This window comes from Pongo abelii, chromosome 7 (genome assembly GCF_028885655.2).
Source record: "Pongo abelii isolate AG06213 chromosome 7, NHGRI_mPonAbe1-v2.0_pri, whole genome shotgun sequence".
NCBI lineage: Eukaryota > Metazoa > Chordata > Mammalia > Primates > Hominidae > Pongo > Pongo abelii.
The window spans coordinates 149,753,981-149,826,069 of record NC_071992.2 but is presented as its reverse complement, the minus strand read 5'-3'; the positions used below and the strand labels follow the sequence as shown (position 1 = coordinate 149,826,069).

At 46.7% G+C, this 72,089-nt stretch overlaps 1 long non-coding RNA gene and 1 pseudogene across 1 annotated transcript; one reads left to right on the top strand and one right to left on the bottom strand.

The window, feature by feature from the left end:
* Positions 1-4,306: 4,306 nt before the first annotated feature.
* On the bottom strand, positions 4,307-5,503 carry LOC100439233 (hsc70-interacting protein-like; annotated as a pseudogene).
* A 28,317-nt stretch (positions 5,504-33,820) lies between these two features.
* On the top strand, positions 33,821-55,670 carry LOC129047556 (uncharacterized). Its single transcript, XR_008509323.2, has 3 exons — positions 33,821-33,918; positions 36,079-36,190; positions 55,564-55,670. It is a non-coding gene; the product is annotated as an uncharacterized LOC129047556 (long non-coding RNA).
* Positions 55,671-72,089: the final 16,419 nt, after the last annotated feature.

The window sequence follows — 72,089 nt, the reverse complement described above, 5'->3', positions numbered from 1 at the left end:
GCCAGCCTGGGCTGCATTCCTTTGGGCTTCATTTGCATAAGAGAGAAATAACTTTCCTCCTGTCTAGGAAACTACAACTTGGGGTTTTCTGTTACATGCAGCAACCCCTAATGCTAACTGATGCAATGGTGAGGTGGGTTAAAAACTCAGGCTTGGAATTGGCTGACCTGGACTTGAATCCTGGTCTGCTATTTTTCATTTGTGTAAATTTCAAAATTCCCTTTACTCCTTTGAACTTGAGTTTCCTTATGTGTAAAATAGAGATAATCATAGTCTGTATTTAATGTTTGTGGTAAGAATTGAAAGAAATAATGTAAGTAAAGAGCTGCACACTGCACCTAGCCCAAGTGTTCAATAAATATTAGCTACTATTATTCTCATCTATAGTGTTTGTTTAATAAAATGCATGGAGTGGCTGCTAAATGCCAGGCACTATAAAAAGTGGCTGGAGAAATGGCAAAATTCCCATTCTCAAAGAGCCACAGACTTAGATGAAATATTGAGATTAAACAAATACAATGGTCTAGTAGCTCAAGTGCCATGCTGGGAGATGTGCAGGCTCTGAGGGCACCAACAACTCTCAGTGAAAGGGATGGTTAAAGAAGGTTCCACATGGATTAAACTCCCTAACCAAAAGACATAGATGGACCAAACAGATATTTTTAGAATAGGATCTAATAATATGCTGCCTATAAGAGACTCACTTAAGATCTTAAGGACACACATAGGCTGAAAGTAAAAGGATAGAGAAATATATTTTATGCAAATTGTAACCCAAAGAGAGTAGGGGTAGTTTACTAATATCAGACAAAACAGACATTAAATCAGATGCTGACACAAGAGAAAAAAAGAATGATATTATATAGTAATAATGGGGTCAATTCAGCAGTAAGACATAACAATTATAAATATTTGTGTACCAAACATGAGCGATCCTAGATATATGAAGAAAACATTGGCAGAACAGAAGGTGAAATAGCAGAATTCAAAGAAGATTCCATGGAAGAATTAACATTTGAATGGAATTTTGAAATACCAGAAAGAATATTTTCTTAGCTAAAGAAATGAGATAGCAACTAGAATATCATATAACACACACCAGGCACTGTTCTAAGCCCTACCTATAAAAATTCATTAAAACTTACCCCTTCCCTTAAGAAGGAGGTATATTATTTTCCTCATCAGAGCAATGATGAAACAAAGACCCAGTGAGGTTAAGTCATGTGTCCAAGACCACACTGCTAGGAGATGGAAGAACTGGGATTATGACCATTAACACGTGCCCATGTAACCATTGCTCTCTATCATCTTCATGGGCTTGGCATGGTGGGCAGAGGAAAGGGTTGGAGGACAGGAAATCCAAAGTGGATCGGGAGCTAGAGACATCTCACATGGCTGGAATAAGAGGGGGTGTCAGGGGCCCATTGTGGGAAAGGGCAGGGATGGAGCTGGGAAGGCCTGGTCAGTCATGCTTAAAGGCTGAACCTTTAGCCTGAGATCAATAGAAAGCTTTCATGAATGTAAAGCAGGGGAGAGTTCATGTTCAGCAGCCTAGCTTCTTAGATCACTCCTGTTCCAGAGGAGAAGAGTCTGGAGGCCAACGGAGAAGGGTACAGGTAAAACGTAAAGATGGTGGCAGGGCATGGTGGCTCATGCCTGTATTCCTAGCACTTTGGGAGGCTGAAGTGAGAGGATTGCTTGAGCCCAGAAGTTTGATACCAGCCTAGGCAACATAGGAAGACCCCATCTCTACAAAAAATAAAATTAAAATTAGCCAGGCATGGTGACACATGCCTGTAGTCCTAGCTACTCAGGAGGCTGAGGTGGGAGGATCACTTGAGACTAGGAGGTGGAGGCTCTAGTGAGCTGTAATCGCACTACTGCACTCCATCCTGGGTGATAGAGCAAGACTGTCTCAACAACAACAGAACAACAACAACAAAATGAAAATGGCGATAGGGGAAGACAGGAAAACATGATTTCCAGAGATATCTGAGTTAAGCAAATAAGTGAAGGCTCAGACCATTAGCACTAGGAATGCTTTCATGGAAATGAAAGCAGTAACAAAATCAAAGCTAAAGCGAGCGGCCTTTGCATGAGCTCTCTGTGTCACACACGTTCTGCTCTCTTCAAACCCTGAAGTCATAAATGGGGTGGCCTCTATGATCTATGAGCTACCATGATGTATACAACTGTGGCCAATCCTCTCAGGAAGATTCCAGACTCTGTTCATCTTTCTCCTGTATTTTCTCTAACATTTTCTTAAAGGCAGTTTAAGGAACCCGAAAACTTGCATTTGTTACATCCAGCATAATATTCTTCTTCTGAGTGTTTGCAACAAGTGCAAACAAACATCATCAACACTTGCCTTATCAGCTATTATGAGTCAGAACTGCCAACCTAAATGTGAAATAAACAACCAAAGGAGCAACCATGTGGAGCAAACAGCACCACACAGGGTGGAGAACATGCTCAGCTGGGTAAAGCACAGTAGAGCGGCTCTTCAGTGGAGTGTGGGCAAAGTGCAATATCAGGAATCCTGCAGAATCAAAGAGAAGGCCAGACAGGCAGGCTAAGGAAAAGGCTGGAATCAGGAGCTCCAGGGCTTCAGTGCCAATGTCTCATCAGGGCCTACATTAGATTCCTTTTGCTGTTGTAAAAATTACTGCAAATTTGGTGGCTTGAAGTAACACAAATTTGTTCACTGATAGAATCTGTTTTCGCCTTTTCCAGCTTCTAGAGGTTGCCCACATTCTTTGGCTCATGGCCCCCATATCAAATGCCCTTTTCGCCCTTGCTTCCATCATCACATCACCTTCTTCTAGCTCTGACTGTGATGCTCCTGCCTCCCTCTCCTAAGGACCCTTATAATTATATTAGTCTACCAGGTCAATCCATATAATTTCCTCAACTGCTACAGTCTGAACGATTTTGTTCCCCCAAAACCCATGTGTTGAAACCTACTCCGTACAGTGGTGGTAGTAAGAGGTGCAGCCTCTGGGAAGTGATTAGATCATGAGGGCTCCATCTTCATGGATGGGATTCATAAAAGAGGCTTGAGCAACCTGTTTGCTCCTTACACCATGTGAGGAGACAGCTAGAAGCTGCCATCTATGAATCAGAAAGCAGACCCTCTCCAGACACTGAATCTGCTGGAGCCTTGATCTTGGACTTCCCAGCCTCCAGAACTGTGAGAAATACATTTATGCTGTTTATCAATTACCTGGTATCAGGTATTTTGTTATAGCAGCCCAAATGGACTAATACATCACCTCAAATCTTAACCTAATAACATCTGCAAAAATTTTTTGCCGTTTATTTATTTATTTTATTTTTTATTTTATTTTATTTTTTTTTGAGATGGAGTCTCGCTCTGTCACCCAGGCTGCAGCGCCGTGGCATGATCTCGGCTCACTACAACCTCTGCCTCCCGGGTTCAAACGATTCTCCTGCTTCAACCTTCTGAGTAGCTGGGATTACAGGTGTGGACCACCACGCCCGGCTAATTTTTGTATTTTTAGTAGAGACGGGGTTTCACCATGTTGGTCAGGCTGGTCTCAAACACCTGACCTCATGATCCACCCACCTCAGGCTCCCAAAGTGCTGGGATTACAGGCATGAGCCACCGTGCCCGGCTTTTTGCCATTTAAAATAACATATTTACAGGTTCCAGGGATTAGAAACATGGATATCTTTGGAGGCTGTATTCAGATGACCATGGGGCCAATCGCTGGAACAAACGACCTCTGTTTATTCTTCCATCTCATATATTTCTGCCAGAGATTCAAAGTCTGGTAAGATAGTGTAAAGGGCCTGGCTTTGGCCAAACACCGACAGCTCATTCAGGGGTGTGTAGCCCATCCTGACTTATGTCTCACCAAACTGGCCCACAAGTGAGGGAGAATAACTCTTTAAACAAAATTCTTTTTTTTTTTATCCTCAAATGAGTTATGTTTGCCTCGCACTAATAACTTTAATTTCACTCAAATTAGAGCAGTAATCTTCCATACATAAGTATATTCCCTGCCCAATAATTCAAAGAAAAAAAATCCAAAATGATTAGTAAAGAAAAATATAAGAATTAACAGAACCTTTAATTTGTTTTAAAAAGTGTTTAAAGTTTGTAAATTCCTAGTAGGAAAACATTATCTGAATGAATACCTTAATGGCAAACCACTGTAAAATGCTTCAGCTGCATTTGGGGGAGAGGGGTAGGGATTATCTTCAAAGCACCCCAGCTCTCTTGATGAGAAGGTCAGAGGTAACATTGGTTTGTATTATTGTGACATCCATAAGGTGATCTAGGTTGCTTTTCCTTCAGCAAGGGCTTTATTTATCAGAAGGGCATTACGCTTGACCTCCAAATTTGGCTGACAATTTACTGATGAGATTCATAACCTTTGGGTTGCTCTGGTATTTTGACATATTTGCTGGGTTCTGAGCCACATCCTGGAAGGCCCCCATAACTTCTGGATCCTGCATGGCTGCAAGAACCTCTGGATCACTAAGAATTTCATTGAATCCAGGCATTCCGGCCATTCCAGACATGCCCCCTCCCATTCCAGGCGTTCCTCTGGGAAAATTACTAGGCATTCCCCCAGGAAAGCCACCTGGAAAAGAGCCATACTGAGCTCCTGACTGTCATCTGGCTTCTCCCTCCCTCTGGGCTCTCTCATGCTCTTCTCAAGCTTTCTTAACTCGTTCTATTCTTTCTTTGATCTCTCGCTCTTCATGTTTTCGCTCATACTTTATCCGATGTTCTGTAATTTTCTGTGCCCTAGGTTGAACTTCTTTCAGCATTGCACTAGCACCTTCATCATAATCCAGTTTACAGGCAAGGGCAAGATCATGGGCTGCTTCTTCCCAGGGGCCTAGAAGTCTGTGTGCTTTCCCCTGCCACTTGTAAGGCTGAGCTTAATCAGGATTTATTTCAATGGCTCTGTCACAGTCTCAGATGGCAGCATTTGGCTTCTGTAATTTGACGAAGACACTGGCCCTCTTGGCATACAAAATGGACAAGCGAGGATTCAGCTTGATGGCATCTGTCAATAAGTCAATGGCTTTCTGGAGTTCACCATCATTTAGGGCTTCAATAGCAGCCACTTTTTTATCATTTGCCTGATCCATCATCTCCTCCGTTATCTCCGCATTTTCATCTCCCATTTCTTGAGAAGCATCAGTGTCTGGTTCAATCACAGCTTCTTTATCGATTTCTAGATCACTTTCCTCACCTGATGGTTCATCTGCCTTTAAGTCTTCCTCCACCTTCTTACTATCAGGTTTTTCTTCCTTGGTATTTTCTTCTGATTTAGCTTTCTGAGTAGCAGGTGGTACTTTGCCTCCCATGCTCTCCACCCACTCCCTCAGGAAGCACATTTCCTCGGTGTACAGAATGCTCAGATCCTGCTTACACATTTTCACAAAGGCCCGAAGCTCATTCACTTTGCGGGGGTCCATGGTAGGGAGGTGGTGGGCGAAGCTGGGGGGCTGCGGCCCGGTTCCAGGCCCAGGCACTGGCTTGGCGTGACCACGCAGAAGAGGGTGGCTGCCGCGCGGCAGAAGAGACTAGAACCTCCCTGGCCACCGGCTCCTCCCACCCAATGGTCTTGTGACCCCGGGTCCTCCGCCTGCTCATTCCTATTCCCTCTGCGCTGCTCCTGCGCACTCCCTAGAATCTTCTAGAAGCATGGCTGTTCGTGCTGTTTCCTGCCTCCCTTCGCATACATTCTCATACTCTTAACTAAGAACCAGCTCCCTGGATGGGGCAACCCCAGAAATGGGCGCCTTCAAGGAGGCGGGAGATAACATCCCCTCTAGGGAGCCACGTCCAAAAGCATATTGTGTGGCTGCGTGCACTGAGTAGAGCTCAACGCCCGGACCCTCTAAACAAAATTCTTGTCAGACTCTAGGGGGAATGGATACTGAAGAGCCAAAACATGCACTGCCTCCATTTGGGTGGGAGAAGAGGAGGTTAATGTATGAGAAGGACGTTATAGCTTTCTGAAAATATGCAAAGGCCACGTTGGCTCTGAGGATGTCACAGCTGAACAACCCCTCAGAGGTCACTAAGCCTCTGCTTGTTCAGGGGAGAAAGTTGTGGCCCAAAGAGACCGGCAAGTGAGCAGCTGAGCAATCGTGTGGAGAAGAAAGAGAATGTTCTGGATGAACACAGAAATAGGGCTAGAGCCAAGAACTGTTGCAGGAGACACTGTGGCAGAGTGTGAGAAAGGCTGTCTGCGGCAACAATAACCAGTTCTGTCATACCGTGACCACTGACGTCATACCAAGAGCTGTGCTGCACGCTCTCAGGCATGGCTCACTTGCCCTTCAACACAGAGCAAGAGCTCATCACTGTACCCATTTGGAAATGGGGAAACTGAGCTCAGAGGGACTGAAATATCTTACCCAGGAGACACAGTTAGGAGACAGTCAAGTGCAGAAACCCAGCTTTGAGAAACTTTAAAATCCATACACTAACTAAAGCAAATGTTAGGCTACTTTGTTTTTTTCTTCTCTATTTTGTTTTCCATGAAATTCAAGGCTGGGTGGGTAAAGAAAGGAATTTCATAAACTTGCTCAGGCCTGGAACTTTTCCCAGATCCCTGGGGGCAGAGAACCAAGTTGTGTAGACACACCCTCTTGGCCAGAAAGTTCTTTCAAACAGCCATTCCAGCCTGCTCAGTTCCTGTTTGTACCACTAGGAAAGGACCGCCTTGAGTTTGAAGTGGAATGGAGGAAACTGGCTTGCATGGAGGATCTGTGCTGCTCCTGACTCCAGGCAGGGTGGGGCTTCTCTTCAGTGCATCCCTGAGCTGGGAGTACCGGAGACTGCAGAGAGGTTAAGCAACCCACCTGAGGTCACACAGCAGGGAAGAGGGGATCCCAGGACACAAAGTTGATTCTTCCAGACCTCAGAGCCTGCATAGCCTGCCTCCTGAAATGACTCTCAGAACAGAAGTGGCCTTGGGATCGAGGAGCATGAACCAAGGACTGGATCTGGGGGGCTGGAGGAAGACACCCTCATTCTACTCCAGACCCAGAAAACATCTCTCTTCTCTGGCTTGCGATGGCCTGAAGTTTAATGACTCAGAGGGGCTCAGCAAGAACTCTGCCCCAAGAGATCTCAGCTTGTGAGCAAAACAAGAGTCTACACAACACACTGTTTTTATTGTTTTGTTCCCAAACCAACAAAGCAATGTTCAGCCGGCAGCCCCAGCTTGCTCGTTTGTAGAATGAGAGCTTTAGGACTGGGAGAACTGCGTGCAGGGGCTGTTGGCTAGAAACAGCGTAGGATACCTGTAGGAGTCTCGCGGCTTGGGTCTTGACTCTGCTACTAACTCACTGTGCGACTTTGGCAAGTCATATCCCTTCTCTGAATCCAGCATCCTTACGCATTGGAGAGAGGGGATGGGAGAGGGTTCAGGAGATTGTCCTGTAAGTGGAGTCTTCTCAGAGTCCTGGTCTGAAGAAGCCTGCACCTCTGAAGAGGTCAACTCTGATTGTCCCCATGACCCTTTGTGCCTTAGCATGAAGGAGTTCATTGTGTCTCCCTCAAAAGCATGTTTTGATCTGGGAAGATAGATAGGGTCTGCCCCTCTATGGAACAGGTCACCAGACAGAAGCGAATCCTGGATCAGGGGCTCCTGCTGTTCCAGTGGGTATAGCAAGGTCTCCCCCAGCCCACCCAGCCCACCTGTCAGCCTCACCCAGGGTCCACGTCACGTCTGCCACAATAACTTCTTTCAGTTTGTCAAACTACTTTCTCACCTCTGGGTCCTGCTCCAGGTGATACAAAAATCCAGAGTCTCAGTCCCTAGCCTCCTCATGTGGCCCAGGCCTCAGTTTCCTCACCTGTTCATGGGGTACTTGGGCCAGCTGCAACTACACCATGCTCATATTACAGGACCCCATTACCCAAGGGGAGGAGGCAAGGGAGAACGCAGGAAGCTCCTGCAGTCCCTGCCCTGCCAGTCCCTTCTGCATGGCGGCTCGCAGGGCCCAGTGCAGGAGGCACCATTCTGCTCTCATTACTGCTGTGACGTGTGGTGTGTTCGGGCAGAGTCGCCAAGTCAGAAAAGTTGTAGGGCTCAAGCTCCAAGACTGCCTTTAGGAGTCTGGTGAAACCCGCTGACCCTGTGGGTCAAAAATATAGCTGCCTGGAACCTCATATGGAAAGATATAGCTGCCTGGAACCTCATATGGAAAGATACAGCTGCCTGGAACCTCACTGGAAAAACTTTTATTTGGAAAAAGTATCTTTGTAGATGTAATGAAGGATCTCATGATGAGATGGTCCTGGATTTAAGGGTGGGCTCTAAATCCAAAGTCAGTTCTCCTTATAGATGAAAGGAGAGGGAGATTTGAGGCACAAAGAGGGGAGTGGCACATAGAGATGGAGGCAGAGATTAGAGTGGGTGGACTGTGTGTGCACAGTGTGGTATGTGTGTGTGGTGTGTGTGGGTATATGTGTATGGTGTGTGCAATGTGTGTGGGGGTATTTATGTGGGGGTGGTGGTGTGTGGTGTGTGTAGGAGGGTATATGTGTGTGGTGTGTGTGGTGTGTGTGGTGTGTGTGTATATGTGTGTAGTGTGTTCATGGTGTGTGTGGGTATATGTGTGAGGTGTGTGTGTGGGGTGTGTACTGTGTGAGTATATGTGTGGGGAGTGTGTGTGGTGTGTGTGGTATAAGTGTTGAGTGTGTGTGTGGTGTGTGTGGTATGGCATGTGGGTATTTATGTGTGGTGTGTGATATGTGTGTGTATGTGTGTGTGGTGTGGTATGTGTTGTGTGTAGTGTGTTGTGTGACTATTTGTGGCATGTGTGTGGTGTGTGATATGCGTGTGTGGTGTGGTGTGTGTGTGGTGTGTATGGTGTGATGTATGTGGTGTGGTGTGATGTGTGTGTGGTATGTGTGTGGTGTGATATGTGGTGTGGTGTGTGTGTGTGTGTGTGGTATGGGTGTGTAGACTGAGAAGAGTGGAACACAAAGGGAGGCCCAGCTGAAGCCCTGTCTGTGCTTCCCCCACCTCTCCCTGCCCCCATCCACCCACTGTCAAGCAAAACACTCAACCACAAGCCTGGACATTGTCACCCATCAGTAGCTGTCACAGGGGACAGAAACACAGTCTGAGAGAATGGAGGAAAAGAGTGTGTTTGCACAGCCCCGTCCCAGGCCCTGAGCCTCGCTGGCCTGTGGTCTTCATGGGCACCATACAACACACTATTTTTCCTGCAGGCTTGTGGGAGGGAGGACTGAAACCCTAGCTGGGACATCACTGAGGATCCCAGAGTCTGGCCTGGCCTGGCCTTGGTGTCTTATGAGGACATCTGAGTCACTCCAGCCAGCCCTGGGCCTATGTCTCCTGCCCTGCTGGAGCCTGGCAGGGGTGAGCAACCGCAGGCAGCTTTCTGGTCACCAGCTGCCCCTACTTGGGTCTCTGCAGGATCCAGAGTGGGGCTAGGGCCCAGAGAGGTGCCTATGGCCAGCTTCCACCTGACCAGGGCCTCAGCCAAGCAGGGAGAGAGGAGTGTTTATTATGCTGTGTCAGAACTACTGTGGGGAAGTCACATTTCCCTTTCTCTGAGGCAGCCGTGAGGCCTGGAATGAGCCTTGACATCTCTGGAGCTTATGCCCAAGGACAAGGGATGTGACCAGCTTGCTGCACTGCCCCCAGCCCAGCAGGAAATGGGAAGCTTCCCAAAGGACTCCATTTCACGTCCCTGACCACTGTGGGGGCCTAGGTGCCTCAAATAAGCCCAAGCTCCTCTCCACAGGCTCTGAGGCCCTGTGGCCTGGCCCCCCTCCTCACACCATCCTCATCCTGGGGAACCCTCCCCTTTCACTTCTCCCTGCTACGTGGCCTCCTTTCACTTCTGCAGTGAGCCAGCCCTTCCTTCTCTGGCCCTCTTATACTCTGTTCTGCCCTCTCACACACTGTTCTACCTTCTCACACTCTATTCCACCCTCTCACACACTGTTTCACTTTCTCATACACTGTTCCACCTTTTCACACTCTGTTCTGCCTTCTCACACACTGTTTCAGTCTTCTCACACACTGTTCCACCCTCTCACACACTGTTCCACCCCCTCACACTCTGTTCTGCCTTCTCACACACTGTTTTGCCTTCCCACACACTGTTCCTCCCTCTCACACACTGTTCTGCCTTCTCACACACTGTTCCACCTTCCCATACACTGTTCCATCCTCTCACAAACTGTTCTGCCTTCTCACACGCTGTTCCACCCTCTCACACTCCGTTCCACCTTCTCATATACTGTTTTGCCTTCTCACACACTGTTCCTCCCTCTCACACACTGTTTCAGCCTTCTCACACACTGTTTTGCCTTCTTACACACTGTTCCTCCCTCTCACACACTGTTCCACCTTCTCACACACTGTTCCACCTTCTCACACACTGTTCTGCCTTCTCACACACTGTTCCAGCCTTCTCACACACTGTTCCACCTTCTCACACACTGTTCCGCCTTCTCACACACTGTTCCAGCCTTCTCACACACTGTTCCAACTTCTCACAAATTGTTCTGCCTTCTCACACATGTTCCAGTCTTCTCACACTCTGGTTCACCTTCTCACACACTGTTCTGCCTTCTCACACTCTGTTTCGCCTTCTTAAACTCTGTTCTGCCATCTGACACTCTGTTTAGCCTTCTCACACACTGTTCCACCTTCTCACACACTGTTCCACCTTCCCACACACTGTTCTGCCTTCTCACACACTGTTCTGCCTTCTCACACACTGTTCCAGCCTTCTCACACACTGTTCCATCTTCTCACAAATTGTTCTGCCTTCTCACACATGTTCCAGTCTTCTCACACTCTGGTTCACCTTCTCACACACTGTTCTGCCTTCTCACACTCTGTTTCGCCTTCTTAAACTCTATTCTGCCTTCTGACACTCTGTTTAGCCTTCTCACACACTGTTCCACCTTCTCACACACTGTTCCACCTTCCCACACACTGTTCTGCCTTCTCACACACTGTTCCAGCCTTCTCACACACTGTTCCATCTTCTCACAAATTGTTCTGCCTTCTCACACATGTGCAGTCTTCTCACACTCTGGTTCACCTTCTCACACACTGTTCTGCCTTCTTAAACTCTGTTCTGCCTTCTGACACTCTGTTCCAGCCTTCTCACACACTGTTTTGCCTTCTCACACACTTCTCCGCCTTCTCACACACTGTTCCACCTTTTCACACTCTATTCTGCCTTCTCACACACTCTTCTGCTTTCTCACACTCTGTTCTGCCTTCTCACCCACTGTTCGGCCCCAGGATGCTTTGCTTTTGCTCCCAGGCTGCCTCGGCTGTCTTCCTTCCACCCTCCATGTCTTGGCTTCCAGGCTTCCTTTCCAGTGAGGCTTGCCTTTAACCATGTGATCTGCATTGATTCCCCTCTTTCGCAGTCCCTCTCATTCCTCATTCCTTTTTCAGTCCAATTCTTTTCTTTCACAGTACAGATCATAATTTACGTGCTTGTAAGTATACATTTATTTGTTCACTTGTTTTGTATTTTGTTCTCAAAAGACTGTGAGCTGACCAAGGGCAAGGATTGTGCCTTTCCTGTTCACTGATTTATGCCCAGTGGATAGTCTCTGGCACATAGTAGGGGCTTGTATCTGTCAGGATATAACAAGATATGATGCAGTAACAAATATTCCCATATCCCAGGGACTTCAAGCAACAAAGGTTGTAGCTCTCGCTCATGCTACATGTGCAACATGGGTGACAGAGGGCCTAGGGGATGGAATTTGATCATGCCAATCATTTATGGACTTGGGGTCGTGGAGGCCCCCGTTGTGATCCTCTGCCATCCACAGTAGAAGGAAGGAAGAGAATTACACATTGGATTTTTAAGTTTTCACCCAGAAGTGCCATATTTCATTCACTCTAATTTATTGACCAAAGCAGCTCACACAGCCCTAAAAAGCCAGACAGAAATAGAAGCAAAATTTTTTAACAGCCCCATGGTAAACTAAAAAAGTGACTACAATTGTCCAGCCCTCCTGCATCCATGCCTTTTGGCACTGGGATTTTGTTGTTGTGTCTATCAAGAGGTGGAAGCTATTTCCCCACTCCTAGAATAGTGGCCAGCCTTGGAACTTACTATGGCAAAAGAATGTGGTAGAAGTGATGTGGAGCTTGAAACCTAGGGCTCAGAAGTTTTGAATCATTTCATCTTCTCTTGAAAACTTTCCTCTACCATGTAAACAAGCTTGGACTAGCCTACTGGAGGGTGAGAGATATATGACCCAGTCACCTTTGTCACTGCAGCCCACAGCAAGCCAACTGCAGGACATATGAGTGAGGCCCTTTCATGCCAGCCACTGCCAGCTGATCTAGCACAAAACCCAGCCAAGATCTGCCAAGCCTGACTAGATGACCACAACCACCCACTGAAGGACCCATAGACTTGTGAGCAATAATAAATACTTAGGTTTCAAGCCACTGAGTTTTGGAGTGGTTTATTACACAGCAATGGCAAACATTACAAATTCTAATGACAATATGGTTTTTAGTAAATAATTTTTGAATTAATGGAGAGCAAAACAGCTTCTTTCCCTACCTTGGCCTTTCTACCAAGCCCAGGCTGAGCTCCCAGGAACTAAGAATCATGATTTAAAATATAAGGACTCCTGGGAGTTGGCGGGAAAAAACTGTAAAGTGGAAGGCCTAGGTTTCATTCTAATTCTGTTACAGGCTCACTCAAATAGATCCTTAGCTAAGTCCCTGTTCCTCTGTGCCTCAGTTTCCCTGGAGGAAAAATGGGCCAGATGTGATGCTTTTCGATGACCCTGTCAACGCTGTAGGCTGGAAACTTTGAAACTATTTCCTGCAGGCTGAGATCTCCTGGAAGAAGGACCACTGAAGGATGAAACTTTCCAATGGTGCCTTGGGCAAGCTGAATTAAATTGGAAGCCATAGCTTTATCCAGGGAGATGAGTATACGTTGCCCTTGCGTTAACCCAGGAGAAGGAGATTTCAACTTCTCTAGAGGCTTCATCTACCTGTTAGTGGCCTCACAGCCAAAATCAAACTCCACTAACACTTAAGCAAGCCTCTCCACTGAGCCACTCCTGGGGTTAGCCCCTCAGAGTACAGAGATGGTTATTCCCAGTTCCCAGGTTTTCAGGAGCCATTGGTATACTGCAGGAGACAAGGGAGATTAATCCTGAAGTTAGGATTATATTCCAATTCTGCTGTTGAGCCCATCGGTGGATGGGGTTTTTATGTCAGTTTTTATAGTTTTTCATTCTAAAATCTCCATCTGATTCTTCTTTATCTCTTTTACTTCTGTTAATCCAACAGCTAGGCCTTCTCTTCCATCAGGAAGCTCCTGCAGAGGGCTTAATATTCTGAGTATTGGCCCTGATACTTATCATGTTTATGTAGTTGGATAAGAAAAAGTCTTTAAGCTACAGTCGAGTGGAGTAAAATCAATAGGTACACAAATAGCCATTTAGCAGAAAAGTGGTGATGAGGTATATTGGAGAGATTCCGAGTGTGACAAAGACCTGGGGAGGAGAGAGAGGGACTGACGGGAAGGAAGGGGAATTTCAAGGGTGACTTTTGGGATTCCTGGGCTGGGGGATTAATTCATGCTGAGTGTTTTGGGAGGTAAACTACTTCCTCCTCCTGGTTTGCTGGGTTTTTTTCCAGCTGTGTGTCAGAAAAAGTCACAGAAGGTCTTGGAGCAGTGGGTGGGAGTGCTCCAAGCTGCATTAGCAGGGCCCTGCAGAGGATGGGTCGGCAGCGGGAGAGGCCATCGCCAGCCATGCCAGCCGAGGGAAGGAGAAGAAAAGTGACAGGAGATGAGGCACAGACAGATGGGCCAGAAACATGGGGAGAAGGCAGGACTGGGGAGATGGCTGGTCCAGAGGCAGGCCAAGGAAAAGAACATGGCAGGAAGCCAGTTGGCCCATTGGGGAGGAGACCCATTTGGACATGCTGGGTCTGCAGAGCCTGCAGACATGCCAAAGATGACAGGAAAGGGCCAGGTCCTGGAAATCTACAGCTTAAGAAAGCCTGGGCGGCTGCTTCCAGAAGAGGGGTTCAGGTCTGCTGGTAGTCCCTGGCTTCTTGGCTACATCAAGACCTGGACACCCAGCTCTGTGTCTGGCCACAGCAGCTGGAAGATGAGTGGTCCCCAGCCCACGGCAAGCCCAGCCACCATTTCTGGTTGTCTCGCATGGGCCCTGTCGGCTCCTGCTCTGGATGCTGACCTGGCTTAGACCCTTGACCTGTGGGAGCCTTGACTTCTCATGGATACCAGTTTTTGAGTCCTTATTAGAAGGTTCCTCTATTTTGTCTACTTCCCACTTTTTCCCCTTACCTTTGACTTCCCCCTACTTCAGGCCTCCTGGACTTTGTCTCCACTGAGCCCTTGAGGAAAGACTTCCTGTGATTACCACCAGTAAAGACACATGCTTGGGTAGGTTTATTGCAGCATTATTCATAATAGCAAAGACATTAAATCAACCTAAATGCCCATCAATTATAGACTGGGTAAAGAAAATGTGGTACATATCCACTGTGGAATACTAAGCAGCCATGAAAAAGAATGAGTTCATGTCCTTTGCAGGGACATCAATGGACCTGGAGGCCATTATCCTTAGTAAACTGTCATAGGAACAGAAAACCAAATGCCACATATTCTCACTTATGAGTGGGAGCTAAATGATGAGAACACATGGACACGTAGAGAACAACACACACTGGAGCATTTTGGAGGGTGGAGGGAGGGGATCAGGAAAACTAACTAATGGGTAATGGGCTTAATACCTGGGTGATGAAATAATCTCTACAACAATCCCTGTGACACAGCTTTACCTATGTAACAAACCACACTTGTACTCCTGAAATTAAAATAAAAGTTAAAAAGAAATAGTAGTTGCCATTTAATGAGTGCTCAGTTAGAACAGATTTCTGTCAAGCGCTTTATTGCATTAGATCATTTAATCATCACAGCAGCTGTGTGAGTGAGTGAGATCATCCCCATTGACAGATGAAGAAAACTGAGGATTCAAAGATGAACTGGCTTATTGAGGGTCCTGATCTCTGTCCTCAAACAATTCATGTAGCCACAGAAACAGATACACGAATACCTACAATGTCATCACATTCCGAGTGAATCCAAACCCTGTGATTTTGATGTCATGCAATGTAAAATGAGAAAACATTCTCAGTGTGCAAAATCTGAAGTATTTCAAATTTCCCACTCCAGCCCCACCATATATGAATCATATAATTTCAAAGTTGGCACATGGAGTGCACTATGAGCTGTGTTTATGCTGCTCCACATGGCTGTGCTGCCCTAGCTGGGAACAGACATGCTCATCCCCACTCTTTGTGGCACTGCTCTTGAATTCATTTCCTATGTTTACAGTTATGAGTGATCCTTACAAACACATCTCCGATGATATCTTGGCAATGAATGCTGCAGATGTGCTCTGTCTGCACAGGCCATTGTGGGTGGTGGGAGAGTGAGGCTATGCCTTTCTGGGAAAATTGGGGAACAATGTTAGCTAGCACTTACTGAGTAATTAGTATGTATCTGCTCCTTTGCATGCATTTTCTCTTATAAACCCTTCCCCAGCCCTATGACTTGGGTGTTACTGGTATTTTATAGATAGAGAAATTGCACTTCAGCTAGCAAAAATGACTAACTTGCTGTTCTGGCTTTCAAATATGTCCACAAATTCTTTGATCCTCCTTTCTTCAAAAGGTGGGGCTAATTCTCCTCCATTTGAGTGTGGGCTGCCCATGGTGACTGTAATGGATAGAATACAGCAGAAGTGATGGTGTTGAAGACTGACTCATAGGAGGCGCTGGGCTTCGCCTTTGCTCTCTGCTGGATCTCTCATTGTGGGGATGCCAGCTGCCATGTCATGAGGACAGCCATGCAGCCCTATGGAGACATCAACATGGTAAGGAACTGAGGCCTTTTGCTAATGGCCATGTGGATGAGCCTTCTTGGAATCCATGGTCAAGCTTCTTGGTGACTATAGTCCCAGCCAATGTCACGATTACAGTTCATTCCATGAGAGACCCTGAGCCAGAATCACCCAGCTACGCTGCCCCCAAAATTCCTGACTTGTAGAAACAGTGAGATAATAAGCACTTGTTTTTAGCTGGTAAGTTTCGGGATTATTTGTGACACAACAATAGATAACTGATATACTTTTGCTAGGTCACCCAGCTAGGAAGCTATGGCACTGGGGTTTCAGCTCATGTTTACAGGTCTCCAAGTTCATATCTTGACCTCTATGGCAGACATGAGTTGCCCTTCAATATTCAATGTTCAATATCCATTCTCCCCTTCTTTTAGAATTGCAGAATTTTTATCTAATCAGAACACTCAGCTAAAATATACATTTTCCAGAGTCCTTTGCAATTCAATCATAGGACTAAGTTCTCATTCATGGGATATGAAAGGAAATATTATGTGCAACTTTCTCTTTCCCCATGCGCACTAGATGGAATGAGGATATGATAGATGGAACTGAAGCAGCCATCTCGGATCGTGAGATATAAGTTACATATTGAGAATTCTAGAACAATGAGACAGAAGAAGCTTGAATGCTGATTACTATAGAGTCACTGTATGAGCCCTGGGTCACTTGCCCGAACCATTTTTTTTTGAGACACGTCTCACTCTGTTGCCCAGGCTGGAGTGCAGTGGCATGATCATGGATCACTGCAGCTTTCACTTCCCAGGCTCAGGTGATTCTCCCACCTCAGACCCCGAAGTAACTAGGACTACAGGCATGGGCCACCATGTCCGGCTAATTTTTTTTTTTTTTTTTTTGTAGAGATGGGGTTTTACCCAGACTAGTCTTGAACTCCTGACATCAAATGATCCTCCTGGCCTCCCAAAGTGCTAGGATTACAAGCGTGAACCACCACACCTGGCCCACCTACCCAACCATTATGGGAAAGATAATTAAATTTAAATTTCTGCATTATTTAAGCCATTATTATTTTAGGACTTTATGTTACAGCAGCCAAGCTGATATGCTAACCAACACAATCAGTATGTCCTACTGACCTGTGGCTAAGTTTGCCAAAGCATTAGAGAGTAATGGAAGGGGTTCCTAAAGCCATATTCCACCTGGCATGGCATGTACACTAAATGAACCTTTTCTCACACAAAAAATGTACTACCAGTTTTCAAATATACATGGGTATGACTAGTCAAGCACTAATTTATTTAGAAGTACCACTGAATTCAAAAGTCTGCAAGAGGAGCAGATGAGAAAAATAATGTAAGAAAAGCACCTGACATAGAATAAGCCTTCAATAAAGAGTATCACTATGAGGATATAAACAATAATGCTTCCCAATCAGCATTTGGTTCCATATGAGGGTTAACGAAGTGTATTGGTAACAAAGGTAACAGAGCCACCTTACTCCAAGGACTAGGGCTGCTGTACCTAGGCCTAGCTGTTGTAGACATCATCTGCAAGAGGCTCTGTTGTTGCAGACATCAACTGTTTATCTGAGATCTTCAGTAACCCACACTCACCCCAGCAAGCAGAGATCTTACAACCTGGAATCCTCCTGCTCTGCCAAAGCAGAGATCAGGCTGCTAATTGATCACCAGCATGTGATACGCCAAGCCCATGGGGGGCCTTAGGAGTCTCATAAAAAATAGAGCGAGACCTTAAAAGGCAAAGGTACAGCCTGATGGAGGCTGAGGTAGAACAAGGGCTATCTAGTATTCTCTCCACAAAGCAAAGGCAAAAAACTCAACTCCCTGGTGGTCCCTTAGATGGGGTATTCTCACCACCCATGCAATTTGTCCCTATGAAACCTTTACATTGTTACCACTAAATAACTTTCTGAACCGTTTCATTGTTGCATTCCATAGAATTTGTGAAGAATTCTTCAGGGAGGCAAGAAGAGGGTTAATACCCCCATTTTACACAGCAGGGACCTGATACTCCGGTTAACTGACTTGCTCCAGGTCACACAGGTCACCAGAGGCAGAACCAGGACAAGACCTCAGGTCCCTCCCTTTGTTTTCCCCCTTTTTTTTTTTTTTCTTAATTCCATTGCATTTCACCTATCATCTATTGACTTATATAAAGTGCAATCAGCCAAATATAGGATAGAAGAAGCCAACCTGTGGCCCAGACCCCCTGGCTTGGTAACCTTACAGGCCATCTATGCAACACGGGATTTGGGCAAAGGCCCAAGAGAAACTGTCCCAGTCAATTCAGGCTGCTATAACAATATACCTTAGATTAGGTAATTTATAAACAACTAAAAATTTATTGTTCATAGCTCTGGAGGCTGGGAAGTCCAAATTCAAGGCATGAGGCTGGGCGTGGTGATTCACGCCTGTAATCCCAGCACTTTGGTAGGCCAAGGTGGGCAGATCACCTGAGGTCAGGAGTTTGAGACCAGCCTGGCCAACATGGTGAACTAGTGAAACCCCATATCTACTAAAAATACAAAAATTAGCCTGGTGTGGTGGTATGCACCTGTAGTCTCAGCTACTCAGGAGGCTGAGGCAGGAGAATTGCTTGAACTCAGGAGGTGGAGGTTGAAGTGAGCTGAGATCACACTACTGCACTCCAGCCTGGGCGACAGAGCAAGACTGTCTCAAAAACAAACAAACAAACAAACAAAAATAAATTAAAAAATTCAAGGCACCAGCAAATTCAGTGTCTGGTGCGGACCCATTCCTCATCAATGGAAACTTCTTGCTGTGTCCTCACAGAGTGGAAGGGGCAAAAGGTCTCACTTGAGACTCATTTATAAGAGAACTAATCTCATTCATGAGGTTGGAAGCATCATGATTTGATCACTTCCCAAAGGCCTTAACTTTTTCTTTTGTTTTTGAGGTGGAGTCTCACACTGTCTCCAGGCTGGATTACAATGGCATGATCTTGGCTCACTGCAACTTCTGCCTCCCAGGTTCAAGAGATTCTCCTGCCTCAGCCTTCCAAGTAGCTGGAATTACAGGTGTCCGTCACCATGCCCAGCTAATTTTTTGTATTTTCAGTAGAGACGGGGTTTCACCATGTTGACCAGGCTGGTCTCCAACTCCAGACCTCGTGATTTGCCCGCCTTGGCTTCCCAAAGTGCTGGGATTACAGGCGTGAGCCACCGCACCCGGCCAGGCCTTAACTTTTAAAACTACCACATTGGGTATTAGATTCCATCATATACATTTTGTGGGGACACCAACATTTAGACCATAGCAGACACTTTGGACCCCTGATAACTGTGTAGAGTTTTGTGCCTTTTCTGATCCACATTCTTCATGCATTATTTTCTGAAAATTAAAGCAGGACCTCAGCCACCCAATAAAAACAGAGAGAATGTTCTGTGTATGTGCCCAAACTATGACAAGTGGAAATACAAGCAAGGGGAAAGTCCACAGGCACTTGCCACCTCCAGTGGGCTAAGCACTTTATAGAAGTTATTTATTTTATTTTATTTACTCTCTTGCAGACATCTTTTATGTAGGTACCATTCTCTCCTCTTTCTACAACAAGAAAATGAAGCTGCAAGGAGAAGTGACACAGTCAGATTCCCCAGCCACAGGTGACAGAGTTAGGGTTCCAACTCAATGCCCTCTGCTTTATACCTCATGCTTTTTCTACACCAAAGTACTGCCTGCCTGCCTTTTGCCATTTAAGATTTAATTTCTATAGATTTCAACCACTCATTTTTAACTTTTATTTTGCCATCAAATTACCTAATGTTTTAATAAGAGGAAAATTTAATTGCTGTAATCTCTCTTAGTAATGACCAAGTCGAGCAGACTTTCTTAGAATGTTGAGAGGAAAAGCAGATAGAGCCTGTGCTCTTTCAGGTTCTTTTCTAAATTCTCTCAGAGAGAGAGAGAGAGAGAGAGGGACTCATGAGAATGTGACTCTTTGTGCTTTTGAGTAACGAATATTTCTAGAAAAAGCAAATCAACACTGATAGCAGAATTGATTTCTTCCTTTGGGTGAGAACAGGCTGCCCTCTTCCTCATCCAACTTTATTTCCAGTTATTGCTCTCAAATGACCTTTTAGCCCCACCAGCATGCTTTCCTCTCCTCCCTCCAAACATCCCTCTCCTCCCTCTGAACATTCCTCAAGTAGTGCCCTGTGGCCATTATTCTGGGTTATCAGATCACCCCAAAGCTGAGTTTGTCAGAGGATGAGCTACACCTCTGTGATATGTCCCCCAAACCCTGGATAGTAACTACCTTGAGGTCAAAGACCATGTCTTATTCTTCTTTGCATCCTCAGACCCATGCTCCTTGCCTAACCAGTAGCATACACTCCAGATGTGAGAAGTGTGGAGAGCCCCAAAGAGACAATCCTCAATGCCTTTACCACCAAGTGCCTGCCTTCGTGAGTCCTACCTGTCCTTTGGGGAAGTAGATCAGTTCTCCAGGACCCCAGAAGTCAGAACAGAGACTAGCAAGTGGAAGTTTCAAGAAATTAGATTGCAACGCAATGTAGGAAGAACATTCTAGCAGTTGATACTCTCTTTTTCATCGGATATATTCAAACAGAGTTGGTGGAACAGCTTTTAATAAAGATTACTAGCATATTCTTTCAACAAATATTTACTGCTACAAAATACAGGAAAATAGGGGTGTGGACCTCAGATTCTAATCAGGAGGATTCTGGAGGCATTGTTGGCTTTGTATTTCTCTGTTGTCTTTGGCACACCATCTTTCAGGACCTCTCTTGCCTCATCTATAAAAGGAAGGGGTAGAGGAGATGTAAAAGTGAAAAGAGCTAGTCACCCCACTGTGGACGTCTGTGCTAAAAAATAAAAGCAGTATTGGCAAGGCTATTTGTACCAAGTGTCTATTGTAGCAAGGTTTATGTTAGCTGAAAAACAACTAGAAACCTTCTCAGTATAGCAATAGGACAATTATTGAATGAATTATGATGTATAATTGGCTTATCTGTATTTTAAGAGGAGATGGGACCTAAATTTCTGGTCAGCTCTTTCATTACCATTTGCTGGAGTTCAGGTTTTCAGACTCTTTCTGGGCTAGAGAGTTCTTTCCCGGCTATCTTGCGGCAATTTGAAAGTCTGATATCAGTTTCCGCTGGGTTTCAAAGATCCAGGAGGAGCTTAGTGCTGTGTCTAGATTGCCAATGGACCCATCACAGAAGTTTAATCCAACCTTGATCCCAAAGCCTTCAAAAATGCTCACTGAGGAAAATTCCCGGGACAATTCAGGGCCTCTCATAACTTCTGCTCCGAGACATTGATAAAGAACCTTAAACTTGATTCTCAGCTCTGGTATCAAATTCCCTTCTTCTCTACCAGAAGCTTCACTCTAACAATAGGAGAAAAGAGAAATGATCTTCCAGGACATCAGAGATGGCTTACCTTACAGGAGGAGGGAGTAAGAACATTGCTATCTGTATGGAAAGAAATGATGCTAAAATGTAGATACATGTCACTCAGCAGGCTCCCTAGGCTTGAAAGAAAACAAACACTGGGCTTAAGGGAGTTCAGAATGATAAAGAAGTAAACCATTCAAATGTGGCTGTGGTTTCTGTGTGTATCACAGATGGGATTCTTCTGAGAATGCTAGAATAGGGAATTATGGCACTGAACCAATTCAGCCAGAAAGCTTATTCTCATACTTTTCTTTCTTGCTGGCAATTTTATGTAGCAGATTGAGAAAGCTACTCTATGCTAGGATGGATTGTATACAAATAATTTTGATAATGAGTTCTATGATATATTTTTCTTCTTGTTTTTTTTTCCTTCCTACCATGAAATCAGTAATATATGTAGTGTATGTGGTATATGTAGTTTGAATGTATTTGGATAACCTCAGTATAGTTTACCTTTACTCACTGTTTTGACCCAAAGAAATACCAAAAGGACATAAGTATTCCCATGTTTAGAAGCCTAAAGTCAGTGAGATGAAACCCAATATCAAGAATTTGAGGCAAAGTCACTTGTGGGGAAAGAATGTAATGAAAACATTGGGTAGTTTGGCTAGAGCATAATAATTAGATTTTCCGGTTTTCAAAAATTTGGATACCAATAAAAGGAAACTTTGATGTGCTTTTTTTTTTTTTTTTGCAGTATTCGGTATCATATAAATGTGTGTATAGAGAAACAATAAAATTGACATATTTGAGTAACTTTAAAAAAAATAATTATGATGTATCCATACTATAATTTTATAGCCTAATGTTAAAAGGATTAGGTTAGAAATCTGCATACCCTGATCTGGGAATTTTACCTTGATATGTATATTACTAAGCAATGAAAAAGCATGGTATAGAGCATGATACCATTTTATACATATGTGTACATAAAAATATCTTTGCTATGAGCATAAGGAAATGTGTAGAAAAACGCAATTGTTAATGCCTGTTATGTCAAGAGGTGGGACTAGAAGGAAAAGACATGTCATCAGTTATAATTAGATTCAGGTTCCTACAACAGAAATCCCCAAAATAAGTGGCTGAAGTAAAGAGAAAGTTTAGTTTTCTCTTGTAAAGGAAGTTCAGAAATAGATGGTCCTGAACTAATATGGCTGCAGCTCTAGTCCTCACTCAGGCTCTGTCTGCCTTTCTGTTCCACTGCCCTTAACCACAGCCTTCCATCTTCAAGCCGCTTGTGGTCTAAGATGACAGCCAGTGCTTGCAACATCATGCCAAGGCAGGAGCATGGAAGAAACAGTTTATGCCTCTTTTAGGGAGCTATCCCAGAAGTCCCACCAACCACGCCTAGCTGCAAAGGAAGCTGGGAAATGTAGTTTTATTTTAGCTGGCCACAGTAACTGTGTTATATTGTATAGTATCATGTTGTATGGTATGGCGTTTGGGCAGCCCAGATAATATAAGAGTTTTATTACTAACACAGAAATGGATAATGGATGTTGGATGGCCAAATAGCATTCCCTGCCACAAAAAGTTTATCAACTTTTTTTTGAAATAGACTTTTGTACTGTTTAGCTAAATACAATGAAAATTATTTCACAATTTTAAAAATCCAATTAGGAAAGTTTCTTAAAAGAGAGGAAGGAAATAACTTTGTTTAAAAGCACTTATCATGAGCCAAGCTCATTTCCTGAGCATTTCACATGCAATCTCATTTCACCCTCACATGATCTCATGGAGAGGTGTGACTGCTCCTTCCCTTTCACAAGAGGAGGAGCCAAAATGCCGAGGGATGACACGGCTTTCCCAAAGTCTTGTTGTCACCAAGAAGCACAGCCAGTATTGAAATCCAGGTGCGCGTGTGATTCTAAATCCTGTGGGGGCAATCTTCACGGTCATTTTCAGGAGGGAGGAAAAAAACAGCAATTCATGTATAATTATAGAATCCCAGATTTGATGGAGGCTATATTCCCTAACCAGACCATTAAGCTGAGAACAGGAAAGTGAATACTGGTGCTTCTCCAGCTGCCTGATCTCTGATGGATATTATCCAGTGGGTAGGCTTACCACGCCAGCCTATTTTTCTCCTTAAGATGTATTCATTTCCCAGCAACATGAATCAATCTTTCTTTCCTTTTTTTCTTCCTTCCTTCCTTGATTCGTTTTGTTATTTTTCATGCAAACATACTTACTCATGCAGAGAAAAGGAGATGGAATTTTTTAAAATTATTTTTTCTTCATTTCTTAACTAATTTAATCTAACTTCATAAGAGGAAGAAGAATAAGATCAGGGTCTTACATAAACACTGAGCTCTTCTTGGATTTTCATGAGGGTGAATTTATGAGGAAATCATGGAAGGAACCTACAGAATAATATTATCCCAATCAAGATGCTGTCTGCTGCCTGCTGCGTGGGGAAACATGAGTGCCTTGGGTATTTTCCTTACAGCACTTTCAATTTTAGACAGGACAGAAACAGACGCAAGAAGATATTACATTCCTTCGTCCTGAGCTAACCTGGGGCTGGATTCTTAGTCTCTCTATACCACCAGAGATACACTGTAGTCCCTGAAACACAAGCATTCCTCAGAAATACATGAGCTCCCCTCCATGAAGTCTCTATATTAGATCTCTGTTTGTCCCCTCTAAATCCCAACCAAGGCTGTAGTTCTCCCCTCTGGAATCACAGAGAAGAAGGCAGAACTTCTTCCCCTCAAGGGGTCCGTCAAATACTGGCAGCTGTCATGTCTGCCAAAGTACATTCTCTAGTGGCTTGGGAGTATGGAAAGGAGGCAGCCTGACCTGGGTTAGAATCCCAACTTTACTCCCTGCCTCTGGGACCTTGGGTTGATTTCATGCCTCTCCTGATATTTCATCATCTGTCAAAAGGAGAAAGTGAAATTATGGCTTCATTTTTCCTTCTCCAGTAGAGCATAAGCCCTTCAAGGGCCAGGGAAGCTATCTTACTCATCTCTGGACCCATATAAAGTTGCTTTGAAAATTCAGAAAAATAATAACATTGAACAAGGAATGTTCGTCTATTAGTACCATGAAAAATGATTCCCTTAACCACAGAAGAATTGGCTATAGACTGGCTTGTGGGAGGCATCAGGGAAGGAGGGTTACTAGAGAACACTATGAAACCTGAAAGCCCAAGTTCAAACCTCACCCAGTTCCACCACCAGCTAGCTGTGTGACCTTCAGCAAATTATCTGACCTCTCTGTACCAGTTTCCTCATTTACAAATGGGAATAAGAAGAGTGATTATTGGGTGTGGTGGTTCATGCCTATAATCACAGCACTTTGGCAGGCCGAGGCAGGCAAATCACTTGAGGTCAGGAGTTCAAGACCAGTCTGGCCAACATGGTGAAACCCTGACTTTACCAAAATATACAAAAATTAGCTGGGTGACAGAGTGAGACCCTGTCTCAAAAAAAAAAAAAGAGTAATATTTATCTTACCCAGGAGCTGACTCATGCAAAGTGCTTAAAACAGTCTTAATAATAGATTTTATCATCATAGGCTGCTGTGTGTTATTATTCCTGAAGCTGCTGAGGGAAGGATGAGGTCTCGCCCTCACCACATTCTCTCCAGGCAATAGCTACTCCCAGAAAACACGGTGCTTCTGTGGCCAGAGCTCAGAGTTTCAAACCAGTGAGAAGTATTGCCAGGGTTCAGCCTTCCCCTCCCAACTGTGCTTATGGTGGTACTTCAGGCTCAGACAAAACATCAGTTGAGTAAGGCAAACAGCCTTTCCAACCATTTTTCTCAGTTGGAAAGATGTTCTTGGACTGGATTTTCAGCCCCTCCAGGGCTAAGTCAGGACACTTGAACTCGATGCATTTATTGAGCATTCTGTGATGTTGGATTATGCATGGCTTTATCTCAAGAAAATCTGCCAACAGCCCTAAAGGGCAGCTCCTTTGAGGAGCTACACACTGTGAAACTCCTACTGAATACGACACCCTGCGTTAGGTTCTGTATATACATCACTTTATTAAATTCTCTCAACAGCCTCAGTTGAACATTGAATTCCATCAGTTTGATAAGTAATTCTGGAACACATGTAGTACCAGTGTAGTGGGGTGGTTAAGCTGGCAGGTTCTGGAGGCATCAGCCTGCCTGTGATTTGATGGCCACCATGTCCTAACTCCATCTGGGGCATGCTGACTTCCCCTCTCCAAGCCTCTGCCTTGTCACGGATAAAGTTTAGATATTCACTGGGCCAGTGAGGGTAACATGAGAAGGTCCTTGTGGGGTACCTGGCATGCACTGTGCACTCAACAGTGCCAGTGAATGGGGTATCTGGAATGGCCCAGGCCCTGGAGATAGGGAGGTGATGGAATTGCAGTCTGCAGTACTTAGATGCTCAGAGTTTAGGGGGAAAGGTGGTGAAGTGAGCCTGAAATCCCAGTGCTCTCCTTTCACCAAAGAGGACCTCGAGGCTCAAAAGCCTCGGCAGCTTGCCCAAGACTATCCACACCACCAAGTGGAGTACTAAGACCTATTACCCTTGGAGAGCTGTGTGCTGACCCTCTCTTCCCTCATGAGCCAACCCTGAGTCCCCAGTCACACACATTCTCCACCTATTCCTGCCCTCCTCCCCCACCCCAGAGGGGGAGCATCACATGTGCAGAATCCCCTTGGGAGACCCTGCCTGCTTGAAGAATATATGCTTTTCTGGGCATGCTTCTTTCTGAGTCTGGGCGAGACCCCAGGGTGTGATCAAGGCAACTGGAGAGGCCTTGGCACATTTGCCTTTGATCTAGGAAATGGAAAGAAATTATTTAGGCAGATAGTAAGGACAGAAGAGTCCCTGGCAAGGTTTCCCTTTTAACAAAAAGCAGCCCCCAAATCATTTCTTTTCTAACAAAGAGCAGCCTGAAAAATTGAGCTGCAAACGTAGATAAGCAAGCTGCAAACTTGCACAGGTGAATACCGGCAGCTGTACCAATAAAAAAGGGCTACCTGGAAGCCAGGTATGTTCAACGTGGAGGCTCCATCTTCCCTTTTCATTGTCACTGCATGCACAGTAAAGGAACAGGCAACATGGCACTGACCAGGTAGAGAACCCATCTACACAATAAAAGATTAGGCTGGGGTGGCCAGCTTCTTTGTGCGCAATGCAACGGCACACCTAGTCCTAACCAGTTTTTCGTGCACTATGCAAATGGCACACCTGGTCTGACCAATCTTTCGTGCCCTATGTAAATCAGACACCATCTCCTCAAGCTCATCTATAAAACCTTCTGCATTTCACTGCCAAAGCGGCAACCCATTTCTCCAGGACCCCTCTCTCTGCAGCAGAGAGAGCTCTTATCTTTCTTTCACCTGTTAAACTTCCACTCTGAACATCACTCTTTGTGTGTCCTCATCCTAGCTTTCTGTGGCCTTGAGACAAAAGATCTCAGATATTTATCCCAGACAACAACACCATTTCACCTTAATCAGGAGGCCTTCTGTTTTGCACAGCACAGTGCTGGCAGCCCATAGCCCCACTGCTTTTCCTCATTGCTTTGGAAGAGGGAGGGGTGGGGGATGGGAAGACTCCATCAGAAGAAAGTAGCCAGTGAGGCTGGCCTTGTGTGGGAACAGGAGAAGGGGGCTCAAGAGAAATGGAGAGGGATAGTTTCTAGTGTTCACTGATACTTGGGCCACATCAGCCCAAGACTTCTGAGTGACTCAGGGATGCTTGTTGTGTTGGTTTTGGCAGGGAAACAGAAAAGAAGGCACAGGTGCTGGCATCAGGACTTCCTCAAACTCCCTCAAAGTCTGCAAGCCAACCAAGTACATCAGTTTCCCCTTTGAGACATCTTGGCACCCAGCCTTTCTCTGCCTCTGGTCCTCACAAATCTGAATGTGTGGAATCACATGAAATTCTCCAGCTTCCTGATTTCGTCTGGTCATTATCCAGGCTCATGACTTCCCAGCTCTACCTCCATCCCGTCTGGACTCCAGTGTGGGACCTTGGCAAGAAAGAGCCAAGCCCCATGCCAGCTCTAGTTCCTAGCAGTGAAATGCCCTTGGGCAAGTTACCTAATTTCCTTGCATTTTAGTGGCCTCACCTGTAAAATGGGAGTAACAGCAGCATCTCCCTGAGCTCTTCTTTCAAAGATGAGAAAACATGAACAACTGGACTCTCTTGCCCAAGCCATGGTCTCAGTGTTTCCTAAGAATTAAAACATTTCATCCTGAAGACAGACTCTGAGGTAGGTAGGATTGTTGGTGCCTGCGTTTTACAGAAGAGGGGAGTGAGGACCAGAGAGCATAGGAGCACTTAGGTGCCAGTGGTGTGGTAGTAAATAAAAGGATGATGGAGCTGGAAGCTGAACTGAGAGGTGCAGGTACTGATTCTTGATCCTCACCCAAGGAAGGAGGCTACTGAGCCTGGATCCTTACCTGAAGCAGGAGGGTACTGAGCCTGGATCCTCACCCAAGGCAGAAGGGTAGAAAGTCCAGGGGTCAGATTCAACCACTGTAACTGGAAAGGAACTGAGCTCTCTATGCCTCGAGCTCCTCATCTGGTGAGCAAAGTGGAGCCTTGAAGGGCTTGAAGCTTGGTGGGGACACAATCTTAAGTGTGGCTAACCAGCCCGGCCCTGAGGGACTGTTGTGAGTATTATCTGCCTAAGCCCAGCGTGGTGCCTGGTCTTTGTTAAGGGCTCCCTAAGGTCAGTTCAGCAGACAGGTTGTTTTTCCAAGTGGATTTGGATCAGTTGAAGACCTCTCTTCTCTTTTGATCCCCAGATGCTCTCTGCACTTGGCTGGAGGAGAGATGAGCAATGCTCTGGAAGTGCTGAAGCCCTGGGCTCTTGGAGCTGCCTGCCCGAGGCTGAGCTGTGTGGGAGGAGAAGAAGAACAGAAACAGCCTGGGGAGACAAACACACAAACAAACCTACAAACAAGGGATGTGTTTGTTACTGAAAGAGAAAGGGCCCATTCAGCTCTAGGCCCTAGATGCTCAATGTTTCCTCCAGGCCTGGAGCCCAGGCAGCTGTCACATTTATCTATCCCCAAAGCCACCTGTGACCCCTGGCTGCTGCATGGGAGGTCCCTGAGCCTGCAAGGGTGGGGGTGGTGACCCTTTCCCTCAAGCCTCATGGGTTGGCTCCTCAGGCCCTGTCCCATGGCCTGGGTGGGGTCTCCTTCTCCTTCCTCTTCCTCCACTCGGTGGCTTTATTCTTATCCTTCACCTCTGAAGTCCCAGGGACAAACAGTGGGGCCCTCTGGATGAAGAGAGGGCTTGAAATGCTGATGGCTGGAATGGAGAGAATTATTCCAACCATCCTGGGGTGAGAAAGAGGAGAAGGCAAAGTAACATTTTTTGAGCACCTACTATGTGCGTGACACACTGCTGAGTCGTTTCATCTAATACTTCCAGCCAAAAGCAGTGGAGGCTCAGAGCTCTAGTGGCTGGCTCTGACTGACAGTGCATTCCCTTTCCAGGAAAAGATCCACCCCACGGGTCTGTGATGTTAAGAAACAGGACAGGGAAGCATAAAGGCTACAGTGAGTGAGGGAGCAGCTGACACACAGTAGTGTTCAATAGATTCTGTGCCCCCATCCTGAGTCCCTATGCGTTTTGTAGAAGACTTGTTCAATGGAAAGGAAAAAACTGTGCTATAACTGATCCATTTATTTTATTCAGTAAATATTTACTGAGCACCTACTATGTGCCAGAAACTGCATAGGGGCTGAAACATATCAATGGCCGAGATGGAAACTGGGAAAGTGCCCCTGCCCTTGTGCAGTTTGCATTCCAGTGGAATGGCCAGGCGAGGGACACTTCACGTGCACTTGTCCAGCACAGCTGTGTTGAGCGCTGACTGTGTGTCGGGCTCTGGTCTCTGCATGGTGTTCTTCAACCTGAGTGTCAGGCTGGGAAGCAGCACTGCCCTGTGTACTGAGTCTCCATGGGGATTTCAGAAAAGGTGCTCTTTCTTCTGACATCTGCCAGAAAAATGTCTCTAATCAGTATGCAAACTGATAATGATAATAACATATAAACACCATCCTCTGGAGTTGTGCAGTGAACAAACTGCCCAACTGTCCCCAACAGGGCTGCTCAGAACCACCCAGGAGCCCCTCCAACCCTGCGTGTATGTTCCTCCAGTGTTCTTCCACACACTGCAATAGCTGCATCATGATGCATACGAATTGTGATGAATGAAAATAAGAGCTTCCATTGGCTGAAGACTCACTAAGTTTCTATAAACCACTAATATTCCAAATTCCCAATTCCATTCAGTCCCTGCATTCCCCTATGAGGTGGCATTTATGGGTTCGGTCATGTGCCCCTGATATTCATATGTTGAAGTCGTAAGCCCTGACCTCGGGATGTGACTGCATTTGGAGACAGGGTCTTTGAAGGTATAATTAAGGTAAAATGAGTTCATCAGGGTGGACCCTAATCCAATGTGGCTGATTTCTCATAAGAAGAGATTTGAACACAAAAGGGTACAGAGGGAAGACCAAGTGAGGACACAGGCCAGCTACAAGCTAAGGAAAGTGGCCTCAGAAGAAACCAGCTATGTAGGGACCATCCCTTGATCTCAAACTTGTAGCCTATAGAATTGTGAGAGAATTAATTTATATTGTTTAAGCCACCCTGTCTGTGGTACTTTATTGTGGCAGCCCTTGCAAACTAATACAGATAGATTCTATTATTTCCCCCATTTTTACCAATAAACACACTGAGTCAGTGAGAGGTTATGTACCATGTCCAAGGACACAAGCTAAGAGGTAGGGAGATGGGGTTGGAACTCAGCTCTGATTCCACACCCATGCACTTAGCTCCACTGCACTGCACAGATTTTTCCTCTTTAATCCCTTTTTGGCCCCTTCAGAGGGGCATGTCTTAACTGGATCTCTGCAGGGTGAGCATGTCAAAAGAGAAGTTGGCACTGAGACTCCACACATCCACAAACCCTTACCCTGGGCCGACCCTGCAGAGCCCTGGGCCATAGGCTGTCTGCCCAGGCATCTGGGACAAGCTAAAGAAGTTCTCTACTCATTCCGTTTTATTTTGTAAACATTATTGGTCTTTGGAAGTAGTGACCTTCGAAGAAAGAAAGAAAAATTCAGGATATTCCAAAGATGGTGAGTAATCTCTGCAGTCAACCCTAGACCAGGGAAGAGCAAGGATTCTCCGTGAAGAGCCAGACAGCAAACCTCCCAGGCTCTGCTGGCCAGAAGCGTGTGGCAGCCACTCCACTCCACCACCTCAGCTCAAGGCCGCCATAGGCAGTGTACAAATGAATGAACACGGCTGGCTTCCATTATAACTTTATTTACAGACGCTAATATCTGGATTTTACATCATCTTCCCATGTCACAAAATATTCTTCTTTTGATTTTTTTAAACTATTTAAAAATGTAAAAGCCATCCTTAGCTTTCGATCGTTACAAAAAAGGGCTTTGGGCTGGATTTGGGTTGCTGTAGATTGTTGTATTCATCATTTCTGAGAAGGAATTTTTAGACTCTCAGAGCTGGGAAGGCCTAGTGACCCAATGAGCCCTAGTTTGGTTTACAGATGGAGACGCAGATGCTCAGAGCCCTGGTGACTTCAGGATCATGAGCTCTTGAGGGCCGTGGTTCCACCTCCAGTCTCATGGCCCAATCCCTTCTTCCCACCCTGAGAACACAGCCCCCACCAGGAGAGTGAGGATGTTTCTTTCTAAAATAAACTCTAAACCCAGGGGCCCACTGGCTCAGCTCCTGTCTGACAAATTTCCTGAAGCAGTCCACTACTAAGGCTGAAAGGCAGAACTCACAGCCCACACTAGGCTCTGCACAAACACCTCCTGGAGCATTACTGCATCATCACCATTAATCCCCCTGATAACCCTACGAGGTGAGTGATGTCTGTTTTACAAATAGGAAGATCAAAGCTCAGAGGTTAAGTCACTTCACCAAAGACACACAGCTAACAAGTGGCAGCCCAGGCCTCAAATCCTGGATATTCAGGATTTGAGTGGCTTTCTTGCTGGGTGTTCAGGGGTGACAGGACCAGGCCCCCCTCTGCCCTGCTGGCCCCGGGAGCATGTTCCCTCCTGTCAGACGACCAGGCCTTCTGCTGGGGTTGGTCATGTGGTCACCCTCGCCATGGGGCTGATGCAGGTGGCGTGTTCCTGGTGTGTTCACAGAGATATTTCTCAGAGAAGATGAGTCATGCAGAACTCCATCACTGAGATGCCCCTACAGGCAGGAGACTCAGCAGCCAAGATGACATCACCACCATCTTCCCTCTGTCCTGCCCAGACTGTTTAAAACTGATCCTGACAGATAAACAGTCACGTAGGAAACAACACACATATGGGGATGCCTGTTGTTGTGTTGTGTCTGAAAGCAACAACGTGAAATTAACCCAGATGCCAAAAGAAAGGCTGAGTTTGATGAATGATAGTCTATCCAAATGGCAGAACAATGCACAGCCATTAGAGTGTTCCTAAGGAATATTTGTATTTATTGCCCTGGAGCAACAGTTATGGTATATCAAGAGATGAAACTGATTATAAAATCATGTGTCTGGTAGAATGTCATTTAAATGAAAAAAGTATGATATATGTGCAAAGAAAGTAACTGGAATTTGACTGGGCATGGTGGCTCACACCTGTAATCCCAGCACTTTGGGAGGTAGAGGCAGGCAGATCACCTGAGGTCAGGAGTTCGAGACCAGCCTGGCCAACATGGCAAAACCCTGTTTCTACTAAAAAATAAAAAAATTAGCTGGGTATGGTGTCGGGTGCTTGTAATCCAAGCTACTCCGGAGGCTGAGGCAGGAGAATTCCTTGAACCTGAGAGGCAGAGGTTGTAGTGAGCCGAGACTGTGCCACTGTACTCCAACCTGGGCGACAAAGCAAGCCTCTATTCCTCACCCAGCAAAAAAAAATAACTGGAATTGTATACACCAAAATGTTAACACATTATTTTGGGTGTATTTATTCCTTCATTCACCCAACTAACATTTATTGACTTAATGGCCCTTTTATGTGCCAGGAAGCACACTAAGTGCTAGGAACAGAGTAGTAGATACAACCAGGGGATGGGATGATGAGTGATTTTTTTATTAGACTAATTTTTAGAGCAGTTTTAAGTTCACAGCAAAGCTGAGAGGAAGCTACAGAGATTTCCCGTATACTCCCTGCCCCTTCACATGCATAGCCTCCCCCATTATCAACATCCCCCATCAGAGAGTGCATTGTGACAGCTGATGATCTTACGGAGACACATCATCATCACCAAAGACCATCATTTACATTAGGGTTCACTCTTGGTGTTGCACATTCTATGGATTTTGACAAATGTATAATGACATGGATCCAGCATTAGAGTATCATGCAGGGTTTCACCATCCTAAGCATCCTCTGCGCTCTGCTTATTCCTCCCTCCCTCCGCTCTAGCTCCTGGAAACCACTGATCTTTTTACTGTCACTAGTTTTGCCTTTCTCAGAATGCCATATAGTTGGAGGCATACGGTATGTAGCCTTTTCAGATTAATTGCTTTCACTTAGTAATATGCATTTCAGTTTCCTCCATATATTTTCAGGCTTGATAGCTCATTTCTTTTTAGTGCTGAATGATATATCCCACTGTCTAGATGAGCCACATTCTATTTATTCATTCACCCCCTAAAGGACATCTTAGTTGCTTCCAAGTTTTGGCAATTACTTGCAAAGCTGCTACAAACATCTGCATGCAGGTTTTCGTGTGGACATTCGTTTTCAATCCTTTGGGTAAATACCAAGGAGCACAGTTGCTGGGTAGTGTGGTGTATTAGTTCATTTTCACACTGCTATAAATACCTGAGATTGGGTAATTTATTAATAAAAAGAAAAAAGGTTTAATTGGTTCACAGTTCTGCAGGCTGTTCAGAAAGCATAGTGGCTTCTGCTGGGGAGACCTCGGGAAACTTTTGCTCAATTTTGCTGGCAAAGGGAGAGCCAGCATTTCACATGGCCAGAGCAAGAGGAAGGGGGGTGCCACACTGTTTTAAACAATCAAATCTCATGAGAACTCACTATCACGACAACAGCACCAAAGGGGGATGGTGTTAAACCACAAGAAATTGCCTCCGTGATCCAGTTACCTTCCAGCTGGCCCCAGCATTGGGGATTACAACATGAGATTTGGGTAGGGACACAGATCCAAACCATATCATATGGTAAAAGTATGTCCAGTTTTGTAAGAAACTGCCACACTGTCTTCCAACATAGCTGTACTATTTTGCATTCTCACCAACTGATATGGTTTGGCTCTGTGTCCTCATCCAAGTCTCATCTCCAATTGTAATCCCCATGTGTCAGGAGAGGGACCAGGTGGTTGGTGATTGGATTATGGGAGCAGTTTACCCCATGCTGTTCTCGTGATGATAAGTGAATTCTCACGAGATCTGATGGTTTTAAAGTGTGGCACTTCCTCATTCTCCCACACACTCCCTCCTGCTGCCTTGTGAAAAAGGTGCCTGCTTTCCCTTCGCCTTCCGCCATGATTGTTAAGTTTTCTGAGGCCTCCTAGCCACACTTCCTGGTAAGCCTGCAGAACTGTGAGTCAATTAAACCTCTTTCCTTTATAATTACCCTGTCTCAGTTGGTATTCTATTTATTTATTTATTTATTTGAGACAGTTTCACTCTGTTGCCCAGGTTAGAGTGCAGTGGCATGATCTCTGCTCACTGCAAACTCCGCCTCCCAGGTTCAAGCAATTCTGCCTCAGCCTCCCAATTAGCTGGGCTTACAGGTGCCTGCCATCATGCTCAGCTAATTTTTTGTATTTTTAGTAGAGACGGGGTTTTCACTATGTTGGCCAGGCTGGTCTCGAACTCCTGACCTCAAGTGATCCACCTGCCTTGGCCTCCCAACGTGGTGGGATTATAGGTGTGAGCCACTGCGCCCAGCTTCAGGTGGTATTCTTTATAGTGTGAGAACAGACTAATACACCAGCAACGAATGAGAGTTCCTTTTGCTCCACACGTCCTCTCCAGAATTTGGTTTTGCCAGTGTTTTGTATTTTGGCCATTCTAATAGTGACATCTCATTAGACTTTAGTTTGCAAGTCTCTGATGACTTATGATGTTGAGCATTTTTTATATGCTTATTTGTCATCTGTGTGTCTCCTTTGGTGAGGTATCTATTCAGGTCATTTGCCCATTAAAAAAAAATTGTGTTATTTCTTTATTAAATTTTAAGAGTTCTTTGCATATTTTGGATAACAGTCCTTTATCAGACACGTCTTTTGTAAATATTTTCTCCCAGCCTGTGGCTTGTCTTCTCATTCTTGTGATGATAGGTGATTTTAAATTTCTTCTTCTTATCTCATTTTAATAATTGTTTTGCAATACATACGCATCACTTGATTATTGATTATTAATCTTTTTAAAAAGAATTTAAAAGTTGAGCTCAAAGCAGGAAAGGGAAGCTTTATATGTATGCCATTTAATAATATTTACATTAGCCCTGTGAGGCAAAAATATACCATTCTCATGTGCATGTGTGTGTGTGTATATGTCTGGGCACATGTTCATGCACAGGTGCAAAAAACCAGAGTCTAGCGAGGAAAAGTACCTGGCTCCAGGTCACAGAGCTCGGAAGGGCCACTGGTAGATTTGACCGTGGCCCTGTCTGACTCTAGAACTTGCGGTACTTGTTTTACACAGAAGCACACTCACAGAGGAGATATGGCTCTGCTGGCCCCTCTGTGGCACAAGCTGCCCCTTCTAGGACTCTGTGTCCACCACGACCAGCCTGGCATTGTCTTGCCTCTTGCATCTCATCACTTTCTTCTCAGCTCTAACTCCTAGAAATGATTCCAGATTCTTTGCAGTGACCAGCCCAGCTTCAAATCACTGATGACTGTCTCCAGGGCAAAAGGGGAAGCTCGGTGAGGTGGGGGAGAAGCAGACAGGAATGGCCAGCACACAAAATAGGCCAGGAAGCCCCTCGCCTCCTTGCTTGGGGCAGTTCTCCCTGCTATTTCTGCCAAAAGCTGGGCTAGCGCGGCCTGCAGCAGGCAAACCTGCTCATCGCCTTGCTCATAGCCTTGAGCTGAGTTTAATGTGCCTCACCTGAGACCTTAGCTGCGCTAGCCAGATACTGTGACTTAGCAGACAATGTTCTCCTTGCCTGAAACCTCTCTAAAGCTCTAGCCCAGGGCCTGGTCCCTAGCAGCCCCTGAATGCATGTCACATGCATGACACCCGGTGATTGGCTGGCCTCAAAGACACTTCCTCACCTCCTTCCCTGGGTGCCACGTTATCACTGTTGCATTGTTGCTTTCTTGTTGCCACCCTTTCGTTCATTTATTGAACAGAAACGTATGGAGCACCTGCTATATGCCAGGCACAGTTCTAGGCTCCGAAGGTTCAATGGTGAACAAGAAAGTCCAAAACATTCCTTCTCTCGTGGAACTCACTTTCCAATGGAAGAAGATAGACTTTAAGCAAAATAAATTTGTATCTTACATAAAGCTGCATATGAAACCCTGATCAGTGCCACAAAGGAAGAGAAGTGGGAAAGAACAGGGCATGAGGTGTGTGGGAGGTTTGCAATTTTAAATAAGTAGTTCCTTTAAATAAGTATTTTTTTGTACTGTTACCCAATAAAGCTACTTTTAAGCCTTCTTCAAAGTTAATCATATGTCAGCCTTTTACAAGCAGAATCACCTGACGCTTTTTGTTTGTTTTCCCTTTAGGTTTTTGTCCCTCTCTTAAAGTGAATGTTCACAGAGCCATGAGCGATGGAAGATGCAGGTGGAGGCATCTTCCCTGTCACCATTGGTATGTCTGGTTGAAACCTGCAACAAGGTATGTTTGGTGTCCTTGGTTGGGTAGGAGGCTGCAGCGCAGCTTGGAGTTAAACAGGCGGCCTCAGGCCACCAAGGGCAGAGCCATGTGGAAACCCTGTGTCCTGGAGCCTCCTGTCTGCAGTCTCTGTGTCCTTCTGCTGGGTCGCCGGCCCTGGGCAGCAGCCTGTGGCACCATAGGGGGCTCCACCCACAGACCCCGCCTGCTCCTCACCATGCACCTTTGCCTCCAGCCACTTTCTGCATTGGCCTTCTTGTTCCTCCACATGGCAGTGCAGCTGCCACCTGGGATTCTGGGCTGTGTCCCTTCCCTATCTGTGCTGGGACAGCATCCTTGCACAGCGTGGCTTTGCAGCCAAGTCCTTTAACTAGTCATTCTGTTTTTTCCTTTCTGTGGCCAGTGCCTGGCTACTGAGCAGTCTCCCCCTGCACCCCCTGTCCTGAACTCATCCCAGCTGTCCCTCCCCAGACCTCAGCAGAGCCCTCTCCTAAAGTCCCATGGTCTGAGCTCAATACCTCCCAGTGGCTTCCCAGTGCTCAGAGACTCTCAGGCATCACCCAAGGTGCTCAGTGACGGGAGCGTTGCTGACTCTGCACGCCCCACACACCACTCAAAGGCCGCTCACGTAATAACAAAGGTCGGAGTCCAGCTCCAGAGCCTCAAATGCAAACCCCAGCTCTGCTGATTTCTAACCAGGCAGCAGTGGGCAAGGAATTCAGCTTGTCTGTGTCTCCCCATCTTAGAACTTTAACACTGGTGTCCTTTTCCCCTAGGGAAGTGGATGGAATCACTGAGGTAATGCAGGCATAGCACTGAGAGGTGGACCTGCCATATAAATGCTTGTGACTGTGACTAAAGCACAAAGTGTAAAGGGATTTGGCAGACAGTCAGGGTGGCCAGGTTCTCTGGCATTGCCATTTCCTGGCTGTGCGATCTTGGGCAAGTCTCTTGACCTCTCTGAACTTCACGTTCTTCTGGAAAGTGGAGATGTGGGTCTTGGTGAGTTTTGAGAATCGAAAGAGCAGATGGAGGCTATAAACTGCTCTACAAGTGCTAAAGCATGGTGTAAATGATGCGGTATGTCTTGAAATATATCAACTGTAGACAGTATTGATATTTTACATTTAAATTAAAATCAAATGAGATATTCAGTTTCTTTGTCACATGTCAAGTGCCCCACAGCCACATGTGGCCTGTGACCATCACGTTGAAAGAGCACACCCAGCACCTACTAATTCATTCACCACACATTCCTAGGGCAGGGAGTCTGTCCCAGTGTCAGCCACAGTGTCCTGGGGACACAGCCACCATTCTGTCCTAGGACAATATTATGCTGGTCCCTTCCCTCCTCCACCAGTCACCTCCCTTCCCTGTGCCTCAGTCTTCCCTCCCCCTCTGTAAAATGGGCAAAAAGGGGTAGAGCATATCAATGATCCCACTCAGCATGGCTCGTGAGAGAGAAATCACACAGTCTTCAGGGTTAGGCTGAGCTAGGTTTGAATCTCAGTTCCTTGCGTAAGTCACAAACTGTCTCTGAGTCTCAGTTTCCCCACTTGGCCTGAGAGGATTGCAGGAGGTAGCTTCTGTGGCACCATCAGCACAGCAAGCCACCAGTCCTGCGTTTAATGCCTGTAGAGTGAGGTGAGCATTGAATGGAGGCAGGAGGAACATGTGAGGTCCCCACAAAGAAGAGGAGAGAGATTGGGAGGGAGAGGCAGGGGGGGCTCTGTTGCTGCAGGCTGAGCTGCTGCAGGGGTGCACGTGGCGGGTGGCACGTTCCCTCCACCCACTGGGCTCTGCATCTGGCAAGAGGCGGGGCTCAGCTCAGACAGCTTAGCTCACGTGTTGCTGAGTCACCTCTGGGCCTTGAGGGATTCCTGGGAGGGGCGTGAGGCACTGCACGTCTCCATGTGGGAGGGAGATGGGAGGTGGCTTCCAGGCTCAGCCCTCCCTTGCCTTCAGCCTTCCCACCGCCCTCCCCTTCTCCAGCCTGGAACAGTGGCCTTGGGATTGTGCCAGGCAGTGACAAGCACCCATGGCCTGGGCAAGTCCCGACGGGGAAAAGACCCTGGTTTCCCAGACTCCAGCTAAGGGCCCACTTGGGGTTTAGGAGTTGAACGCAGACCTTGCCCCAGCCCTCCTGGAGCCCAGCTCAGTGGAGGAGACAGGCCTATAATTCTACCCCAAGGTGCATGGATGTTAGGTGCCAGGCCCTGCCACCAGCAACAGTAACCCTGGGTGGGACTCTTTGCTCTCTGAGCCACAGCTTGCAGGTCTGAAAAATGGATACGAACACCTGCTCTGCCCAGTCTCTTCTGGACCTGAGGGCATGTGCTGTGCAGATAGCAGGGCCTCCGTGAAGTCAGAAGCTGAGGCTCAGAGGAGGCTGACTGCAGCGGGCCAGCCTGGAGCAGGGAGGGCACCGGATTCTCGCTGGGGAGAAGCCTGGCTTTGCCATTCAGAGGATTTGGACGATGGAGGACTTGAGACCTCATTTAATACCCCCGGCTTAGTTTCCTTCTCCCTCTTAAGGCAAAGTGTGTGCTGCCCAGCTTAGTTTCCTTCTCCCTCTTAAGGCAAAGTATGTGCTGAAGGTGAGGAGAGGATGGCTGTGAGCAGCAGGGGCTTCCTGGGTGCCCAGGTGGCTTCCCCCTTACATGGCAGGTGCCTGGGTAATCTGTGGAGTCATATGGTTTCTCACCTGGCTACTGTGTGTCTCCCATCTAGACTGTCAGCTGTCTGAGGGCAGGGCCCGTGAGGCCCTGTTTGCAGCTGTACCCCCAATTCTTGAGACCTCAGGAAATGCTTGTTGAATGAATAAAAGGGAGTGAATACCAAAAGGCATGCTGAGAGTAGGTACACCCCCACCTCGTTGCCCCAAGAGGTCTTGTGTTTCCATAGGGGCAGTAACAAGGGTTGCTGTGAGACCTCAGCTGGGCACCAGATCCCAAGGAGGTGAGTGAGAGCAGAAGGTGGATGAGAGCAGAAGGTGAGTGAGAGCAGAAGGTGGGTGACAGCAGAAGGAGAATGAGAGCAGAAGGTGGGTGAGAGCAGACGGTGAATGAGAGCAGAAGGTGAGTGAGCGCAGAGGTGAGTGAGCGTAGAGGTGAGTGAGCGCAGAGGTGAGTGAGGGATCAGAAGTTTCTAGCAGCCCAAAAGCACTGAAAAAAAAGAAGAAACTCATGTTTTCTCCCCAGGAGGCCCCAAGGAGTAACTGTGACATCCGGTGGTGGGGGCAGTGCCGGTGAGGGCTACCCACCCCTGCCTGCAGAGCAGGACACTGGGCCAGCTCAAAGCAGTCAGAGCTGAGGAAGGGCACAGCAGACAGGCTTGGGTCTGGCTACATGACTCCGCCTGTGCTTTGCACCTCACCACGTGGGCCTCGGTTTCCTCCTCTGTCAAATGAGTGAAGATTGAGATGAATAAATATTATTATGGCACAGAGAAGACAGCTAGTTGGGTTCAAATGGCAGAGTTTTGCTGCCATGAATTATCCCTGCAATAACTGCTGTTTAATTGAGGAATGACTCACCCAGAGAGAAAAATGCACAGAGTGGGTACATCTTAAGTGGATGTACATCTTAAGAGTGAGAATTTTTTACATAGGTATACATCGTGAAGCCACCACTGAAGTCAAGACAGAGAACATTCCCCGGCTTCACAGACTCCTGGTGCTCCTTCCTGGTCAATATCCAGCGCTTCTCTGAGAAGCAACCCCAATCTCACTTTCCATGAGCTTGTTTTGCCTGATCTTGAACTTCCTACGAAAGGAACCCCACAATGCCTCTGTGTCTTTGTGACTTCTGCCTTCTTTTTCGCCAGCCCATCTCCCACCCCCCCTTTCTTTGGTAAAGGGGCTTTGTTTGCCTTTGGGTCCTATCCCTCCTTCCCACTCAGTCCATCTCGTTTGGGGGACTCTCTCTGTCCCCCAGCCCCACCTCCAGAGATGCACACTTGAGCCAGCCTGATGCATGAGCTTCCTACAGCTGCTGTAACAAATTGTCACAAAATTAGCAGCTTACAATACCACCAGTGTATTTTTTTTATTTATTTATTTTTGAAATGAGTCTTGCTCTGTCACCCAGGCTAGAGTGCAGTAGCACCATCCCGGCTCACTGCAACCTCCACCTCCCGGGTTCAAGCAATTCTGCTCAGCCTCCTGAGTAGCTGGGATTACAGGTGTGCCAACAGTGTATTTTCTTAGAGCTCCAGACATCAGAAATTTGAAATGGGTTTTGCTGGATCAAGAGGTGTCAGCAAGGCCAAACTCCCTCTTGGAAGCTCTAGGGGAGAATCATTTCTTTGCCCTTCCCAGCTTCTAGAGGCTGCTTGCATTCCTTGGTGGAGTCGTTTCCTCCATCTCAAACCATGGCTCAAACTATGCTTCCAAGGCCACCTCTTCTCTCTCAACTTCCCCTGATAAGGACTATTGTGATTATACCAGGGCCACCCAGATAACTGGGGAGAACGTCTCCATCTCAGAATCCTTAATTTAAATCTATCTGTAAAGCCTCTTTTGCCATAGAAGGTAACACATTCCCAGGTTTCAGGGATTAGGATGTGGACATAGGGGAAGGGGATGGTGCGTAGACATTATTCAGCCAGCGAGTGCATCTGGCCATGGCGAACATTCCATTCCCTGGTCATTGTGACTGACTCTAATTGGACTATGACCCAAACCAGTCCAATGAGAGTTGCCCAGATGGCTTTTGCTGAAACTCTATAGGAAATGGTAACTGGGTAGGATACAAGCCTGAAGCTGCTGCGAGACCAAAACTTAATCGTTGCTTGGGAAGTCTGCCTGACATTGAAGACAACATAAAGGAGAGCAGAGCCATGGCACATGGACATGGTACATGCATGATCACGTGTGTGCACACACAGGCACACACATGCACACACACACGTACACGAGCACACACACAAACACACACACATGCTATTCTGATGACAATGTGTAAATACCTGAATCCAGCCCTGCCTGAAGCTCGCAGCCCTTCAGAATTTTGGGCCACATGAGTCAGAGTATTTTCCTTGTGCCTTAAGTCCATTTGAGTTGAGTTTCTTAGAAACACATACCTATGATTCTGTTTCCCCAAAGACTCTGGAATTCAAAATGAGAACTTCTCAGACTGTGGCACTAGCCACATCATCTCTGACGCTCAGAACTTTCTGCCGTGCAGTTTTAAGCTCCCTGGTTTGTGGATTTCTCCCCGGCACTCCCCACTGCCAGAGCTCCTTCCTGCTCCACAGGTCATAGGATCACCCAACAAATCCCATCAGTTACGCAAGTCCTGGCAAGAGGAGCTGCATGTCCTGGGCTGCATTCACACATCTCTGAGCTGTCACCATGGTGCTCACAGGAAAAGAGCTACCATTTTCCTAGCCCCCTCCCACCTTGTGCCCCAGACTCTGCTTCCATCATTTCATTTAACCCTGATAAGGTCCCTGTGGCTTGGGAATTACTAGTCCTGTTTCATGGTGGAAGAAATAGAGGCTCAAAAGGTCCTAGTAGCCTGCTCACAGTCACACAGCCAGCTGGTGCCAAAGCCAGCCTCAGAATCTGATCTGGCCCACAGCTGGGCTGCCCATCACAGTGTGGTCCCAGACCCTAGGCAGGTGCAGGTTTCCACTAGCAAAGAGCCTACTGGAAACATCTTCTCCATGGCTGACTTGCATCAGCCACACAAGAGCCTCTCTGTGGGCCTGGAACAGGGGCACCTAGAAACAAGGCCCTGGGAAGCCAGAGCTGAGCTGGAGAAAGAGCTGCCCAGGGAGGCACATTTGAACCTCAGTCAACCCTGTTTTCACTGTGCATTTTATACGCATTAAGGTTCTTCCTTTCTTTCTGCTCTTCCTCTTTCTTCTCCTCTTTCTCCTCTCTCCCTCTTCCTTTCTCTCTTTTCCTCCTTCCTTCTCCTCCTTCCTCTTCTCTTCTCTCCTCCCTCTCCCCAACTTTCCCAGGCCATGGCAATCCCCTGCCCCTCTCCCTCAGCATGTTCCCCTCCTGCCTCTGCCCCCAACCTGTGGTTTGGAAACTGTCAGCCTCAACCTAGTTGTGGCTAGGAAAAGTCTGGCTAATAGACACAAAAATGGTTTTTAAAATATTTTAAAGTGAAGACAGCCCGCTAGGGAGATGAGGCAGAAACCTAAATGACTGTGACCCAGGGCAGAGCGTGATAAGGTCCGGAAGATAACAGATTTGCCTCTCAAGTCAAGGTCTTGGATTTTGGGCAGCTCTACATCAGGGGAATGGAGACATAAACAGGTAATTAATGGTGGTTTTCCAAAAGGCCATAATACAGCCACGTGCAAGTTCTGCAGGAGTTGAGGGGAAACCTAAAACTCTGCTAGGGCCTACGGGAAGCCCTCTCGGGGAGGGCCCTGTGAACTGGGGCCTGCAGGAAATGCTGGAGCTTGAACAGCTAGGAAGGACACTCCAGGAGCAGCACTATGGGATGCATGGATGTGTCTGGAAATGGCCCAGGCACCACGTCTGTGGAATCGAGAGGCTTGGACTTCATACTTATTGCTGCTCCATGCTTTCCGGGTGGCCCTGGACACACTACCTCTGTGTCTATACAATTGGGGAGGATAATAGCCTCCTCAAAGCTACTGCTGTAATAAGGGCACGGGGGCTGAGTGTGAGGCGTGCGCGCATGCAGGTGGACGTGTGGCCACAAGGGTGTCTACATTTTCAGTGGGACCGGCTGTCTCCCTGCAAAGGAGCAAGTTGCTAATACCAGGGCCTCCTGGGCTGTGGGATGCCAGCAGAGATACCCTATAATGTCAGAACTTTCCAGAGCTCTCAGACCTCTTCATGTCTTAAGGAATGACGACAGCTAGCATTTATTGAGCACTTCCAGTATACAGGGAACTTTGTGTGCCTTATCTCTGACCCTCACAGTAACTCTGAATTCTCATTTTGTAGATGAGGCACAGAGACAAGCTATGTGTCCCAGGTTGCACAGCTGGCGAGAGATAGAGCTGGGAGTGGAAGCCAGCCCCATCTTTGCCTGGCACCCAGGGGCACTCAGCGAATGCTTGCAGACTGATTGGCAGTGAATAAACAAGGAGGTAGACACCGAATTCGGGCATTAGACCCTATGAGGATGGAGACTGGAGGTTGGCTGGTCCCGATTCTCCCTGACCATCTCTATCTTTCCATGGTCGATCCTTGATTACCTTTAGTGATGGGAGACTCAGTCTGGAAACCTGACTTCCAGGCCTGGTGGGACCTGAGGGACCTTGAGGAAGGCCCCTTTCCTTTCCCATCTGAGGCACTGTGGTGTAGATCACTCCAGTTATCGGGCCCTGCCCTGCTGGAATCCGGGTGTGAGCAAACATATTATTGTGGGAAGGGTACCTATGGCCGAGGTTATCAAATCAGCAGCCTGCCTTGGCCCTGGAAAGTGGGTCATAGGAGGAAGGAGAAAGCGCCTTTTGTTTCCTGGCAGGTAGGGTGGAGCAGGGAGGGGAGGGTGCAAAGTGCTGAGAGGCGGGTGCAGGGTACTCGTGTGCAGTGTGAGGTGCAGGCGGAGGGGCCTCCGCTGGGTGCTCAGGTGGCCAAAGGCTTGGGGTTGGGGGATGGTTCAGGGAAAGATGCCCCTGTCTCTTTCTGGCATGGAAAGTTCTACAAGCTCCCTGCTATAGGGAGGAGGCCAACTTTCTCTTCCTCTCCTTCTGCTCCTTCCCTTCTTACTTTCTCATTCTGGCAAAACTGAAATTCTGTGCCTCTTTACCCCCACACCACGGGCATGGGGCTTCCTGCTCCCACTCCAGCTGTCGGGATGCCTGGGATGTGTCCTCTCCTCTTCTGCCCCTGGTTAGTCCTCCTCTGTCTGCCACTTTCTCCAGGAAGGAACCCGGGCCTCCTCTCAGCCTCCCCATCCCCTTGGCCCTCCGTCTGTCAGAACTTTGGCTCCCTGCAACTGAACTGTTGCAGTGTGTGTGATGTCTCCCTCCCTGCGGGCTGCACCTCTCTTCCTAGGGGCGGGGCTGGGCTGCCCCATTTCTTTCTGAATGTCTAGTCCCTAGGCCAGTGCTAGGGAACCACTGCCAAAGTAACCCATGGACACAGAGAGCAGGGGGCCCCCACGGCTCCCACTGGGGAAGTGGTCCCTTCACACGTGTCCAAGAACCGTGGAGTCTCCTTGCAGACTGTGGGAACTGGCCTCAGCTGGCCCATATGGCATGAGAAGAAAACCAGCAGGGGAATCACTGAGTTCAGGGAGCCTGTGCCAGTTTCCTGGGCTTTCCTGGAAGTGCTGTGTTTCTTCTTTAAGGCTAGAGTTTAAGGCCTAACAGCTGTGAAGTGGGAGGAAGTTGAAACCAGCTTGGCAGAGGAGATTCTACATTGCCATGGGGCAGGGGGAAGCCTCATGATGGGGACCCCTTGGATTCAACCCCTGCCCATTTGCCTGTGGCTGCTGGGCAGAATGGGACCCAGGGGACATTGCTGAACATATGGCATCAAGGAAGTTGTACTTTATGCAGCAGTTAAGTTATAACTGGTTATATTGAAGTCTTGTATAATCAAAATTACCCTTGGGAAGCCTGTAAGTTGCCCATGCCATGAAGCTGGGGGAAACCACTCCATGCAGGGATTGCCCATGTCTGTTCTTATTGCCTCATGACTACCTTTCTGGGCCAGGCTGCCATCTTCCCATGCCTAGGGTACTGCAATCGCCTCATACTTTGAGTCTTCCTGCATCTTCCCTTTTGTCTATTTCCTGGTTGTAGCATGGAAATTCCCATATGTCAGGAATCGTCTCCATCTTGCACACACTGGGTCAGCTGGTCACTCTACACCACATCTTCTCAGGGTTAAAACCAAGTCCTTTCGTAGCCCCTAAGACCCCAAATGCACTGATGCCATCAATGCCCCATGGCCAACCTAGACCCTCTCCAACCTCATCTCCATACCTTTGGCCTCACATCTTCTGTTCCAGCCCCACTGGACTCCCTGCTGGTCCTCGGTTATGCCAAGTATGTTTCTGACTCAGGGCTTTTTGCGCCTGCTATTCCCTTTGCCAAGAATTCTGTTATTTTTTGAGACGGAGTCTCACTCTGTTGCCCAGGCTGGAGTGCAGTGGTGCAATCTTGGCTCACTGAAACCTCTGCCTGCTGGGTTCAAGCCTCAGCCTCCCACATAGGCTGCCTCAGCCTCCCACATAGTTGGGACTACAGGTGCATACCACCACAGCCAGCCAAATTTTTTTTTGTTCTTGTATTTTTTTTAGTAGAGACAGGATTTCGCCATGTTGGCCAGGCTGGTCTTGAAATCCTGACCTCAAGTGATACACCCGCTTTGGCCTCCCAAAGTGCTGGGAATACAGGCATGAGACACCATGCCCAGCCTGCCTAGAATTCTTTCCTCCCACATATCCATATTGCTGTCTCCCTTACTTTTTTCTGGCCTTGCTTTATGTGCACCTTTATCAGTGAGGCCTCCCCTATACAAAAGACTGCCCCTCCCTGTGAAGGGTAGTTTCCAACGATGGCTGCCTCCAATACCTTCCCTCCTTGTATGTGCATGCCACTCCTTATAGCAAAAGGCAGCAAGATTTTTCCCATCCTTTGACTCTGGGCTGGATTTTGACTCCATCCACCAGTACATGTGGTGGAAATAACACCGTACCTGCCCATGTGTCACATTGAGAGCTTCCCCTTCCTCCCTCTTGAAATCCAGCTGCCACGTAAGAAATCTGCCACTCCTGAGACCACCGTGCTGTGAGGAAGCCCTAGCTAGCCTGGTGGAGAAGCCACTTGAAAAGAGATTCCCAAGAACCCCTGACTGTTCTAGCCATCTCAGGTTAGGTGCCAGACATGTGAGAGGAGATGCCCACTCAGTTGGTGTAGCACCAGCAGGCTCCCCATGGAGCAGAAGAACCACTCAGCTGAGCCCAGCCCAGATGACAGAATTGCAAAAAATAATAAATTGGTGTTGTTTTAAATGATTACATTTGGGGTTTGTTATGTGGCAATTGATAACTGAAACCTCCCTTCAACCTGACTCATCAGATTTCCCTTAGTTGGCTTTATTTTTCTTCTGAACTAACTTCCAACTAACAAGCTGTTTAGTTCCTTGTTTATTCTTTGTGTTGCCTGGCTCCCCCTGTTAGAATGTGTGCTCCCTAAGGACAGGGTCTTTGCCACTTTATTCCCCCTATAACTGTTCAATGGCTCTGCACAGTTATACACAATACATAGCAAAAACGGTTTATGCCACATTTTATCAAAATACACTTGGCTAAATCCTGGAGTGGCACTGGTGTTGTGAAAGGTCCCACACCATGTGAGCACTTGGGAACTTAAGGAACAGGCTCTTGTCTCCTTTTCACACCCACCAGGGGCACACTCTCATGGAGGGAAGGAAGAGCAAGCAAAACCACCCACATAATTCAAGTGGCAAGTGTGGATTATTTTCTCTTTTTCTTCTATAGAGCAGGTGTTGTTTAGGTTATTTTAATGCGTGTACACTGTGTCTTCACTCTACATATGCAGATGAAAATATAGATAAAAACTTTATATGCCCAGACATTATACTCATCCAGCCTTCTTCCTTGGAGATTTCCTTTGCTCCCAGCTTCCCTGGGTTCTTCAGTGGTAATTGTCTCCCAGGCCTGCTGGGAGGGCCAAGCTTGATGTTGATGATAGAACTGGAGCTCCCCAATCACATGCATCACCCGGCAGCTTGTTAAAAATGCAGCTGCCCAGGGCCCACCCCCTAAACATTCCGGTTTTGTATTTCTCAGGTGGAGCCTGGGAATCTGAATTTTGGACACACATTCTAGGTGCTATTTCAGAGCAGTAGACTTTGGGAGGCTGGGTGTTCTCTCATGAACTCTAACTGTGCTAGGCGATGCTTGCATTCATTTTCTAGAGCTGCTGTAACAAACTGCTACAAACTGTGTGGCTTAAAACTGCAGAAATGTTTTCTCTCACAGTTCTGGAGGCTAGAAGTTTAGAAATCAATTTCACTGTGCCAAAATCAAGGTGGCTTCAGGGCCGTGCTCCCTGCAGAGGGTCTAGGGCAGAATCTGTTCCTGGCCTCTTGCAGCTTCTTGTGGCTGCTGGCACTCTACGGCATGTGGCCGCATCACTCTGATCCCTGTATCTGTGGTCACATCGCCTTTTCTTCTCTGCCAAATCCCCTTTGCATTATAAGGACACTTATGATGACAATTAGGGCTCACTTGAATCATCCAGAATGATCTCTCCATCACAAAATTCTTAGCTTGGCCACATCTGCAAAATCCCTTTTGCCATATAAAGTATCATTCACATGTTTAAGGGCTTAAGACCCAGATGATCTTGGGGGCCATTACTTGGCCTAACACAACCCTTTTCCCCATTCCTCAGGAAGAACAATGGCTCAGAGAAGCTAAGTGACTTTCCCAAGGCCACACAGCTATTCAGAGACCTAGTTTGAATTCACCTTCATCTACACCACAATCAATTCAAATGTGACTGAATTTATAACCCCAAGGTATTTTTGTGCAAGATTTCAAAGATTGTGCAAGCTGTGTATAGCAATGGGATAATTCACAATAAAGGCTGATAAAGATAAGGCATTATCAGGAAATAAAATACATTTTCATTTTCAATAAAAGAATATGGACACCAAAAGTATTTACCCACCCACCCTCAAACAAAAATAATCATCATTACAAAGGGACTAATGCTTCCTACCCTTGGACAAAGTGAAGGATCATATTCAGACCAGTGTGCATGTAGCTGACTCTTGAGAAAGAGATGACTATCTCCAGGGTTCAGACTTCACCCAATTCTTGCAGGGCCATGTGAAGTTAGAGCTAATTTCAGTAATCACCTCATTTTAATAAGATGTCCTACAATCTTGGGCAGTGACTCAGAGAAGCAGCCAAAAAATAATAATAGTAATAAAAATAAAAAGAGAAAGAAAAAAAGCAGAAAGCTTATATACTAGCACCACTGACTGCCCACCCCAATCAGCTCTACCTTCAAGAAAGTAAAAAAAGGTTAGATAGCCCCCTCCATAATACTGAAGGAGGCTAAGGATTTCTGTGCCCACTTAAGACCATCCATGGTTTTCATTTTAACTTGATTTTGTCTACATAAAAATGCTGAGGGACAGATATGTTGGTGGCATGCATGGTTTTCTGAGCCTGGCAGTCTCTAGGGCATATGGTAGCTAACTTGAGCATGTATCTTCTATATTCCAGAACCTACTATAATATCTCACAAAAGCTACAATTGTTTTAGCTATAAGAAACAGCATATACATACAACGACCAGACTGAATGATGAAGGGAATTTGTTGGTGTAATATCTGAAAATCTTGGAAATTAGAAAGGGCTTCAGGAAAGGCTTGATTCAGCATCTCTATGGCTATCAACAAGGCCCAGTTTCTTCCATGTCTCCATCCTTCCCTCCACTGTGTTGGCTTCATCCACAGGCTCATTCCTTTCTGATCACAAAGCGGCTGCCAGCTGCAATCTGAGCTGCATTCTTCATCTTTCACATCCAGTGGGGATGAAGCATCGTCATCATCTTAGGTAATAACCGAGGTTCGTTCCCTCATGACAGGGAAATCAAGGATGTGGACACACAAGGAGTGAGGTTAAGAACAGAGGTTTAATAGGTGAAAGAAAGAGAAAAGCTCTCTCTCCTGCAGAGAGAGAGGGACTCCTGAGTGGGTCTTCCAGTCTGCGGCAAAGTGCAGGAGGTTTTACAGATGAGCTTGAGGAGGTGGTGTCTGATTTACATAGGACACAAAGGATTGGTTGGAGCAGGTAGGCCATTTGCATAGCGAGGGAAGTACTGGTTTAGACTAGGTGTGCTGTTTGCATAGCTTGTGAGGAAACTGGCTGCCCCACCCTAATATTTTATTATGCAGATGGGTTCTCTACCTGGCTGATGCCATGTTGCCTGCTTCTTCACTGTGCACGTGGAGCCTGAGGGGAATGTTTCAAGGAAGAGAGGACAAGCAAGTCAGCATCTGGAGGATCGGGTATGTGAACAGGGATGCAGGGAATTGAAGAATGATTCTGTCTTATCCCAATAAAGGGTCATTTGGGGTATTAACCTATAAACACAGACTATTAAATGGATGCATATACATACATAAATACAGAAAACCCACTATAATTAAGGGTATACAACCTTTGTAGAGGGAAGTTAAATTACGGCTCCAGATAACCACCAAAGAATATCTTTTGTTTTCCCCCTTCTTTTTGACATTGCTATTTAAACCTATCTTCCTTCCCCTCCCACTACAGAGAAACTTGCTGTAGATTGCATCTTCACAGGACACTTGGTGATCAATTTTCAAAGAGTTGACACCTGAGGGCCAGTAGGATGGAGGCTCCATTTCAGAGGCAGTGTGGCAAGCACTTGTGGATGCTGAGTGTTTATGTCAGGCCCAGTTTTTGTGCACCCAATACTCAACATTTCAATGCATACCTTTGCACACCTCCTGTTCACTATGGCTCAACTTTCAGCTCACTGGCCAATAGCCGAAACCTAATATTTTAAGGGAAAAGAACTAAACCTGGGCAATGAGTGGGGGCTTTACAAAATTCTTGATGCTTCAACCTTACCACAAACAAATTAAATTGGTTTTTCCAGCAAAAAGGCTGGAACATCAGTATTAAGAGCCTCCCCTATCTTCATCCTCACCCCTCCAGTGATTCTGCTGAAAAGTTAGAATTGAGAATAATGGATCTAATTCTAGAAGGTTTGCAGAGAATTTTGATGGGGTAAAATAATTGTCCACAAGGAAATATCTGTATCTCTTCAATAAACAAAAGAGGGAGGCAAGGCGATGGAGTAGGACATCTTAGAGAGAATGGCTACACAAAACTTACTCTAAAAGAATGAAGTAAGAGAGGATAGATTGCATTCATTAAGTGGCTGGGGTTCAGCTGAATACAAGACTGCCAAGAATAAAGATCACACATCCCAACCTCCATTGTAGCCAGCTGAGGCCACAGGATGGTTTTGGTCTGTGGTTTATGAGCAGAAGTGAGGTGCACAGCTTCCAGGGTGAGCCCTAAAAGGGAAGGGATGTCCTCTTCACACTCCTTTCCTGTTTCTCTCCTCACAGAGGCAGCACTGTGTTGCATGGCTCCAGAGAGCACCACTCTCCTTGTGTTCTATGCAACATGGCCACGAGTTATGCATTGGGGCACCTGGCCGTAAATCATCACCAACCCTGTGGATGAAACAACACCCCAGGGAGGGTGGAGGAGTACAGGGGAAGGAGCCAGGGCCCCCATGAAAAATTTCTTCCAGGAATTTCCCAAGCCCAGACCATTGCATGAAAAGAGAAATAAATAATCTTTTTGTTTCTATCATATTGTTTTTGGTCTCAGTTGGGGCAGCCGACCCTATATTGCAAAAAACAGACTCAATCACCTTCATTATTAGGAAAGTCAGCTCTGCAGCAATTCTTCCCTTAAACACCACAGGGTGTTCTGGGCGTTAAAGGGAAAACTTTAGAAAAACTAAATGTAACAGAATTTAATTGAATTGAAAAATGGTTCTTGAATTGGGCAATCCCCAAAACAGAATGGGTTGAGAGACGCTTCCAGGCTGCCACATGGTAGAGGATGATTTATGGGCAGAAAAAAGAGAGTGACATATGGAAAACGGAAGTAAGGTACAGAAACAGCTGGATGGGTTCTAGCTTGGCATTTGCCTTCTTTGAACATGTTTTGAACTTTGAACAGTTGGCCGTCTGTGATTGGCTGAAACCCAGAGATTGGTACTAGAGTTGGTTATAGCCTGTTTACACATCCAGTTAGGTGATAGTTCACTATGTATGAAGAAACATTTAAACCAAACTGAATTTAACATGGGTAAGACACATTAAATTTCGTTAAAGGGCCATGAGGTTGAAGGCAACTTTCACCTCCAGAGCCCCTGCCTTCTGTGCCTGGATGCCCAGAGGTTCATCAGCCTGTGACGTCACGTGGGATATCATCCATCCTCCTCTGAGAGCCCCAGCAGGGTAAAGATATGGCAAAACCCAGACTGTTGTATTCATCGCTGTGTACCTAGAGTCCATCACTGTACTAGCACACAGTAGGGCTCAGAGGTGCTGCTTGCTCAGTAAAGGACTGAATGAACACATTGATGGCTATAGCCGGTGAGCGATGCACCAGACGGGTGCTTGCATTCCTCCATGCTTTGGCTCCATCCAACCCATCTGCTTCCTCTACAATGTCTTCTTCCCGTGTGGACCAACAGCAGCAACAGCACCTGGGGACTTGTTAGAATGCAAACTCATAGGCTGCTCTCCAGAGTGCCCAAGTTGGGAGCTCTGGTGCTGGCGTGGGGTGCAGGAGTCTGTGTTTTAATGCACCCACCAGGCGATTCCAATGCTAGCTCGAGTTTGAGAGCTGCTGCTCGCCATGACTGTTTCACAAATTGCACAGCACAGCCATTCCTTTGTTGTTCCCTCTATCTGGGATGCCTTTCTCCCTGTCTCTGCCAGTAGCAGGCTCACTCATGTTTGGGGGACTCTGAACATGCCACCTCCTCCAGAAAGTATCCCCAGATCCCCACAGTCTGGAGGAATAACTCCCTGGAGATACTCACAGGCTGTGCCTGTCTCTTCAATCCCTGGTTTATTCAGGCCAGAGCTTCCTGCCTCCCCAACTGGGATGTAAGCTCCTTTCTGCAGTACCAGGTTTTCCTCAACTCCCCAGCCCCTGGCTCTATCGAGCCAAACTTATAGTGGTATTCAATAAATGCTGTTGGTTTGGTTTTTTTTTTTTTTTTGGGGGGGGGGGAGACGGAGTCTTGCTCTGTTACCCAGGCTGGAGTGCAGTGGCGTGATCTCTGATCACTGCAAGCTCCGCCTCCTGGGTTCACGCCATTCTCCTGCCTCAGCCTCCCGAGTAGCTGGGACTACAGGCACCCACCACCATGCCTGGCTAATTTTTTGTATTTTTAGTAGAGACGGGGTTTCACCGTGTTAGCCAGGATGGTCTCGATCTCCTGACCTCATGATCCACCCGCTTCGGCCTCCCAAAGTGCTGGGATTACAGGCATGAGCCAACAAGCCCAGCTTGCTGTTGGTTAGAATAATACCACAGAGCATCAATCTAGCCTGCTTCTAGATATAGACTCACAAAGAAGAAAGCCAGGTGGCACACAGCGATTTTTGTCACATTCTCAGGAGCGACCTCTTACGAACGCATGTCTCTTCAAAGTGCATTTCTGAAAAAGAAACAGATAAAATTACTCCTAACAGTGAGGAAACGAAAAAGATTAACATAAATCAAGCATTGCCCATCTGTCAGCACTGTCTTTGCTTTTTTCTGTCTTATTATTCCTCACCACTCAGGTGGATATGTGTAATTATTCCTCTTGAAGACAGTAATACTCAGAGATGATAAGTGACTTGCCTGATGTCACACAGCCCAAACCCAGACACCTGTCACTGTAATGTTCTTCCAACATTCCAGTCCACGTAAAAGGGATGGATACAGTAAGATGAGAAAAAAAAAAGCTTTTCGGAGGCCGAGGTGGGTGGATCACGAGGTCAGGAGATTGAGACCATCCTGGCGAACATGGTGAAACCCTGTCTCTATTAAAAATACAAAAAATTAGCCGGGCGTGGTGGTGGGCGCCTGTAGTCCCAGCTACTCGGGAGGCTGAGGCAGGAGAATGGTGTGAACCCAGGAGGCGGAGCTTGCAGTGAGCCAAGATCGCGCCACTCCACTCCAGCCTGGGAGATAGCAAGACTCCGTCTCAGAAAAAAAAAAAAAAAAAAAAAAAAAAAAAGCTTTGCAGGAATTGACTTTTTCTACCCTTGTTTACGTCATCCCCAAACTACCATCTCTTTTACAAAGGCACAGTTTCAGCCAATGGGAGGCATCATGTGCAGCCGTTGCTGGCTAACAGAAATGTTTGTCATTCCATAGGCTGTTTACTGGGTCGGGCCTTATCGGGTTAGACTCCAACTCGGTTTAAAAATGAGAGTCACAAAACAAGTGCTGGTGAACAGTCTGTTACTCACTTGGCATTAAGTAAACTCCAGCAACATTATAAACAGCCCAGGGGCAGACAGCTCGGGGGAAAAGGACATGGACCCAGCCAATGCCTGCTCTGAGTCTGCATTTCTGAATTCTCATGTAAACACTCCAAGTTCGTGGGCTGTGCTGTGTCATGAACTAAATGGTCAAATCTAGCATTTACACATGTCTGCCGACTCACCTGGGTTGAAAATCCACTCACAATGCAGTTCTTGCCTTGTTCGGAACTTCAGTTTTCTGATCGGGTAGCCGTGATGACAGTAACAGGATCTACTTCTGGGTGGCTGTGAGGATTTGGGATATGCATTAATGTACCTGTTCCACTGCCTGCCCTGGCGCAAACTCAGTGAATCTTCACTGCTGATGTCTATCCAGTGCCCAGTCTGAGCTAGGGTTTTTACACATGCTGCTTCCAAATTCTCATAGCAAAACCATTACTGAAATGTGATTCCTGAGGCTCAGGGAGAGAACACAAACAGAGGCAAAGCTGGCAGGTAAACGCACCTCTTCTGACTTCACGCCACTGCTCCTTCTCTTCCAGGCAAGGCCTTCAGGCCGGTGAGGGTTGGTGTCATTTGTGGGACAGAAGAGCCCAAATCAAGCTGAGCTGAGGCAATAAATACCCTATCCTGCTTCCAGATCAAAGTCCTTATTTAAAATGAGTATGTCATGTGTAGTAGGGCAAAGCCCGCCACCTCCAATGCCTCTCCTGTTCCCCCAGCAGTGCTGTGAGAGAGGTGGCAGATGTGGCATGGTGGCCCGCATACACATTTGCAAGCTTGAGTTCTGATGTCAGCTCTGCTCCTTATCTTCTGTATATCCTTAGGCACATGTCTGCACCTCTGAGTTTCCACTGTTTCCTCCCCTACAAAACGGGCAGAAGGAGAAGAACCAAGCTTCCTTGTTCTGAGGATCCACAGGTGCAGAGCAAGGCAGAGTAGACACTCCATAATGGTGGCCAATTGTCCCCCAATTCATGCTAAGGAGGGAAAAGAAAAGCAGAGATGTTAAGTGCCTTACCCAAGGATATTGGCTTAGTGAGAGTTGGGACTAGGAACTAAACCCTGGAACTGTTCCATGATAAAGCCACAACTCCAATGTCCCCAATCTCACCATGTGCCAATGCTCCCATCCCCATTACACCAACCTCTGCCTTTAGGAAGTTGCCAGTCTCCTAAAGAGAATAGAAGTAGCTCACAGACCGTTGAAGTACAAGTGGAATCAAAGCACCTGCAAAAAAGGCACAAGCTAAAAGATGTGAGCGGTCTTAGGAGGGAATAATCCTAGTTTGGAGAAAGGTTCTAAGCTTCCAGGAGGAGGTGGTGCAAGTGTTGGCTCTTGAATGAGCAAGGTTGGAAGTGCAGGAATGCTGGCCTGGCGTGTGGAAGCCTGCCAGGGGCTGGGCATTGAGACGGCCCTGGGGCAGACCTTGGAGAGGTTGGCAAGGCTGCACTGGGAACAAAATGTGTGCTTCTCTCTGGATTCTTCCACCTCCCACTTCCCTCCTGGGGAGTGACCCAAACCCTCACCTTCCATCCTGTGCTGAGTCCTAGTGCCCTGAGTTGGGAGAGAAACCAGTATCCACTGTGCAGTTCCTTGCCAGGGACACTGCTAGGTCTCCAATATAGAAACAAACCTCTGCACAGTAAAGATCAGATCGGCAAAGGGAGTTGCTTGAAGTCACAAGGATGGAAGGGAAAGAAGCCGGGATTCCAGCTCCATTATCTCTGGTTCCCAAACCCAGCATCTTTCCGTTAAAGGCCAAGAAAGTCTTTGTATTTGGAGAAAAATAAAGCCCTGTGGTGGAATGGTAGGGCCTCCTTAAATAATGGCACAGTAGGATTATTAGTTGCTTAGTAGCAAACATCTATGGAGTGTTTGCTATATGCCAGGTACTCTTCTAAGGGCTTTTGATATTTTAACTTAATTCCTCACTGCTGCTGCTGTGCCCTATAAAGGAGGCACTATTATTATAATCAGCTTCTATTTCACACTAGGAAATTGACACACACAGTTTAAGTAGCTTGTCTAAGGGCATATGGTTAATAGGATTTAAAGATCGGATTTGAGTCCAGGCAGCTGGGATCCAGCTTACAGCTCTAACTAGAGAAATGTGTGAGGTTGGTCAGGCTGTGCACTGCACAAGGGCGCCTGGCCATGGGGGCACAGAGAAGCTGAAATCCAGCTGGGATTCTGCTCTCTGGGGCTGCTTGGAGGAAGAGGCACCACTGTGTAACTTACACACAAGAACTGCCAAGCCACGACTAGCCTCCTGGAAATGCCAGCTGCTGACTGCACCGTGGCTTTTGCTGATAGCATGATTGATTTTTTTTTTTTCCTTTTTAGATCATGACCTTCCCAAAGTCATCTAGGAGTACAGATAAAAATGCACAGTGCGTGAAAACCGTGAAATGGGGTCCCGCCACCAGCCATGGTGGGGAAAAGCCTTTAAACACCACCCGGCTCTGACATTCTTTCTTTAGGTGATGAAAATGAGCCCTGGAAATCTTTGCATGGGGCTCTGGGCAGGTATGCCAGGGCGTGCAGGTGCACACCACTGACCCAGCCGTCCCTCTTCTAGGAATCAGTCTTCATGCAACTCTCAGCAACCTCTGCCGAGATCTCTGTGGACGCATTGTTTGCAAGAGCAGATCATCAGAAACCACCCAAAAAATCGTAAAGAAGACACTGGGCAAATCAACAATGGCATGCTGAGATTTGGATTGCCAAATTGACCTTGAAGTGAAGGAGGCAGATTTGCTTGTAATAACAGTGAGAGTGATACAAGACCTACTTGAAGTGCAGAACATCCCGTTCACCACGAGACATTGGTAAATAATGTTTTCATGTAAGTATACATATTTAATCATTAGGTTGAAGGCAGCAAAGAGTGTGGTTAAGTCCAAGTGTTATGGAATAAGACTGCTTGGGTGCAGACCTTGGCTCCTACACTAGCCAGGTGAGGATGGGGGAGTTACTGGACTAATTTTTTTTTTTTTTTTTTGAGACAGGATCTTGCTCTGTCGTCCAGGCTGGAGTGAAGTGGCACAATCATGGCTCATAATAGCCTCAAACTGCTGAGGTCAAGCAATCCTCCCACTTTAGCCTCCTGAGCATCTGGGACTACAGTCATGCACCACCATGCCCAGCTAATTTTTAATTTTTTCTGTAGAGATGGTGTCTCTCACTATGTTACCCAGACTGGTCTTGAACTCTTGGTCTCAAGTAATCCTCCCACCTCAGCCTCCCAAAATGCTGGGATTACAAGCCCGAGCCACCATGCCCAGCCATGTTTGACTTCTTGCCTCTCAGGATTAAGGGCTTGGAGGGAGCCTGATATCCCGGGTTTGAGTCCTGGTTTGCTATTTCCTTTCTGCGTGATCTGGACGAAGTGACTCATTCTGAGTGTGTCTCAATTTCTCTGTGTGTAAGCTGGACACGCAGATGGTACTTACCTTAGTGAGCAGCTGCATGCTGCCTTCTTAGGAGGTCTAGGGTACAGTAAGCCCCCAGGAGTGTTAGTTATGCTGAAGCCTGCAAGAAAATGCTGAAGAAATGCACACAGCCAACGTTGGTTATCTCTGAGGAATGTTTACTGTTGGACTCACACATTTCATAGCGTTTAAGATTTTTGAAAGGAATAAGTGAGTCTTGCAATTAGGAAAAAAAATCATGAATTGCAAAAGAATACCTTTGCAAAAGGCCCTCTTGGAGAAGTAACTGTGTCCTTTTAGCACATTCCCTAGAATAAAGGGCCAGTGCACTCAAGCAGCCTGGAGGCCACCCCTCTGCGTCACCATCTCTACCCTACAGTGCACTGGGCTTTCCATTGTCACTGTTCTTACCCCTGGGGGTTGTCCCTTGATAGGTCAGCCTCTCCCACAGTTCTGGGAGCTGTCCCTTGATAGGTCAGCCTCTCCCACAGTCCTGGGAGCTGTCCCTTGATAGGTCAGCCTCTCCCACAGTCCTGGGAGCTGTCCAAGGATAGGGATTATAGCTAATTGATCCTCTCTGCATCTCTGGGGCCTGGTGCAGTGATTGGTACATAGTAGTGGGTGCCTAATGAAGGTTTGCTGAGTACTTGAGGGATTACTGAAGGAAGTTACTTTTGTAGCCTGACAATAAACACACTCCCTTCTGACCCCTCAGGAATGCTCTTGGCACCCGTTCCCAAGTCAGGCCTTAAAAATGAACACTGTGTTAATGACACAACAAAACAAGACATTCCAGACTCAGCCTCGGGCGGCTGACTCTTGAGGCTGCCATGCCTTTGGCCAGCAGCTGCAGAGGCTGTCCTCAGGGAGGGGACCTCCAGCCCTTTCAGTCCAGAGCCACAGCCTCCTGGGACAGACAGCAGACCGTGAAAATGAGGAGTGCAGCCATGGCCACAGGTTCACTTTGTATATTAACAGGAAGAGTTTTCCTTTCCATACATGCATCAGTGTGCCCTCCCTCAAAACAAACAAATAAACAAACAAGCAAAGATAAAAGAAAGAAAAGAGGAGGGACAGAGGGTGGGACATGAGAGGGAGGGAGGAATGAGCGGAGAGAAAGGAAGAGAGAGAAAGGAATAAAGAGAGAGGAAAAAAGGAGAAGGAAAGAACAAGAGAGGGAGAGAGGGAGCAAGGAAGGAAGGAAGGAAGGGAGGGAGGGACGTGTACCTTTTGTAGACAGACCCTCTATCTGACTGCCCCTGACATTACTTTAGAGAGATTAAATAATGAGAATTATTCCTCTTTTGTAAAAAACACCAGGACAAGCTTGTGGGCCATATGATGCCTGCGAGTTCAAAATTCCTGACGCTCTTTTCCATTTTACAGTTGAGTAAACTGAGGGGCTACAGTTTGCCTAAGGTCATTGGGAGTGAGTGAGTGTCCAGCAGAGAGATTTCTGATTTCCCAGTCCAGACCGTTCCCTCTGCTCTGACCCCTTGAGGCCAAGGGTGTGAACATCCCAGAGGCAGGATCTCTCATGGGAGGAGCCCGGCCTACCTGCCTCCTTCAGATCCCTAATCCCACCTCTTCCCAGGAACCCACTGTCATCGTGGAAGTCCACGTGGCCTTTTTAACGGATGCTGCCAAAAACAGTGCTTCCAGCCCCAGGAGGGAGATCAGGGGTGAGAGACTCAGGTTACTACAGAGATAGTGGGGTCAGGGAAGACTAGGGCTTCTCTGAAATTGTAAGTCAAGGGCAGGGACACTGATGCTGATGTCAGCATTGGAGCCAGAACAATGCGAGTGGGAATATCAGTTCTTTTTCTTCTCAGCTGGGTGAGTTTTGACAAGTTATAGAACCAGTCTGGGTCTCAGTATACTAAGGTCTAAAATGGGCTAACACACAAGGCTGTATGCAAAGTCAACTTAACATAAATGAGGCCCTAGCCCCAAGTAGGTACTCCTTGCCACGTGGCTTTTGTAGGAGAAAATTGAGTTCTGTGGGTTTAGGAGGTGAGTCAGCATTTGGTTGTGGGTCAGTACAAGGAGAAGTTCCACCCTTCATGTCAAGACAAAGAAAGGCCAGCTCAGGCCTTATATACTCAGCCCCCCAGATGTGCAGGGGAGGGAGAGGGGGGTTTTGGGGGAGGGCTTTAGGCTAGGGTTCTTTCTAAGAACATAAGCCCAGGAAACAAGGCCTCTGGTCTTGCCTCTACCTCAATTAGCTGTGTGACTTCCGAAAAGTCACCCAACCTCTTTGAAACCCAGTTTTCATAACCATAGCAGGGAAAATAGCATCTCGCAGGCTGCTTGTGTAGAGTAACTGGGTGTGTACAACGCTAGTGCGTAGGGAGCCCATAACAAATGTGACTGCCTCCATCGGCCCAGCTCCACTGAGTACTAGCTGAGAGGAAGCCCCTTCCAGGGCCTCACTTTCTCCCTGCTTGGATTCCTGTTTGTGTCCAAGTAATGTTTCCCAAATGGTAGTTTTTTGTGTACCACAATTATGATTTTTGACATAATTCAAGTACACTTTGTAAAACTCATTCCTCTATATTTCTGAAAATTTAATGGATCCCTTTGTATAAATTGAAATATAAAAATTAAAGGAAAACCAGTGTATAGCTGTTCTGAGTGGAGAAGCAGTTTGGCTGGTCATAAATCAAAGGCCTGGGTAAAAGTAAACACAATCAAAAGCAAACAAGATATTAACTTCCAGCTAGGTCTAGCTGCCGGGGGAGGTGCCCAGCCCAGAGGCTGCTCTTTCCTGGTTAAAAGGAGAGCAGAGGAGGTGTTAGCGTCTGCTCTGGTGCGAAACTGAGGCCTGCTCCTTGGTGTAACCAAAAGGATGCAAGGAACTAGGAAGAAATTTTGTCTGCTGTGGCTTGATTTTATTTAACACCTTATGCATGTGCCTCAAAAATGATGTTGGGGAACCCCAACTGCATCCCCCTAAGGCCCCTCTCTAGGATACGCAGGCCTTGGTGGTCTTGTTGGTCATTTCCTGTGTAAAAGGTGAGTGGGTCTGGAAGGGCCTCGTGTGGTGTGGGGGGAAGGGGAAGGCAGAGCGGAATGGAAGACATAAGGGGTGTGTGGTTGGTAAGGTGGGGTAGGGACCACCTAGAGTTCGGCCCCTTCCCTAGTACGTCCCAGTTGGCAGAGAGTCTCCTCTCAGCAGAAGCCTCTCGGCCAAGCAAAGCCTGATCCCCATCAAGTCTGTTCTGGGCGGCCATGATGCTTGGCTGAAGGCAGCAGGAAGTGAGTGGGCCTCAGGCGGAAGTTGTTCTGAAGGGCTGCAGGGTGGTGTTGATGACAGCCATAACTCACGGTAACAAGAGTGGGACAGAAACACTGAGATGCTGGTCACATGAAGCATGTGCTCAGGGAGAAGAAGACGACTAGGACCCTAACAAAGATAATAACCACAACCAATGATCCGGCCAATGCCTTCACTGGTGGCATAGGCATGGTCTAGGAAATAAAACTGTGAGATCCACCAAATCTGTTTTTCCCCATCCTAAAGCTTGCAAGAAGCCTCCCACACAAAGTTTAAGTAATTTTTATTTTCTCACAGATAGATTTTGATGTTAAAATTGTTGCCCTTTATTGGGTCCTGACCGTTGTATGAGCTCATCTTGTTTACTCTTCACGGCAGCCTGTGATTTGATTATGATTATCCTTCCTTTATGTCTGAGGAAAGCAAGACCCCAAGAGGTGATGTGACCAGCCAGGATCACACACAGTCTCTAAGAGCCAGGGCTAGGATTCAAACCTCCAGGCCAGGCATGGTGGCTCACGCCTATAATCCCAGCAGTTTGGGAAGCTGAGGTGGGTGGGAGGACTGCTTGAGTCCAGGAGCTCAAGACCAGCCTGGGCAGCATGGAGAAACCCTGACTCTACATAAAATAGAAAAATTAGCTGGATTCACTGGTGCACGTCTGTAGTCCCAGCTACTCGAGAGGCTGAGTTGGGAGGATCGCTTGACATCTGGAGGTTGAGGCTGTAGCCTGGACAACAGAGCAAGACCCTGTCTCAAAAAAAAAAAAAAAAAATAGAAATCTCCAAATCTCTGACTCCATGGTATCCTGCCACAGGATGGGAATAGAACAGGGGGCTCCCATACCCAAAGGGACAAGTGTGATGTGGACTTGCTTTGGTGACTCAGAGAGATAAAACTGAGAAATAAGGGTGGACATTGCTGAAAATCGAACAGAGCATCTGAGTGTTGGAATGGACTCCCTGGGAGGCACGGGAGATACCCCTACAGGAAGTGGATCACCCCCAACATGGACGTTGGGCCCAGTGTCTGGCCTGGGGGGCATATATCAGATGCTCAGCATCACTACCCATGAATGCGCCTCCATGGGACACTTTCCACACATTACTTCCCCGTCTGCCAGTGAGCTGTGCCTCCTGATTCAGATTTTACAGACTTCTCAGCAGGACCCCAGAGACATGAAATCACCTCCCCAAAGTCATCTCACCACCATGAGGCTGAGCAAGACTTGAATCCAGTTTTCCTTTATATCTTCTGTCTCTCAAATCCTCCATCCACCCACTTGTCAGCAGGACTGTCATTTCTATCTCTAAACTTACCCCGCTCCAGCCACTTCTCCCCACCTTCCCCATCCTGCCCTGGTCTGGCCACCATCATCTGTCCACTGGGCCACTCCAAGGGCCTCTTCTTTGTTTCAACCCTTAACCCCCGGGAAGTTGAGTCACCACACAGCAGCCATGGGGATCTTTTTCAAAAGCAAATCTAGTACTTTATCTTTTGGCTGAAAGCCTTCTGCTGGTCTTACAGCAACTTAGAATAAGGTCCAAACTCCCTGAGTCTCTGCAAAGCCTTCTAAGGCCCTGCCTGTTATGGGATAAACTGTGTCTCCCAGAAACTCCTATGTTGAAGTCTTAAACCCCAGGACCTCAGAATGTGACTGCATTTAGAGAGAGAGTCTTTAAAGAGGTAATTAAGATAAAATGAGGCTGCTAGTGTGGGGCCTAATCCAATATGAATGTTGTCCTTATAAGAAGAGACTGGGACACATACAAACAGATGGAAGACCCCGTCAAGGCACAGGGAGAAGATGGCAAACAAGTCAAAGAGACAGGTCTCAGAAGAAACCAGTCCTGCTGACACCTTGGACTCAGACTTCCAGCCTCCAGGACTGTGAGAAAATAAGTGTCTGTTGCTTAAGCCCCCAGTCTGTGGTACTTTGTTACAGCAACCTGAGCGGACTAACACACTGCCCTGAGACTTTCCCTTTGCTCTCTGCTCCAGCCACACACTGGCCTCCTCCAAGTTCCTAGTACTGACTATGAACACTCCTGCCATGAGGCCTTTGCATGGGCTGAACCCTCTGCCTGCATTACCCTCCTGTACACAAACAGAAAGATAACTCTGGAAGCAGGTTGTGGAATGCATTAAGAGAGAAAGTTAAATGGATTTAATAAATATTCCCTTAGTACCCGCCTTGGGCCAGGCACTAGGCCAGCTCCAGAGTTGCAGAGAGAGATGAAGAGGTTCCTGAGTCCCTGAGGAGGGTGCTCAGGACCCAGGGAGGAGACAGACTGATTTTGACAATAGAGAAGGAGGGGTGGGATGGAGATTTTGCAGTTGGGTGAAGAACCAAAGAGGCACAAGGTATACCCCAGTCTTGGGGAGTGCAATGGACTGAATGTGCCTCCTCCAGATTTGTAGGTTAAAGCCTGAATCTCAATGTGATGGTGTTTGGTGGTGAAGCATTTGAGAGGCAATTAGGATTAGAGGAGGTCATGAGGCTGGGACCCTTGTGATGTAACTGTCCTTATAAAAAGAGGAAGAGACACGAAATCTCTGTCTCCTCCATGTGAGGACACAGCAAGAAGGTGGCCACGTGCAAACCGAGATGCGAGCCCTCATCAGACACAAGATCTGCCAGTGCCTTGATCTTGGACTTCCCAGCCCCTAAACTTGTGAGAAATGAGTGCCTGTTCTTTAAGCCACCCAGTCTGTGGTATATGTTTATGGCAGCCCAGACAGACGAAGCTGGGGAGGATAAAGGCCACAACTGGCTGTCAGGAGACTGAGTTTACATCCCTATTCTGCTATGGTGACACTAGGCAAGAGTTTCCCTTCTCTGGGCTTCAGTTTCCCCATCTGTAAAGAAGAGACAATAAACCTTCCCTCTAAGCGTTTATGCCCTGATTGTAGAAGATTTCTTCACCTCAGCTGTTCAGTGCTGAGGGTCTGGAGAAGTTTTCTTTCCAGCAAAAGATGGATCCTGCACCTTTCAGGCTTGCAGCTGCTTGGAGACACCCCCAGACCACAGTGGTAGGGGATGGGGAGGCAGATGCAGGCAGAAATCTCACACAGCACTTTTTCCAAGTACCTGGGGTCATCGCTGGGGCTGAGTCATGCAGGTCTGGGGAAGCATGGGACCTACCCGTCCCCTCCGTGGTTAAATATTTGCCAGCTTTGGCCCTGTCTCCAGAGGAGTTCGACGAACCAGCCTAGCGAATCCATCTGGATATGGCCTTGTGCACACGAGGGCTTAGGGCTTAGGCAGCACTTTTGTTATTTGAGTTTAAAAAGCAGATACTGGTTCTCTCCCTCCCATATCCCCCACCTCACTGCCCAGCTGCCCTTGGCTCCTCTCAGGCCCAAGGTTGACCAGGGCTGGCCAGGCAGCCCTTGCAGAGAAAAGAGCAGCAGTTTTTTTTTGTTTGTTTGTTTGTTTGTTTTTTTGAGACAGTCTTGCTTTGTAACCCAGGTTGGGGAGCAGTGGCACAACCTTGGCTCACTGCTAACTCCGCCTCCCAGGTTCAAATGATTCTCATGCCTCAGCCTTCCATGTGTCAGGCGTGTGCCACCACACCACACCCGACTAATTTTTTGCATTTTTAGTAGAGATGGGGCTTCACCATGTTGGTCAGGCTGGCCTCGAACTCCTGGCCTTAAGTTATCCACCTGCCCCAGCCTTCCGAAGTGCTGGGATTTCAGGCATGAGCCAGCATGCCCAGCCAAGAACAGCAGGTTCTCATGCAAAGAATGCTGGGTCAAAATTCTTGCTCTGCCACTGGGGTCGTGCATCTTTGACAATTCCCTTCACTTCTCTGGGCATTGCCCCACCCTGAGCTAATGGAGGCTCCAGGCAAGAGCCCCATAGGTCTCAATCTTCCCCCTCTGCCCCACCACATCTCACCCTTTCCCCTGCTCTGCCACGCTCACTACAGCTCTGATGGGCTGCTCTTTCCCTTAGCTTTTGAGTTTCTGTCTTAGTTGCATCTGCCCCTTCCTGATTGCCTGATGGTAGTGGCTGGACTCAGCATCAGGCATCTAGGTGCAGATCCCATCTGCATCATTTTCTTGTTAGGAAAAATTACCCCACCTCTGTCAATCTTGATACTCTGTCTGTAAAATGAGGGCTGAGAAATAAATCTTGCTGGAGTTCTTAGAAGAATAAAGACGACAGTGTATGTGCTGTATTTTCATGAGCAGGAACTTAAAGACCAGTACTTCTATTAATTAGGCCATCCTGTCCCCCTGCCCCCTTCCTTCACTTCCCTCACAGTAGGTTGGTTAAGATGCTGACCCCTTATTCCCCCAGTGCCATACCTGGCTCTGCAAAGCACTCACCACTGTGGGCATTTAGCGTCATGCTTGTCTGCGTTTGGCCAGAAGTGTCTAGAGGGCAGAGACCAGGTCTCATTTATCTTCCAACCCCCAGGTCAGCAAGCACTTGATCAGAGCCAGTTTCTTGAGTGAGTGAATGCATGGGTGAATGAATAAATGAATTGCCAATGACCTTTTCTGCCCTGTGAGGAAATGCTCTTGGTCTTCACCAATCAATAGTGATCTATGTCCCAGTTTCTAAGTCGTGTCCTAGAAAACGATCGCCGGGCTTCAAATGCACGATATAGTGTTGAGGAGACCGGATGTTGGCAGAGTAGGGAAGGGAGGTCACAGAGGTGGTGTGGGCCAGCCTTGGCCCCCTGGATGCTTCCCGCAGTGGGAGAGGAACATCACACACACGTGTCTTTTCACACCCACACGTCTTTTCTTTCTGCCCACCCTACTAGTGGACTTATGGCACTTCCAGCCAGAGTTGGCCCTGTCCCTTGGAGAGGGTCCTTAGATTACATCTGAGGGCCACCCCACATATGTTTGTGTGAATCACAAGACCTAGAGTTCAGATCCCATGAGAGAGAATACTATACCTAGGCCACCGACCCACTTTGAAGCTCAGCTCTGGAATGGGCCAGCACCCTGTAGTACCACAAGGTCGACTGGCATCTTCTTAAGGAGCTTAATAAAATTCTAAATTACTAAAATAATAAGAGGATTCCAGGAGATTATATCTAAAAGCACAAACAGCATCACAGAAGTTTCCAACCAGATTTATTTTTCTATTTACTGTTTCCACTTTAATTTGTACAACCCATATTTCCCAAGGGTCTACTAGGAGCCAGGCACTGAGCTGTGCTCTGAAGATACACAGCCCAGTGAGACTTGGCCCCTTGGTGGCCAAGAGACCTCTTAGGGGAGAAGGGGATGCTGCTGAGGCCAGCCCAGAGAGAAGAGCTGCCCTGGGAAATCCTGCCCTGAGGCTTCTGAGTTACTGGGTCCCCCTCGGGGCCAAACTCTGGGCCATGAGCTACAGCTTTTGTCTCCTGAGTTCCCACAGTTACTTCACAAGGTTGAGAGCAAATGAATCTTCTCCATGAGGAAAATGAGGCTCAGAGAGGTTAAATAACACACCCAACTTCACACAGCAAACCCATGGCCAAGTCACCAGGAGCTCAGATCCTGGTCAGTTTAACTCCAAATTCCATGTTCTTAACCCCAACATATGTGGCCCAGAGAGGACAGAAGTGTTGAGTGAGGGAGTCATTTATTGGTCCTCTCAGGTCCAGAGAAAATTTCACAAGAAAATGGAGCAGAGGGCAGGAATCTTATACCATCCCCAGTCCATATGACATTCTGAGTATGTTGGTGTTTCTGTTGACATTTTTTGGAGGAGATTTTGGTGTGGGGGTTTGATGTAAGACAGTTTTTGGTCTGAGCATCTGCTCTGCCATTTTCTAATAGGATGACCTTGGACAGGTGACTTAATCTGTTCTAACCTCACCTTCTTCACCACGATGTTTAATGATAAGGATTCCTAAATGCTGGGAGTGTGTCACAGATTAACTGCTATATTAGTTTGCTTGTGCTGCCGTAAGACATAACCCAGACCTAAACAACAAATTTATTTATTTTCTCACAATTCTGGAGGGTGGAAGTCCAAAATGAAGGCTTTGGCAGCGTGACTTTCTTCTGAGGCCTCTCATCGTGGCTTGCAGATGGGCTGCTGATAAAGACATACCTGAGACTGGGCAATTTACAAAAGAAAGAGATTTAATGGACTTATAGTTCCACATGGCTGGGGAGGCCTCACAATCATGACGGAAGGCAAGGAGGAGCAAGTCACATCTTACATGGATGGTGACAGGCAAAGAGAGCTTGTGCAGGCAAACTCTGCTTTTTAAAACCATGAGATCTCATGAGATTTATTCACTGTCATAAGAACAGCACAGGAAAAACTCACCTCCATGATTCAATTACCTCCCACCAGGTCCCTCCCCCAACACATGAGAATTCAAGATGAGTTTTGGGTGAGGACACAGCCAAACCATATCAGATGGCCTTGGACAGGTGACTTAATCTGTTCTAACCTCACCTCCTTCACCTATAATATTTAATGATAAGGATTCCTACATACTGGGTGTATGTTAAGGATTATCAGCTATATTAGTTTGCTTGTGCTGCCATGAGAAAGTACCACAGAACTAAACAACAGAAATTTATTTATTTTCTCACAATTCTGGGGGCTGGACTTTGAAATTAAGGCTTTGGCAGGGTGACTTTCTTCTGAGGCCTCTCATTGTGGCTTGCAGATGGGCTGCTGATAAAGACATACCACAGGCCAGAGCTGGCTCTGAAAATGACCATGTCTGAGCCCAGCTGGAAACCGACTGCCAGTGGATGAGGAGGCAGCAGACGATTCTAGAGGAGACATTCTTCAAGACGTTTGGCTTCTCTCCACCAGGACAAAAATACAAAGCAATCAAGGTGCAGGCTGGAGACATGCCTCCAAGTTAAAAGAGACTTACAGTGCCTCACACACACAATGTACTGCATGAATCTTGCTTGGATCTCACCTTCATATCTAACCATGATAGCTAACTTCTGACAGTTAACACAAATCTTAATCTGTAGAATTCTTATGCAATGTAAGTGTTTTGGTTTTTTAATGGTAGTTTGGTGTGTAACAAGCTACCCCGAACTAGTGACTTGAAACGACAGTTGTTTTACTTATTTGCTCTTGATTCTACAATTTGGACAGGGGATGGCAGCTCAGGTGGCTAAGGGAGGCTGGGGTACCCTCCTCTGAGATGGCTCACACATGTGGCTGGCTGCAAGGAGTTCAGGCAAGGCTGTTGACTGGGGCGTCAGCATTCTCCCTCGTGGTTTCTCCATGTGGCTGCTTGGGACTTCTCACAGTCTGGGGGTGTGAAGGTAGCTGGGCTTGGTACATGGCTGCTGGCTTCCAACAGAGCAAAGGCAGATGCTGCCAGGCTTTCTGAAGGTTTAGCCCTGAAACTGTCCCAGTGTTACATCTGCCACATTCTGTCAGTTAGAGTGGGTCACCCAAGCAGCCTGGCCAGATTCAAGGGGGAATGGAACAAGGGCACACACACCAGGGGACATGGTTCATTGGAAACCCCACAGTGACATTCTGCCACGAAAGAACTAAGGCAAAATCCTAGTGGAAAAATGGACCATGGAAATGAACAAATAATTCACACAAGAAATACAAATGGCCAACACGCATGTAAAAGTACGCTCAACAGAACTAATAATTGAGGAAACACACGTCTACATTTCACATGATTTTTCCCTGCTCAAGGATGGAACAAGGTATGGCAAAGATTCAGAGGTCCCTGTTGGAGTGAAAATTTCTGCAAATCTTCTAGAGGAAAAAATCGATCATATATATATCAAAAACTTCTAAAAACAGTGAATGTTTTGATTCAGCAATTTGTCATTTAGGACTTTCTAGAGCTATTTCATAGGAAAATACTCGGAAAAGTACACAGCGTTGTTTATAATAGTAAAGGATTGAAAGGAACTTAACCAGCCATTAATACAAAGTGGATTAAATGAATTGCTTCATTGACTTGGTGGAATATAATGCAGGAAATATCTTAATCAATTGTGCTTTTAAGCCACTGATCTTGCTTCAGAAAATATTTGCCAACCCTTCCCAACTCATATCATCCAGGTTTGGGCACCCAGATATTCATTTACCCATTCATTTCAGACATGTATTTAGTGCTATATGAGAGCAGTAATTGTGTATGATATAGTCCCTGCCTCTGAAGTATTTTCACAGTGGTTGGCAAAAGTATTTAAAAACATTACTTATTAAGTAAACACAATGCAAATAGAACAGTTGAATGCACATTGACTGACAACACCATCTCTTTCATCCAGAAGTCACCAGCAAGGTTCAAAATGAATAAAAGAGTACCTAGTGCTAGTGAGGATGAAGGCTAAGAAGCCCTGGAGTTGAGAATATTAATTGGCATGTCATCCTTGTCTTCCAATAGAAGCTTGGCCAAATAAACTATTATATATACGTAAAAAGGAACTCCATAACTCTGAATAGAAAATGATGTGGAACGATCTCCATGATATTGTTAAAAGAAATGAAAAGATTTCTTTTTATTTTATTTCTTTTATTTGAACAGTTTGTGCCGCATGCCCCCAGTTGTGTAAAGAATGTAAAAGGGAAATGTCTCAAAACAGAAGAAGACGCCTGTGGGCAGCACCTTCTGGAGAGTGATCCTGGGAGCTGGAAAGAAGACTCACTTTTCACTTTACAACCTTGGGCACTGTAAGGATATTTTGGGCTTGGTATGTGTGTTTTGTTGTTGTTGTTGTTTGTTTGTTTTATTATACTTTAAGTTTTAGGGTACATGTGCACAACGTGCAGGTTAGTTACATAGGTATACATGTGCCATGTTGGTGTGCTGCACCCATTAACTCATCATTTAACATTAGGTATATCTCCTAATGCTATCCCTCCCCCCTCCCCCAACCCCACAACAGGCTCTAGTGTGTGATGTTCCCCTTCCTGTGTCCATGTGTTCTCATTGTTCAATTCCCACCTATGAGTGAGAACATGTGGTGTTTGCTTTTTTATCCTTGCTATAGTTTGCTGAGAATGATGGTTTCCAGCTTCATTCATGTCCCTACAAAGGACATGAACTCATCATTTTTTATGGCTTCATAGTATTCCATGGTGTATGGTGTGTGTGTTTTATAAAAATAACTTAATGAAACATTTTTAATGTCTCAGAGATAGTGTGTTCATGACAGTTCACCTCACTAGCATCTTCTAAATCCGCTCATTTCTTCATCCATTTGTCCATTGATTCAGCATTTTGGTGGCAGTCATTTTAGGAAAGAAGATATGAAGGCAGAGAAGACAAGGCCCCCACTTCCAGGGCAGGATCCTCAGAGTCTAAGGGGGAAGGCCATGGGAGCAGGTGCTGAGAGGACGAGGGTCACCCCAGAGCTGAGGAGGGCTCAAGAGACAGTGACTGACCTCACCTAGCTGCATGTGTGCAGTGGGGGCATGGCTGGGCAGTAGGGAGGGTCCAAGAAAAGGGGCTATCTAAGCTGGGCTTTGAAAGGCACATGAAGTTGGGTCAGATGAGGAAGGCCAGGCAGGGACCTTGCATCCACTAGAGCAAACAATTAATGTTTCCAACTCAACCGACCTATTTGGCAGGAATGAGAAATTCATGAGCCAAAGGGGAGAGAGAAGGAAGGAGGCATTCAGACTGGGAGACTATGAGAGAGATTTTATGGTTTTTCATGGAAGAAATCACACCTCGTTTTATTATTTTTGATTTTTATTGTTTATCAAAAAAATCTGTACCCATCTTCAGTCACATGGCAACCAAAGACCCTGCTGCTCAGAGCAGTGAACTTTGTCTCTCCTCTTCCAGAGTAGCTCATGATATTACAGGGTCCAGTCCAGAGCTGCCAGGAGGACAATGCAGTCTCTCTTAGACATGGAAATACATTTCAATGGCGCAGCAGCCGGCCACTGAGAGCTTCTGGTAGGGCTTCTCAAACTTCTGTCATTCAAGGTCCCAGTTAATATAGGGCAGTTGTAATCATAGCTGGATTCCTGGAGGTGTGAACATGGGCAAGTCACTTTCTCTCTCTGAAAATCCAACATCCCAAAGCAACCAACTTTCAGGATTGGCACAAAGACTAATGTGACATTGTCCTACATCAATTGCCCATCATCATCTTATATCTCAAATGCCTTACATTTATCTTCTACGTGTCTGGGCAATATTCCCTGCCCAAGGACTTGTTGACAGAAGCCACCCAGGCTGCCCTCCGATCTCCCTTTTCTCTTCTTCCTCCTATAGTATCGTTCAGATCAGTCTTGCATTGACTCCCATAGCCACAGTCGTGGTTCAATTTTCATTCTTTCTCGCGTTTTCTCCCTGACTTGGTGTTTCCACACATAGTGGAAGACATCAAGGTCTTTTGGAAACACAGATCTGATTATGTCAACCTCCTGTTTCTAATTCCTCAATGGCTCCCAATTGCCCAAAGGCAAATCACGACTACTCATGAGAGTATACAAGGGCCTTCCTGGCCAGCCTCTATCTACTCAATCAGCCTCAATTCTAGATTTTCCAAACCCCCTATTTTATGCCCAACAGATGTGATTATTAATCATTCCTAAAACTCACCACATTTTCTCATGCTTCCATGCTTTTGCACAGGCTGTTCGCACTGCCTGGAACTACCATGCTTTCCAAACCTTCTCTTTATCTAGAAGTATTGTGCCTCCTTGGCACTTCCCCAGACACCTATGTGCCCTGGCTGGGTTAGGTGACCCTGCTCTGTACTCCCTCCCATAGTTGTCTGAGCTACCTCAGTCATCACAGTTAGCACAGAGCCAGGGCTCAGCTTTTCTCTGTACCCGCTTCCTTTGTTGACCTAGAGTGGCCTAAGTGGTGCACCCAGCACGGAGCGTGGTTAGAGAGAACAGACGTGAGTCAAATGAGAGAATGTATGTCTCTGGTGCTAACCCAGGTTATGAGTGACAGCCCTTTGCCTGTGTTTCAGATACAATGTCCCTTGTCTGAGAGCTTCCACGGTATGTGGAAATGACCACCGTCACCTTCCACTAGGAGACTATTTCTTCCAATGCAATTCCCAGACATGTGGAACAACTGGGGGTTAACTTCTTTCCATCATTAGAATGGAATGTATTATGGCTCTCCAAAAAAACAGAACCAATAGGAAAGACATATAGATATAGATATAGATATAGATATAGATATAGATATAGATATAAATTAATGAAAAGATTGTGAGGAATTGGCTCATGTGGTTGTGGAGGCTGAGAATTCTCACCATCTTCTATCCACCAGCTAGAGACCCAGGAAAGTGAGTGCTGTAATTCCAGCCAGAGTCCAAAGGCCTGACAACCAGGGAATTTGATGCTATAAGTCCCAGTCCAAAGGCAAGAGAAGATGAGATGCCCCAGCTCGACCAGGCATGCAGGAAGCAAAAGGGATGAATCTTTCCCTCCTTCCTCTGCCTTTTTGTTCTATTCAGGTCCTCGATGGATTGGATGGTTCCCACCTACACTAGGAAGGGCTATCTGCTTTACTAAGTTCCCCCACTTGAATGCTAGTCTCATCCAGAAACATCTGCACAGATACACCTGGAAAAAATTGGTGAATCAGAGCATTAACCTGTTGGCCCAGTCAAGTTGACACAAAATTAAACCATCACAGAAACTATCTCTTCTGAATAAATATATATTTCCTTTCCATGGACAAATCTACCTTTAATTAATTTTACAGGGCTTCTGTGGGCAAAGGAACCTTAGAGTCCATCTAGTTAGTTCTGCTCCTGTGCCTACTTTGCAGATGGGGAAACTGAGGCTCAGAGAGCAGACCTGAGTCCCAGGGCCTGCTGCAGGGCAGAGCCAGTCTGAGCTCCTTCCAGCACGCCTTGCTCTCCAGCAAGCCTGATTTATTCTTTCCAGGAGCTGTAGTCTTGGCCCTCCTGGGCCTGCTGCCTTGTTTTCCTGTGGCCCCTTACAGAGCTCAAAACACTCCCCACTCAGAAATGAGATGATTACTCTCACTTTTGCAGATGAAGAAACAGAGACCTAGACAAGTGCAGTGTCCCGAGGTCACCAGCAGAAGACTCAAACTGAGGTCCTCTGTCTCCTAACCCAGTGCTATTTCTTCTAAAAAAAAAAAACCAAAAAAACCCAAACTCATTGGGATACAAGGACCAAGAAACGTAATTGTTTCTAGATAATTTAAAAGGCAAAGATGCACAGATACTGCCTGTGTCTTAGAAGC